Below are 63,465 nucleotides of genomic sequence, written 5' to 3'. Positions count from 1 at the left end.
TTACAGTAGCTAGGGCTGGGGAATGACATAGAGAAGATAAATCAAGGATGCTCTATCAAGGACTGAATGAATACCCTAAGCACCAGCTCTCAGAGGAACTCTCCTTACCTTGACACCACAGTCTGCTTCTCCTCACTGAATCCCACAGGGAAGCTGATCTGACAAATGTATCCTGCCCTAGTCCTTAGGTCCATAACCGACTCTCTCATTCAGTAGACAGCAACTCAGAACACCTCTACCAAATTTGTCTCCTGGCCAGCCTAGTTCATTATTTGCAAATATAAATGGACAACAAAGAATCATCCTATTTTTTTGAAGATCACCAGATTATAAAACCCTGAAAGTGAAAGAAGGAATGAATAAAAACTGAGCAATCAATGAAGTGAAAGCAGAAATGATCATCAGGAAAGATAAAATTATGAGTAATAGTAAAGGAATTTTAAAAGCTATTGCATCCATCAAATGATAACAAGCTGCTATGAAAAAAAATGGGATATCAATTAATTAATCAGTTAATAAGAAAGGCTTGTTACAAAATAAATTGGCCAAAAGAAACACTGATAGAGTTGAACAATAAGATAAAATCATCTGAAGATTAAGTCAGACATCGGGAAGAGAAAGTTAGGAAGCTCTATCAGAACATAGATCAAAAAGACAAAAATGGAAAATATAAAGCATTACAGAAGGAGAAAACAGAAACAATAGGGAGGAAATTATCAAAGAAATAACAGAAGATCAACTTTCCTAAATAAAGAAACAAGACTAATCTGTAGGGTAGTATAAATGGAAAAAGTCCAATATCTATTTACACACATTCAAATGATAAACATTCCAGGGATTTGAAAAAATCCTAATAATTCCAGAGATTAAAAAATACTTATCTACAAAGAGAAGACAATGAGATGTACATGAAACTTCTTATCAGTAATACTGGATTCTGAAAAATAATAGATGTTCTCAAAGTTCTGAGGAAAACATACATTGCATATGAAAATTACATTGAATACTAACTACATATTTTAAATATTTTGTGTTGATTTTCAGTTTTTAAGACCAATGCAATATATTTAATTATACCTAGGGAGCAGTATGTTGTTTTCATAGACAACATCATCTCTAACAAAATTTGGGAAGGAGAGGTGGAGTGAAGAAGAAAGAAAATATTGTGGGAGTATCAGACTCCCCAGCTTTCAAATTTTGTGAGTTGGCAAATTAAGAAACAGAGAAATATAAGGTATACTTTAAAAGATATAATTGTAACTGCCAAGAAAAATGCAAATGGAAGGTGTTAATTGTGAACAATTTCTCTGGGGAGTGGAAGTGTACTTTCCTACAGTGTATGATTTTTACCATGCATCATGTCATATACATACATACATACATACATATGTATGTATGTGTGTATGTATATGAATGATGTCTAAAGACCAAAATGGAGTCAAGGGAGGAATGAACATTAATAGGAAGCTGTGGCTTTTGAGACCCAACTGCAGCTTTGGTGGCTTCTGGAGGCAGATGTGATTTTGGATTGCATTGCTGTTTGGAGGCCATAATTGTGCCTCCAATGTTTAAATAGTATCAGACAGGGTCATCTCTAACACTGTAGAAATAGGATGTGTACATATCAGCCAAGGGACGGATGGTCCTAGATGCATCAGTGAATATGCCTGCTGTGGCCCTTCCTCCTCTGCTCAAACTGTCCTACCCAGAACCCCATGGTGAAGGATGATGAAAGCAGCATCAACACTGGGCTTTGCATTGGAGTGGCCAATGATTGAATTACAGTCCATCAATAGCCTACTCACTGGTCCAATGTGTGGCCTGGTAACTAGAATTGAAAAAATTCAGTGAATTCCTTTTCTCAGGAGTTTGAACTCAGAATGTGGAGAGATTGCTTGTAAGTGGACAGTGGCAGAGAGTTGCTGTGAAAAGGTCTATAAACTGCAACTAGGAAATCCCAGAGCCCCTCCAGTCCACAGCTATCCTACAATTCCAGTTGCTCAAGCCTCTATTGTACTTCTGTGCTTGATTTCCAAGGGGTTTCATCTCCTTGTTAGACCTTGTTAGACCTTCCAGTAACTACTCCTTTTACTTGAGTTAGCATGAAAGAGACTCTTCCATACAAGCAAAATCACTCTAATTGACAGAGAAGCCTGACAACGGTTTCACTTTGCATTCAGAAGGCAAGAGAAGTGTGGCGACTGGGACAATAGGGTGAGCTGGTTCCACTACATGCAACCCAACCCTATATCACAAGAACTGGGTGTATGAGGCTAAGATTGCTTTTTCAAGAAGAGACATTTTGGGCGTGCTCGGTGGCTCAGTCGGTTAAGCGTCCAACTTCGGCTCAGGTCATGATCTCACAGTTTGTGGGTTCCAGTCCCACGCTGGGCTCTGTGCTAATAGCTCAGAGCCTGGAGCCTGCTTCGGATTCTGTGCCTCCGTATCTCTCTGCCCTTCCCCTGCTGGCACTCTGTCTCTTTCTCAAAAAGAAATAAAAACCTTAAAACAATTTTTCTTTAAAAAGCATCAGACTCTTGACTTCTGCTTAGGTCCTGATCTCATGTTTTGTGGGATCGAACCCCTCATCGGGGTCTGTGCTGACAGTGTTGAGCCTGCTTGGGATTTTCTCTCTCTTCTCTCTCTGCCTCTTCCCTGCTCATGCTCTTTCTCTCTCAAATAAATAAGTACACTTTTTTTTTTATGAAAAGAAAGAAGAGTAGGATTTTTTTAAATTGCTTAATTTTTTTCTTTTTAAAAGATGTGTGATCTATTTGGATTGGAGATCTCAAGATAGTTCTCAAAGCCTCCAGTTTTCTAAAATGAGCCTAGGAACAATATTTTTTTAAATAACCTTAAAGTTATATTTAATGACAATTTTGTTTTTCAGACCCCCAGGTAATGGAACTTAGACCGAATCTAAACCTTCAAATCAAGAAGCAATATAGATGTTTGGAAGCTAGCAGAGCAACTCCCTTCCTTGTTAAACCCTTCTCCTGGAGCCCTTCCCAGGAGGCTTGAGAAAGAGGAGAGAGGCAGCCAGGCCCTTCCATCCTCCCGTGAAGACAAAAATTTCACAGAACATGAACACCAAGCAGGGCCACTCTGTGAGGCTGATGGAGTGAGACAGAAGTAGGATCACTGGGCAATTTTGTCTGAACTCAGACAAAATATGAACATTGCCCAAACCTTGGAACTGACCTAACTGACCCCTAACTAAATAAGCTTTATTAAGACACCCCATCGTAGAATTAACCCCACTTCCTGGGAGCATCCAATTAGAGTAGCGCCCCACTTTCTTAGCTGTCCTCAAATCACTGAACAGAAGTTCAAGCGCTTCTTAGTGAGTCCTTTCTAACGCCTTCTTCCTGAGATGCCCTCAGTTCTCCCCAGACTGTGCTCTCTTTCCTTCAAAGAGCAGTAAACCTCACTTGTTCAGCAACAGATGTGTTCCTGGTGGCATCCGGCCGGGATTTGACAGGCCTTGCGAGGGTCACATTCGTTGCTCCACTCTGAGTATTAATTGTCTCAGATCGTCAAAGAGCAACTCCCAGAACTAACTTTCTTGGTCCAGGCAAGAATCATCAGTGATTACCAAGCACGTCTTAGCTGCCAGGTTCTTTATATGGATTGACTCATTTGATCCCCACAATGGCCCTATGAATTGATGAGTTTAGTACCCCATATGCAGATGAGGAAACTGAGGTACAAAGTTTATAGCACTACTCAGTGACCGAGCCAGGAGTCTAAGACAGCCTGCTGGCCTGGCTGAAGGGCACCGGGGTCCACACCACCCTGCCCCCCACTGCCCTGGTGCACAGTGCTCTTGTGTGCCACTGAAGAGTGTGAGGTCACTGGTCACTGTGCTATCCACCTACAATGAAAAGCACTATAATAAGCGATCCCAGAGATTTCACTGCTGGGTTCCCTGGAAGATATGGAAGAATGCACATCCACAGGATGAAGAAAATCTTCCTAATAACAGTTATCGGAAATAACTGAGCTTCTAAGCAACTGGATTTTTTTTTTACCTAATGAACACATGGATCATAGAATTCAGAATTTGCAACCTAATTTTAAGAAAGGTATGGGATGATTCTAAGTTGAATAAACCTAACCAAGAAAAATATTCCTTTTGTGTTTTTCTCTCAATTTTACTAATGCAGTTGAGAGAACATTCCTGCTTGGTAGTAACATGACTACCATTTATTTCTCTCCCCAGAAAGAGGGGTGCTGAGGTACTAGAGCCTTAGAAGGCAGTGGTTAATACTTAGTGAGATTTCAATAACTTAGTTTCATTTTATTTTAATTTTGTAATTACCTTCCATCTATGGCCTACTATCCTTTTTTTTTTTTTTTTGCCATTTATGAGTGATATAAAGTTTCATTTAAAATTATTTCAGTATAAATTTGAGTTCATTTAAATAAAAATGTAAAATAAATAGTGATACAGGTGGTAGGAAACCAAACAGGAAAACAAAAATCATGGGGCACCTGGGTGGCTCAATCCCTTAAGCACCTGACTCTTGATTTCTGCTCAGGTCATGTTTCCTGGGATCCAGCCCTGTGTTGGGCTCTGCGCCAGCAGTGTGGGGCCTGCGTGGGATTCTCTGTCTCTGTCTCTGTCTTTCTCTCTGCCCCTCCCCTGCTCACACTGTCTGTTTTTCTCAAAATAAATAAATAAATAAATAAATAAACAAACTAACAAAGTTAGAAACTTTTTTTTTTTTTTTTTTTTTTTTTTTAAATCATGAAGGTGTTTTGGGAAACCCTGACTTCAGAGTCCTCTTCGCCTTGGATGCTGGAACACCAGAGTTTAATTCATTGGTCATTGATCTCCAGGGCGCAGTTCCCAGCTGCATGAATTTCTCCCTCCAGTCCAACTCCTGTCTTTATCTTCTACCTCCTCCCTCACTTTCCCCTCTGTCTTCCTGTCTTACTACCCTCCCTCTTTCAGATGAAATTAGTGGAGGCGGGGGTGAGAGTAGGGACGACTTAATAAAGAACATCCCTTTGCTTTGGTAACACCGTGCCCAAAGACTGCAAGTGACCTGGACCACCTGCCCCCTAAATGCGGTGCGGGGAGCTCTCAGAAAGCCCCGGCGGATTCCCTCCCGTCCCGTGAAGTTTTCATTCTCCAAGCGGCGCAGGAACAGCGTTTCTAAAACTGCTTGGACAGCGGATTCTTTGGCCCTCCTGGGTTCCATCTCAGAGTCACTGTGAGAGCGTGTTCCTGTAAGAAGAGTGAGTGAATTAAACCACTTCGGCGGAAGAGCCAGGGAGCAGATGCCGCAGATGTGGCCCCCTTCCCTTTCCAGACTCCGTAGCACCTGGACCTTCACTCCCCTCCAGCCCTCGGAGAGTTTGGGGGAAGCCCCTGCGGGTGGGATGGGCTTGAGGGCCGGGATGGAGCCTGACTCCCGGCATTGGGAGGGCAGTGGGCAGCGCTGGGGAATAACGCCCCGGACCCGGAGCCCCGGCGGCACAGCCCCAGACTTCCTGGAAAGCCCAACAGTCTAGACGTGCTGGGTTTAGATTCTCTCCTCTCCGAGAGTTCTCAGGAAGTTTGGGGGAGGGGCGAGCCGCTGTCTCCCCTTCGGGCGCGGGAGGCTGAGCCGGGACTGCGGCAGCGGCGGGTCTCCAGCTGTCACGTCCCCGCCCACGGGCGGGCTCCGGGGCTCCCGAGGGGGGCGGCCGGGCGCGGGCGGGGGGCAGCGCGGGCAGAGCGCGCGGGCCGGCATGGAGGGACTGGTCCTGCTCAACGCCCTGGCCACCCGGCTGCTGTTCCTGCTGCACTCGCTGGTTGGGGTCTGGCGAGTGACCGAGGTGAAGAAGGAGCCGCTGTACTGGCTGCTCGCGCTGCTCAACCTCTTGCTCTTTCTGGAGACTGGGCTCACCCTCAAGTTCAAGCGCGGCAGAGGCTACAAATGGTGAGCGCACCCCGGGAAAGGGCGGGCGCGCGGAGTCCCTGGGCGCTGTGCCCTACAGCTCGCGGGCAGCCCAAGAACCCATCTCCCCGCAGCCCGCCGATTCCTTACTCGGGTACGGACCCTCTTTGTCCTCGCCCGGAGCTTCCAAGGAGCGCGAGACCTTGCGCATCTCTGGGACCCGCCGGAGTACCTCGCGGTCCCAGGGCTACATGGGGAAGGCTCAGTCGCTGCCCGGTGTCACCCAGTCCCAGGTTTGGTAACTTGGAAGATATGAAAAAAGAAAGGAGGCGCTTGCCTGCTCTACAGAAGGTGCTCCAGAGAGGGGGAGTCGTGCGGCAAGGGGGTGTCCATGGGCCCTGCTCCCTGGGGTGTGTGAGTGTGCATTCGCATGCAGGTGTGGGGATGGCTCCAGAGAGGGGAAGGTGTGGGGCAAGAGGGTGTCCACGGGCCCTGCTCCCTGGGCTGTGTGCGTGTGCATGCAGGTGTGGGGATACGTTTCGCTGGGCACCAGCGACTTTTGTGAGAGCTTGTGTGCATAGAACAATCTCCCAGGGTGAGAAGTCCCTCGAAGCACTTCTGTGCCTCTTTGCTTCCTTTAGCCGGGGGCCCTGGCATGGCACCCGCTTCAGGTGTCCTGGTTCCTTCGGAGCTTGGTTAATGGTAAGTTCATCTTGTCAAAGAAGGGTTGCCACGCAACCTCAACCTGCAAGAACTGCCTGACGTTTTATTTGCTCCCTGAAGATTTGAATGGCAATAGAAGAATTGAGAAAAAGATTATTTTGCCATTTACAAAGAGTTTCCACCTCCATCCCTCCACTCCCAGGAGGTTTTCATCCCAAAGTTCTCCAAGTTAGGCCTCTTCCTATATTATTTTTTAAAAACTAACATTATGGTCACATAAAAATTCAGTAAAATGTATGCTATACATTCGTAAAAACAAAACAAAAACAAAGCAAAACAACAAAAACCACCAGTAAGTCGTGTTTTCATATGTCGATACTTTTAAAAATACCTAATCTACAAGAAAATATTGTTAGTCAATTCAAATGTTACATACACGATGGCATTATACTTAGCCACCAAATTAAGGGGGAAGAAAACCCCTCTCTATGGTTTTATAGATTAAGCTGCAAAAGGCTGTGTATTTCGTGACAGTTCAAGGATGAGATCCTATTGTCTCTTAAGATGATGTGAATCTTGCTTAAATTTTCCACTGTTGAAAAATTTCTGGAATTATCAATGAGAAAATTATTCAAGTAGAATCCTAATGTAACAAAATAAGGATTGGAATGTTACTACCCCTCCCTCTCACTATGAACAGCTTATTAAGCAGGAGAGATTTGAGGTACTTTCCAATGTACCTTTTAAGAACCTCAAAAAAAAAAATGGCATTAGCTTCCCCCAATAAGCCTTAGGGTTAAAGAAACAGAAGCGGAGAAAAGTGTTCACACAGCAGGTCATGTGAGATTTATTTAGTTCTTTACTGATCAGTTTTAAGATGCTAGGGTAGAAAATACCTTCTGTAACAGGAGCATGAGGTCTGAGGCTGAAAAGTGTTCCATGAAAGATAATCTTGTCACCAACTATCACAGCTTCTGGGAGAAATGTCAACCTTAGAGGAAGGACCAACTCAACCAGCCCTAAAATATCCTCCCTCAATATACTCCCTCCAAATATACTCCCTCCAAGAGTAAACCGGAGGCCTTAGCTCATGTGAAGTCAAAATTCCTCTTCAGTTGTATAGAAATACTGTAGCCAGTTGAAACTTTACCTCCATGTCTATACCATCGTTGGCAGCTGATTCAGACTGGTATGTAACTTACCACTAAGAGAGGAAAGAGATTGGGGCAAAAATGGGTGATCAATGTGTAGAGTTAAATAGGGAACTGGGGACGTAGTCATGTGTGGTCTCAAGATCAGAAGAAAAATGGAGTAATCTGGGCTTTCCCACTTACTTGCTTTGAGGTGTTGAGCAAGTTACTTAACCTCTCTCACCCTTAGTTTCCTCATCTATAAATACATATAGGTTGTTATAAATCAAATGAAATAATATATTTGATTGTCAATGAATAAAAAAGGAGTGTTTTTTTCTAGATCCTAGGGTTTTTCTTCTTTTTCTTCTTATTATTAAAAAACACTTTGTGTCAACTGGACACATTTTCTGTCTGTACAAGTCCAACAACTTTACTTGAGGGACTGGCCAATAAACCATTGATTCAGAATCAAAGAGTAAAAAAAAAAAAACATTCTCACCTTTATTTCAGAACAGTCCAATGATGTATACTGTGTATTATAGCACTAATTCAGAAAAATTGTGCTGGCTCCATATCTAGACTAATATTTTAAAATAAGCAAAGAAAACAGTAGATTTGGCTTATAGAATTTCAGGAACAAATGAGTCCTTATAAATAATGTAAATAGAAATGTGATTGATAATGCTTTGTTCTACTGATCTTACCAAATGCTTTGTTCTATGAGTCTGCAAATGTGGTCATTTTTTGTGGTGGACAAAGTTCACACACTATTCTGTCAAAAGGAAAAAAAGTCAGAAGATGGGATGCTTAAAAAATATAGAAAAATATAGAAAATTATCCCTGATATAACATGGTAACAATGAAAAAGGATTTGATTTGGGACATATTTCTTTTCTGGGCTGAAGTTTTCTGAGTAAGGCAAGGCATAGTTTTTGTTATATTTGATTGTTAAAAAACAGTTTCAATCAGAAAATCAAGACTGATGAAATAAAAAAAGAGATAAGTACATGTTATGACAGTGTCTATATCTGTATACAGGAAAATGCAGATCTATCCATCTATCCATCTATCTACATGCAGATCTATATGTTATATGCTTTTTGATTCATTGGCCTTACATTTTAGAATCTACCCTATAGATCCAAAAGTACTCATATGTAAAGGCATATGTACAAAATATTAATTTACATTTTGTACGTAGAAAATAAAGCTAAAAACAACCTGATTATCTATCATGACTGTTTGAAAAATTGTAATATACTCACACTATATATAGTTTACTGGTATTAAAAATAATGAGCTAGAGTTTAGCTATTGACCTAGATGGATGTCTATGGTATGTTGTCAGGAGAATAAAGTTACAGAATTATGTGTATTATAGGCTAAATTTAAAAAAAAAAAAACTTGTTAAAGAATTATCCTTTGTATCAATTGAATACATTATCCATTTATATGTCAAGAAGAAGAATAAGAAGATGAATCCTTCCCATACTTAAACTCAATCAACCAATAAAATAATGCCTGAATGGTAGATTAAGGTCTGTATACACAAGAGGTGAATGATTCTTTTCTGGAACATTGGATCCATGAACCTCCGTTAGACTACTCAGAGCTACTTTGAACATTGTTCTTTTTACTAAAATCTGCACGTGGCCCCAAGTAAATCAAACTTACAGAAATCATGGAATGATACATTGAGCTATAGAGGAAAATGTGAACAAAGTTTCCTAAAACATAGCAAACATATTACACTTGTCCAAAGAATGTTTCTTTAGCTATCCTTTGGAAAGGAAACATGGCACTAGCACTGCTGAGCTCAGCTGTCGGGGGACAGCAACATTACATCAACACTAATAACTTACAGTTGGACAAGTTTAATGTGTTGGAATCCTATAGAATAGAGAGGGCAAGCCAACGGACACATCCCCTGTTAAGCTCAATAAATGTGTGCTAGTAGAATTCGCTCCTTTTCACCTGGTATTTATTGATTTCATGTGCATGTTCACTTATATTTCTTTAAGACGGAGACTAGTATCACTTGCTGTATTGTTTCTTCATTTTATTCTCTATGGTCCAGTTAACAATTCAATAGATCCATGAATTACCATTTAGGTAAAGTCAAGCACAAGACGATATTTCTGTTGATTTTTTGCCACTACTGATCAGGTATTTTTCAAGGGTTAGAGAAATGACCAAGACTGTGACAAGTTTGAAGCCTGTTCACATGAAAGCAGGAGGTATCTAAGAATAAATAGAAATCTAAGTTGAATTTATTGGTAAAAGTACAGAATTTTAAGCACTGAGCTTTCTTCCTCAGAATCCTAAGCATATAAGGTAAATATAATTGAGTTAATAAAATACCTCACTTATTTGGTCACCTTTCTTCATTATCTCTCTTTCCTTTTTCCTTTATTGAGTTTAATCAGATGTCTGTTTGTTGAATCACCTAATAAGTACATGCAATACTATTCTAGACACTGTGTGAATAGGCAAAAGAAACAGAAAACAAACACACTTGAGATTTTAAAATAAAGGGTAGTATTTTGATTAAGTGCTCAAATGTGTGGGAATAAGAATAATTATGAATATTTAGCATTTGTTGACATGCAGGCTCTTTTAAGTGTCTTACACAGATTAGCCCACATGACCCTAACAGCAACTGCAACGATTTTCTGTTTCTCTGTCTTCCCCCATTTTTAGATGAGGAGACTGAGGCACAGAGCTGTGAAATCAACTGAAGGAGCAGAGGTATTAAGAGTCCAACAGTTTAGAGGAGAAAAGATGTGACGAAGTGTACTGGGGATGGGGTGGGTAGAGACAAGCGATGTCATGGCATTTGAGCTGGATCAGGAAAAATGGGTAAGAGACAGGAGTGCAAAGGCTGTGTAGGTAAAGGATATCCTGAGGGAGGTGAGTGTAGGGAGACTTGAGCAGATTTCTCCGGAGGAAGCACACAGCCTTATCATTCTCGATTCAACAAAAATATCTGAAACAGCCAATATGTGTTAGACATTGAGTGTCAGGAATATGGAAGTGAATAAAATGGGTGAAATCCTGCCTGGAGGAAACTCACATTTGGTCAGGGGACTCAGAAAATAAAGAAGTAAATAATAAACAAGTGAGCTAGTAAGTAACAAATGAGTGATCAGAACTCTGGAGGCTTGAGTGGCAGGAGTTCCAGATGGATGAAGCAGCAGGGGAAGATTCCAGTGGGTGGTCAGAGCCTCTCTGGGGAGGCAGCATCTGAGCTGAGTCTGTTAAGAGGAAAAGCCAGTGTGGGAAGAGCCAGGGAAACACAAAAGAGAGAGGGAAGAGTTAAGTGTGCCCTGGGACATTTCTGACACACCCCCAGAAGACAAATAAAACTGGCTTTCTTTTCTAGTCTTCCTTATCTCTACTCTTCCCCATGTCCTTTGCCAACACAGAAAAATTCCTTCTGGATTTTATACTGTTACCATATCTTATTTGAAGCATCATGTGTTAGCAAATATCTGGGTATCTCCGAACTCAAAATAGGAAAGACGAATTAAGAATCAGAAGGGATTCTATCCTAAACCGATTCCAAATTCAAACCAATTTTGTAAAAGACAAAAACAAAAAACAAAAAAACAAAAGCTGAATGAAATCTGTTTTGAATAAATTGTATTTGGAAGGTTCAACAGCAGAGATGGAAACCTAGACTTGACAGATGCCACATGAAGCCTGATCTTGAAGGAGTCTTGGGTAGTGTAGGAGAAATTCTTTGATGTAATTCTGTAGTGTTCGACAAATTGTTTACAAAAATGCCAGCGAGAAAGTTGGGAAATAAAAGCATTCTTCTCCTGCTCATCTTTTTGGCTATCAGAGAGGATGAAATAAAAGGGTTTAGAAGCAGACCCTGTGATTTCTATATGGCCAACTTGCACACTGGAAATTCTCCCTGCAGATAGACTATTTCTTTTATTGTTTGCACTTGCTGTCCCGATTTCCTGAAACCTCTCTTTAGCTTTTCAGTTATTCTAGTAACACTTCCGACAGTGCACTGGGTTTATCAGCCCTGTCCGCAGTGTGTGTACAGTTTTGTAATACTTGTCTTCACATGTGTTTGTGTGTATGTGTTTTATATCCTGAACCTTGAGCCCAATGCACGAGGATGACTTAAGTTTGCATGTTTTTGGAGGCACACATTGAATGTTAGCAGCAAATGACTTTGTTTTTAGTGATCTGAGTCATAGCTTAAGAAGAGTCTTACCCTCACTTGAATTAGTACTGTGCTTCACTCCCAAGAAAAAGTCGTATTTTCTTCTTTTATTTCACAATGGACTTGTGACGAAAGCAATAATTGTGTCTGCATAATTAATAATAATTCTAAAAGAATGGGACCCCCAGGAAACTGAACCATTAAGTGATGTCCATGCTTTTTCCATGAGTATGTTCAACTGAGACATTTAGAACTGAAAATTATGGTTATAATATTTTGTAACTTCTTGTACTTGACAGGAAGAGAAGCAAAGTGCAAATTGGTGTGGGCAGCTCTCGTGAGTCAGTATAAATATATCTTTACTTCTAAATTCCATGCACTTCCCTTTCTCATGGTAGTGCCATTATTTGCATTCAGCATCAGGACAAATCTGAATAGTTTAACTTAGTTTCCAACAGTGGAACATTCACTTTTCCATCAAGGTTTATCCGCCTCACGTGCACATCCCTCACTACTCCAGAAGGTCCTCTGAAGGACTGTTATCAGAAGAGTTAGATCTAGGGTATCTACATTATTCTGTTAAAACAATCAGTGTTTTGTTTTGAAATAAAATAGGGTTTTTATATGCAAGTATCAAAAAGTGTTCTTTGAAAGTCACATGGAAATAATATTAAGGACATACAGATTGTTGGTATAAAATGCTAGTGTGGGGACTGATTTTATAAATGATTTTAAATGTTTATTTTTGAGAGACAGAGAACGAGCGGAGAGGGGCAGAAAGAGAGAGGGAGACACAAAATCCCAAGCAGGCTCCAGGCTCTGAGCTGTCAGCACAGAGCCTCATACGAGGCTAGAACTCATGGACTGTGAGATCATGACCTGAGCTGAAGTCTGATGCGTAACGGACAAGAGCCACTCAGGCGCCGCCTGATTTTGTTTCTTTTCTCTGAGTATGAATCCACAGTAGTTGTTTAGGAAGGGGTATTATATTTTATCCTCGATTTGTCTGACCTCACAGAGCCAGCTGGCATACAGCTAACAATGTTGTGCACTTATCAGAATAACAATTAATATTCCTTAGGGGGGAAAAAGTCCTCTCTACCATCAGTGCAGCTGCCAGCCCTTGTTGGGTCCTTCAGTATTCCTTTGCTTTCTTATTTCCCTGAATTAGCCTCCTATCTCACACACCTGTTTTAATCCACCTCGAATAGCTTTCTGATAAATTGGCTGTGCCATTTTCTGACAGTGCGTTAACAGTAGTGATGAGTATGATGATGAAGGGGACGGTGATGGTGATAATGGGGGTGGAAACAGTTATCAATTACTGAATACTAACAATACTGCAAGCCTGCTTTACATCCATTATCTCCGGGAATCCTTGCAATAATCCTATGAGTTAGTTTTTATCTTTTTTTTTTTAAAGTTTCTTAAGGTTTATTTATTTTTGAGAGGTAGAGAGCGCAAGTGGGACAGAGGCAGAGGGAGGGGGGACAGAGGATCCAAACTGGGCTCTGCGCTGACAGCAGCGAGCCCGATCCTGGTCTTGAACTTATAAACTGTGACATCATGACCTGAGTTGAGGTCCCTCACCATCTGAGCCATCCAGGTGCCCCATGAGTTAGTTTTAATCTTCATTCCCATTTTATGATGAGGATACTGCTGCACAGAAAGACTCCATCACTTATCTAAGGTCGCAACTAGTTATAAAAAAATCACAAAAACAATTCCTAGCATCCACTGAGTCCTCACATTTACTGAGCCAAGAATTCACATTGTCCACATTACCTGATTTGGTCCTCACCATAACCCCAGAGGTATTATTCTTGCTTCTCCTGGCAAAGGAGGAAGCAAAACCTCAGAGAAGGAGTCTCCATCCCAGCACTGAACTCCATCAGCCTATTTCTTGTGCTCTGCGTTCAACATCTGACTGGGTTTTCTCCGTGGAAAATACAACTACATAAATTTTTAGGATCAAGGATTCCCGATAGCAAAGAAAGGGTCAAAATATTTTTCTATTTTTCAAACTTGGGTTGGCAAAATTCTGGGGGACCTGAAAATGAGCACTGGGATGATTTTGCCTAGTGCAGACTTTGGGAAAGTCCAGACTACACACGGACGTGGCTCAGAGACATACTTGCACAAGCAGACATACTTGTAAAACCAAAATAGGATGTAAAACAAAACAGAAGAGGAGGAAAAATCTCGAGTGCCTTTATTTTGGGTCCCAAAGTAAAGAAACAATCTCTTCTACAGACCAGAAATAAATACCACTGTCTTTTATAGAATGAAATAAGTTAAAGCATTACATAAATACCATCCATCATGCATTTTATCCTCTCAAGACCATTAAAATTCCTGTAGTCATTAACATTTAAGTTCACTTAATCATTAAACAATCATTTATTGTACTAAGTGCTATAATGATGTTTTTGAAGGAATATAAAATAGAGGCAGTTCTATGGGAACAGGAGAAAACAACACACTGAGAACAAAATAATTTTCCACGAATTAAGCCCAAGACTGCAGAATGTCTGCAGAATAAAGATATGATCAGTACAGTAGGCTTGTTAGACAAGGAAAATTTCTGAGGTAAGTGATTTATGTACGAGCTTCTGTAGTAGCTGGGGGTTTTACAAGAGTGTAGAGAAGAGAGAAGGGCTTTTCAGGTGGAGGCAATATCATGATGGTAGGGTTTTAGTTGGAACCAATTCATTTAAGAAGATGCCATGATTTTCTTTGCCTCGGAAATTTTCCATGAGAAAAATAATACATAGATCCTAAAATTGATGCAGATTTTGTTTAGTCGTCCTAAAGCACACTGCTGAGTTTTGAACGTGAACAACTTCAATTTTAATAAAGCTTGTTCTTGCTTTAGGTATCCTTTTGGAAAATTTTAAGTGAAGGATATAGTACTAATTTTGCTGCCAGCTTATATCATAATTTGGGAATATGACTTTATTAAAAAAAAAAAAAAACAACCGGCAGCAGCAATCAATGAAAATTACAATTAAGAGCCCTAATATTCACCTTTGGAAGTATTCTCTTAGCAAAGTCTAAAAGTGGGCATTTTTTAAAGGGCTTTTGAGGTATGAAGAATGGTTCCACTGCAGGGGGTATTTCCAGCCCTTATGAAATTCCTCCCAGGCTCTCTGTTCTTGTGCTTAGTCCACTCTCTCATAAGATCAGACAGACAAACCCATCATCTGATTTTGGCACCTATTAAAACACGCACACTCCTTGTTAAATTTTTCCTTTTAGGGGCAGGTCTCATGAGTAAATGCCCAGTTAGTTTTGGCCTCCTCCCCTCCCTAGTGGGCAGACACAGGCAAAGGGCTCTGGGAGGGAGGTGATTGTGAGGTTATGGTAAGCTAGTTAAGAAGGCCACCAAAAGGGTGGGGGCTAGAATTGAACTAGTGACTTCCCAAGTGTTCAGAGGTTCAGTGGTCTGCAAGAGCATTGGGCACATTTGGAGGTGTATGCTGAGGCTGTCATACTGGCCACTCTTTCCTGCTCTGTATTGACACAAAGCCCTTGATGAGCAGCCCAGAGGGAAATCGTGGATGTTAAGGCCCACTTGGAGAAAGCAGTCTGCATGAAAGAGAGCAGACAATCCTTAAACTGTGAGATACCCTTTGGGGGCTTGTGAAAGGGTATCTTGGCCCAGTTTCTTGATTTCCATGAAATTAGGCCTATTATTATAAAATGCCCTGGAAATTTTATTGAGGATACTCAAGGCAGTTGAACGTGAGATTGTGAAACTAGTATCCTTACAACTCCAATCCACCTTTCTAGAGTAGGGAATACTGAAGAATGAGATACAAGTAAAATCATGATCCACATTGAAGTAATCTTGGAACATTATTTTGCTTCACTTAAATATTATCTATTTTCTGATTCATGCGTATGATTAGAAGACTAGAATCCTCATTGTTTGCAGAGAGGAAAGCTAAACAGGGTCGTGGGCAATAGGATAGTTAATTTTTCTATTTGCTTATTTATATTGTGATATGCTTCTGAGATGAATGAATCTTACTTTCTCAATAAGGAAGCACTAACTCATTTTTAGAAAAAATAAAATGGAATCCTGATTTTAGACTAATGGTGAACTAAGGTAAATAAGATCCCTTTGTAAGGCCAAATTGTTAAATGTCATGAAAGAATCATTTTGTGAAAAATACTGTAATTTGTTGAAATGACAACTTTTTATGATAAATAATATTTTTGGATGAAACGAACTGAAAAAAATGAGGATAGACCTTTAACAGCTCAGGGAAGTGTCTAGCATGTAGGAAATAAACATCTCTACTTGGTAAACAAATGAGTACATAAACAAATAGAGGGAAAAAAAAAACCTTCAAGATAGGTGATACTCCTGCCATGCACTTTAATGAGAACTGATAGGGTGGATAAACCCCGAAGTTTCAAAACCAAAACTAAAATACCAAACTTCTGTGGAGAGAAAGAATATCTTTAGGAAGATATTAATTTAAAAAATAGCTAATACAAATAATTTGTCACTAAAGTATTAGTGTTGCACACATTCTGTATTCTGACAGAGTAGTAGGAATTGGTATTATAGTAAAGCTGAGTCTCTAAGGGCAGATAGTGGATTAGTAATGCGTTAGTACACATTTTATAAAAATTTCCCACTTGGACATATCTTCTGAATTTGATCATAAGTTTATCAGTTTTTGTTAGCTTGTGAATAAATAGTGTATCTTATATTTAAAAACAAGTATCCAGAAACCTGATTTAAGTTATTTCTGGGTTGGCTAGATCCTTCTATGGTATTAGACTTCGTACAAAATACTTGGCATTGACTTACTTCTGATGCCATTAAGACATAAAGACTGGAGTAAAATTGTTTGGTAGCTCCTAAGAAAAGGCACACAATTTGATTAATTACATAGAAAAAGGTAGGGTCAGGTCTAGTTTTTAATTTTTAGAGTTCAGATTCTCCTTGGTTCCAAAAGTGAATTGCACTGACAATGCATGATCAAGAATATAGCAAACCTTCTAACTAATAAGTAGTGGCTAGAGTGTCACCTTGAAATATTAAATCTTTCATAGTAACAAAACAATATTATATTCATGTAAGAACAGAATAATTAATTTCTTCAGTAAAACTTCTGATAAGATTCCATTTATGATGATATCTTAAGAGGAAATTTCTAGCTAAACCAGCAACAGATTGTCAAGAAAATAGAAAACAGAAAAATCAACCAAGGCCTTATCAAATCAATAAATATTTATGGGTAACCCACCTTGAGCCAGGTACTGTGGGAAGACCTGAGGGTATAATGATGCACTCACACTTTTTGTGCTTATATTACGTATAATTGCCAGGAGACAACTGATGGGAAACATGCACATATACATGCACACACATACAGTTATAAATTTTGAGGACCTATAAGGTAAAAGTGAAGAGTGCTATAGACAAGCATGACAAGGAAATCTAATTGAGACTGGAGGGACAAGCAAAGTTTTTCTGTAGAGTTCCATATACCTGACATGAGCTATGAAAAGGAGATACACGGGTGAAAAGTGGGAGTAAAGAGATATTTCAAGGGAGAGAAATACATGTGTGAAGGCCTGAGTTAGGAAGACACATAGGTTTTCTCCAGAAATGAATGAAAAGCAATGTTATAGGAGCACAGTGAGGAAAAATGGCAAGCAACAAAGCCCAAGAGTTAGGCCGGGCCCTGACCGTGCAACATTCTGTAGGTCATCATGGGAAAATGGTCCATGCAAACCACAACTGTATAACAGTAATTGCCTTAGCATCGAATGTGGAGTTTGTCCTCAGCAGCACAAACAATTTCCTTTGATTCAAGATGTCTTAAATAGCTTTAGTTTGGGGAATTATAGTTTGAAAATAGGATTGATTGTGAGTTGGCTGAAGAAACAGTCTTCCGAACTGGTGCCCTCTGGGTAGGTACCAGTTGTGTAGCTGTGAGTTTACTTGTAGAACGGAGCCTAGACAAGGGAGTAGCTCACATGTATTAAGCATGTACGCCATCAGGCCCGTGGTACACACTGCCTCATTTAATCCTCACACCCATCCTAGGAGGTGGGTGTTATGGTCTCCATTTTATAGATGAGGACACTGAGTCACAGGGAAGGTAGTGAATTCCAGTACCCTGGAAGAGACAAGATTCAAATTTGGGTCTCCTAGGTTTGTGAAATTTCTACTGCAGTGTAATAATTCCTCAAGGGACACACTCCGGGAGCATAATAGATCTCATGGAATGGGAATAAAAGTCAGGTAGATGCTAGTACCCTTCATTCCCTCCATTTGCTTAGTCCTCCCATTATTCATAAATTCAAAGATTAAACATTTAAGGATGTGCTTAGTAAGCATTTATTAAAGACTTAGTAAGACACCTGATACCACTGAGAAGAGGAAAAGATGAATGAGAAGTAAGAGGGAAGGGACATAAATATATAGAAGACCCAAAATCTCCCTTCAAGGAGCCTTTATTAGGAAAGCTAAGGCTTATATACACATAACCATGAAATAGGGGAGAATATGTTGGGTCACGGGAGAAATATAAGCTAAGATTAATTCCTGCTATGCTTCTGAAATACAGGTAGGATGTTGATGGGTAGAGATGTAAGAGGACAGCATTCCATAGCAGGCAGTCATAATTTGGGAGGACATTTGCTCTAAAACCATTTCAGAACCTCTCTTCTCAGATTAATCAAGCTAACGGAGCATGGAATACTTTGTTCTATATATGGCTAAAATGTAATCCTCATATCCAAAATACAATATATTTAGACACATTTTAACACTTCCCTAGATAATTGAGACTTCTATTTTCTCCATAAGCTTTGCTGTTGTTTTAATTTAATTTCAGCTGCACAATGACCACTGCCTGCTACAGGGAATTAGAAGGAGAGGAAGGAGAGAAAGGACCTCCTGATACTGCTCTGCTATTATTTACCTTGGGGTGCTGTGCATTTCATCAATAACTCTGCTTGGAAGCTTCCTGAAATTCCAGCAAATCCTCTCAGGTGTAGGGTTAAGAGGATGGGACATGTGAGGAGAAAGGCTATGGACTGAGTTGAATAGAATAAATTCTTGGGCTTTCGGTGCGATTGCCTCTTTCTACCTCCTTTTCACTTATGTCAAAAAAGTCTGTGAAGATGAACTGAAGTGAGGGGAACTTTAGAGAAAATATTTTATTTTGTTTTGGGGCTATGACACAGGAAGAGAAAAGGGAAGTGGAAAGACTAGAATATCGAGGCTTTGAATATCAGATTACAGAATTTAGATTTTCTGTGACAGGCAACATAGAAAATCTTGGATCTTGAAGTTTTTAGTTTTGGTGTTTTGATATAACCAGATTCCTAATTAGAGGAAGTATCTTGAAATGGGATAGTATTTTATTTTTCAATTATAGAAATAAGCCTCATGCATAGAAGATGTTAAGAGTTGTTATCTGTTTAACCTTGTTTAAAAGCTATCATATGTTCAGTCCAGAGTTTCCTTAGATATTATTGTAATGGCATTGTTAGGGGAGTCAATCTCAAAATTAATCCCAAGAGAGTCAAGAAAACTGCAGTCCAGTGGACATTTGACATAGCAGAACGAACATTTACATATTCCAAATGTCCTTGCGACTGGAAATCATTTCCTTTCTTAGTCACACAAAGGAAATACTCTCTCCTGATGTTTCCCTTGATATGTAAGGTCAAGGAATTAATTCCCCCCCCCACTTTTTTTAAGCGGATGTTCAACCATGGGGCTTTTGCTATCTCTCCATCGCCCAGCCATCTGCCAAGATTTCAATAATATCATGACCTATAACCTTTGTTTCAAAATTGGTTCTTTGCAGGAAATCAAAGATGGAGGAATTTCTATATTAAATACTGATTTTTAAAGAATTCTCTTTCTTTTGTCCTTTCTTTCTTCTCCCCAGAAGTTAAAAGGCAATATTAGTGAAAGGGTTAAGAGCCTTTCTTTAAAAAGTCCATTCTAGATGTTTTCTTCCACTTAGGTCTGGTCACTTTTCTTTCCTGGGTTATAATAGTATGGTTTTAATACCAATTCATCTTGAATAATTGTATTTATTGAGGAATTAACATTTCTAATTTTTAGGTCATTTTAAACTACCACATGCATATACTATAAGTATTTTAATAAAATTATATTAGCTTACAATTTTGACTTTGAGATGGTCTATAAAGCAATAGTCCAATCTAAAATGAAGTGCAATTTGAAGAAATAAATTTGGAAAGTATGCTATTTTTCTCTTATTTCAAAGTTCTAAGGACACATTTTCATTGTATAATGTCTTATAAAAATATTAATAGTAGTTACCTGTTATGGTGTGCCTACCTCTGCTAGGCATTCTTTACAGAAAGTATAATAAAGACCTCTGTGGGATAAATGTGACCACTATGGACTGAATTCTGTTTCCCATAAATTCATATGTTGAAACCCTAACCCCCAATGTGACTCTATTTTGAGATAGAGGTTTTAGGAAATGAGGTCATAAGGGTAAGATCTTAAGCCAATAAGATTGATAGACTTTTAAGAGGAGAAGAGAGATCTCTCTTTCTCTCCTTGTGAAGTGCCTGTGCCCCGAGGAAAGGCCGTGTGAAGACACAGCAAGAAGGTGTCTTCTAAAAACCAGGAAGAGAGACATCGCCAAACCCCAATCATCTTTGAACCCCAATCTTAGACCACCAACCTCCAGAACTGTGAGAAAATAAGTTTCTGTTGTTTAAACTACCCAATCTGTAGTATGTTGGTATGGCAGTCCAAGATGACTAATACAGTGACTGTCCCCATTTTGTGGATTAGGAAGCAAACTGAGAGTCACTGGCAAAACTGATATTTGAAACTGATTATTTTTTATTATAAAGGCCCACTATTTGAACTGCCCTCGGAATTTTGAGCCAGAAATAATGAATGTAGATAGCTTTAAAAAAATACCAAGCACTTCATGTGTTGTTGTTTGTTTGCATTTTTATTTTTACTAGGCTTAGCAGATACAGTCAGTAGATTTTGCTCATTCTTATTCATTATCATCTGATTTTTGTGTTCTAGCAGGATGTTACTATTTGAGCTTTCAGAATTCTAGGTTAATATTAAAAAATGCAGCCAATTTTCCTGAAATTGCAATGCTGAGAAATCCAAGAAGATTTACTGTTGCTGTATTTGCTATCAGTAAAACATATTAAACACAAAATATCCAGTTTTGTGCCTGCAACTAGTTGGCAGTGTCCCATTAAACCATATTAAAATTAACTTCTATTAATTGGATTAGAAATTCAGTGAGAATGACAGCTGCTAGTGCCTTTTGCAGTTACTTTGTTTCTCTATAATCCATATGGCAGAAATCACATAATGCTTTTTTCCCCATTGAAATGAACACTTGAGATAAAGAGGATTGACTGGATGTGATCAGGGTATGTGCATTTGTTTTGTTTTCTTTAATTTTTTTTTTTTTTTGTAAAAACTAAACTATCTTTTTCTCTTCTTCCACAGGTTTTCACCAGCCATATTTATATATCTGATTAGCATTGTTCCATCATTATGGCTTCTTGAAATGCACCATGAGACCCAGGTATGGCCTTTTGGAAAGTAGGAAAGTGGAAAATTCATCAATAAACTACTTTCATACTATAATCCAATTTGTTTCAGAAATGCATGTCTCAGAGGAATTGGAGTTATCAAGAATTGAATAAGTAAGAGGCCATTAGCAAAAGAAAGTGAATTCACAACCTGTCAAAACCAATAAAAATGTTACATTTGTTTAAGATTTAAAATTACATAATTAATTAACAATTTATGTTAGAGATCTTGTTCCTAAGCACCCCCTAACCTCTGAATATGCTAGAGTTTATATGGGGGGCAGGCTGTGTGTAAAAATTTGGTTTTAAACTTTACAGATTTAATGAGTTTCTATATTGTACCAAGAATGGGCAGGACTCAATAATCCAGCATCCTCTGAAATATTTTTAAAAATAGCAAAAACAAAATAGAAACCCATTGTCTATACCCTGCTATGTAAATACAGTCAAACTTGGAGGGTCTATTTGAAATAGTCTATCTTAAAATTTAGGCCTTACAGATTACAAAAGATTCCCTTTTGAGAGTCCTAAAGTCCTATGATCTGTTTTAGTGAAATAGGAATTCTATTCTGGAGCCAGACACTCAGGGTAAAGGAGAGGAGTATGGCACCCACCATTGGGAAAGGTGGACTATATGCATGAGGACCACACTGATTTAAAAAATAAACAGTGGTTTCCAATAAGAGTCCCTAATCTATATATAAAGAAAGAGCTGCTAAGCGAGTTGCTTCTCACATGGGCAACCCTAAGTCTCAGGCTCTGGAATGGTCTCACAATCTGTTGTTATTAAGGCTCCATACTGTGGATGGCAGATCCCATCAGATTCCAGACCAGACTTCACATCTTCAGAGCGTGGATAAAGGAACTAGGTTACAGATGAACTTTAGCTATGGTATAATTTTAGTACCTTTACTGATAAAATGCTTTAGTCAAGATAAGACTTTGTCCCTATACAGATTTCTTTCCTACAGTCAATCATTTTATAGTAAAGTTAAGCCTCTTGTAAATGTTTCAGATATTCAAACTGCATCTGGAAAATGTTCCAAATTTTAGGTACACACAGGGGAATTTAACTCTATGGACTATTTTTGAAGAATTCCACAAGCACATACCAATAAAACAGGCATAAAGAAAACATTTATCTGCCTTAAATCTCCTATTTAAAAAGTATTAAAGTCATAGGCTATCTCTGTGTCTGTGGCAAAAATATTTTTGTAACAATAGATAGACTGGTTCAAGTTATCATGGTTTTTAAAACTGTACCATGAGGAGTTAGGGGACTGTTTCAATTTCCTTACTACTTACAACTTTCAGGGTTATGGAAATAAGCTCTGGTGATTTGAATCATTTCTTTCCTTCACATCCAATTCTATAACATGACTATCATCCACAATAACAATTCATTTCCCCAAACGCTTTTATAATATAAATGCATTGCACAGTTAATTGATATACAGGTCAAATCCCATTACAACAAATAGCATGCAACCAAAAGCTCTCTTTTTAATAAAAAAAAGATTTTTGAGCCCCAGGCAGTACCTCTCTAATTTTCATACTACAAAAGAAATTGGACCTTTGGTAGTAATGGATTTGACTCATTTTGACACTAAAAATTAAAATGAATGCCCAAAGATTAAATTGGGCAGGGTGGGCAGAGATGGAAGTAGAAAAAAGTAAGAGAAAGAGAGACAAAACAGTAGTGGAATTGCATCTAAGGAAAAGAAATGGCAGAAAAAAGGGAGGCACAGCAATTCTCTTAGTCCATTCATTTAAAAATGTTTGGTTGTGATAATAACCACTTTTCTTTATATCATCCTTTTTTTTCCGAAAGTATTTTCAAATACATTTTCTCCTTTATGAACTCAGGAACTCCATAAGTTAGGCATGGTATATATATATATATATATATATATATATATATATATATATATATTTCTACTTTATACAAGAGGATGGCTAAGACTCAGAAAGATTAAGTAATTTTCTCAAGGCCTGCTCAGCTAATCAGTAAGAATTCTGGGGCTTAGCACCTAGGCCTTGATCCCTGCTCTGTTAACCCACACTGCCTTTCTCAGTTACAGGTTCTATGTTTTACAGGAGTTTTGAATCAAAATCATCTGACTTTTTTTTCATGACAAGAAAGAATAGTTTCTTTTCACATTTTCCATGTATTCTACATCCTAAAAGTTCTAACCTGTGTTTTGGCATTCGTAAAACATCTTGACCTATTTCATGAAGAGATTCCAAATCTTAAATGATCAATTCTGTGCCTTCATTTCTGAATCTGGCTAGGTCTACATAGCTGAAAACAACTATGACCATAACTCTTAAGTCTATTTACGAAGTAGCAAAATTAAAGCAATGAAAAGTTTCTAGTCTTGAAGGTGTTTTAGTCTGGTTTGACCCAAAGGAATATTTTTGAAGCTAGTAAGAGTTTTTAAGACATAGCCCATGAAAAAGTGGTTTGTTGGTACCCAGAACATCTACATGACTCACCTATACAACGCAAAATGTAAATAATATTACCATAAAAACAATACAAGTTGCGTTAGGTTGTAGGCATCAAACCAGTTGGTTTTTGCTGTCCAAATGCAGTTGCCACTTAAAGGAAAATTTCATCATTTAAAGGAAAATTTCATCATTTTGTAGTAAGTAGAATTACAAGAATGGAATGGGACTCAGATAGGTTGTAATATCTTAATATGGACTACAAAGCTATTTGCTACTGCAGTGCAGATGACTTTATTTAAATAATATGTCTATAGATTTTTGGTGATAAGGATGTAAAAAAACATATGAAGGTCACCATTTTTAATATACACTGTGCTTTCATGCCTGCAAATAAAGTGGTCAAAATTTGTTTCCTATTGCCTATTTGATTCTCACAAAGCTACTATGCAATGAGGATTTGTTGCTTGGTTCAAAGATTGAATTTTTTATCTTCATTATCTTTTCTTGGAGCCTTAGCTGTACAGAAAAAAATAGTGTGCAAACAGCTGGATTTTTGCTTTTAAAGATATGGCACATGGCCATTTTTCCTAATTATTCTTGTCATTTCACTCATAACACTAGTTGTTTTGGGAGAGACTAGAAAAAAAATAGCTTCTTGACATTTCTTTTTACTTTTTCAAGTGGTTTACTTAATGATCGATGCAGTATCCAAAATAATTAAGAAAAATATACTTCTCACAGCGTTAGCATTTGAAAAAAAATAGTTTCTCTAAACCCAAATACGTGAGTGTGGGTATGTGGTGCTGGTGGTGGTGATGGCAGTGCTGTGTGCATCTGTTTGTGTATGTTTCAAAAGTATGTTAGCCCTGCAGGTGTTTAAAACAAAATCTTCAATCTTTTTTTTTTTAAACAGTGTGTGAAATAATCAGTGGCTACCACTACATTTTCAAGTGCCACCCCTTTTCTCTCTTATAAATCTTTTCTCTACCTCAGATTCCCAGCATCTGGATAAAAACCATGCACAGTCCACCTGCAGAAATTTATACACAAAATGAAAGAGTGAGAGGGGGAAAACATTTAGTTTAGGTCTTTGTCAAATTTTTCGTAAACCTAAGTTGACTTTCAAACTTCCACTAAAATGTATATTTTGATGGGTGAAAATGATAATTCTTTTGATTGTTACAGTGCTTAAGAGGCAAGATTGAATATAATTGGATTACCAACCTAAGCAAATGGTATTTTAGATAAAGAGCCTTCTGGACAAGAAATAAACTCTTAGAATCAACACTTTGGCCAAGATCATACATGTTTTAATGCTGTCATTGGTTGTTGATTTGTTTTGCAATTGTTCCAGGATTCAAGAAAGGAAACCCAACTATGACTCCATAAATTGTACAGCTCTCAAATACCAACAGCAGTTTTCACAGAACTAGAACAAACAATCCTAAAATTTGTCTGGATCCACCTAAGACCTCAAATAGCCAAAGCAATCTTAAAAAAAGAAAAGCAAAGCTGGAGGCATCACAATTCCAGAGTTCAAGTTGCATTACAAAGTTGTAGTGGTCAAGACAGTATGGTACTGGCACAAAAACAGACACGCAGATCAGTAAAACAGAATAGAAAGCCCAGAAAAGAACCCACAACTATATGGTCAACTAAACTTTGGCAAAGCAAGAAAGAATATTCAATGGGAAAAAGACTGTCTCTTCAACAAATGGTGTTGGGAAAACTGGACAGCAACATGCAGAAAAATGAACTTGAACCACTTTCTTACACCACACACAAAAATAAATTCAAAATGGATTAAAGACCTAAATGTGACACCTGAAACCATAAAAATCCTGGAAGAGGACACAGGCACTAACATCTTTGACATTGGCTGTAGCAATTTTTTTCTGGGATTTGTCTCCTGAGGCAAGGGAAACAAAAGCAAAAATAAACTACTGGGACTACATCAAAATAAAAAGCTCAACACAGTGAAGGAAACAACAAAACTAAAAGGCAACCTATTGAATGGGAGATGTTTGGAAATGACATATCTGAGAAGGGGTTAGTATCCAATATATATATATATATATATACATATATATATATATATATGTATATATATATATACATACATATATATATATGTATATATATATATACGTATATATATATATATATATATATATACATATGTGTGTGTATATATATATATACGTATATATATATATATATAAAACTTCTAAAACTCAACACCCAAAAACCAAATAATCCAATTAAAAATGGGCAGAAGTCATGAACAGATATTTCTCCAAAGAAGACATACAGATGGCCAAAAGACACATGAAAAGATGCACATCACCACTTATCATCAGGGAAATGCAAATCAGAGCTATAATGAGATATCACCTCACACGTGTCAGAATGGCTAAAATTAACAACACAAGAAAGAACAGCGTTGGCGAGGATGTGGAGAAAAACGAACCCTTGTGCACTGTTGATGGGAATGCAAACTGGTGCAGCCAATGTGGAAAACAGTATGAAGGTTCCTCAGAAAGTTAAAGCTAGAACTACCTTAGGATCCAGCAATTGTACTATGAGGTATTTACCCGATTAATACAAAAACACTAATTCAAAGGGATGTATTCACCCCTACTTTTATGGCAGCATATTTATGATAGCCCAATTATGGAAGCAGCCCAAGTGTCCATCGATAAATGAATGGATAAAGAAGAGGTGGTATATATATTCAATGGAATATTATTCAGCCATATAAAAGACTGAAATCTTGCCATTTGTAATGACATGGATAAAGCTAGAGAGTATAGTGCTAAGTGAAATAAGCCAGTCAGAGAAAGACAAATACCATATAATTTCACTCATATGTGGAATATAAGAAAAAAACAAATGATCAAAGGGGGGAAAAAAAGAGAGACAAAACAAACAAACAAAAAAACCAGACAATTATAGAGAACAAACTGATGGTTACCAGAGAGGAGCTGGGGTGGGGGTGGGGGTGAGTTAAATAGGTGATCAGGATTAAGGAGTGCACTTGAGATGAGCACTGGGTGATGTATGAAATTGTTAAATCACTATATTGTACACCTGAAACTAATATAACACTGTATGTGTATTAATTGGAAATAATTAAAACTTAAAACATTCTACAGCTCTGCACAATGAACTTGGAGCTTCTACATCCTCATAGACTTGTGGGAAAATAAAACATGTATAGTTGAGTCTGCTCTCATATTAATTGAAAAGTGGTTTTCTATCTCAAGACTATAATCTGATTTTTGGAAATGTTTATGCATGCTGTGTAAACTCCGCATATCTACTCATAATTGCTTAGATAATTGAAGCCACTTGGAACTCTACCTATTGTGTTTTTTTTTTTTTTTTACATATTGCCTTTTTACAAAATTCTTAGCATTGCAGTAGCCAATCTGAAGGGATGTCACAAAATACCAGCAGCAAAGAAAACTTCAATCAAACTTTGATGTCAAGTGAACAAGCCAATGGAGCAGATGATCTCATTAAGACGGTGAGAGCTTTTTCCACTGTATTTTAAAGGATCTGGCAAATCACCTTTTCACTTGGTGAGAATAACATGCTCTACACCTTGCAGCTCATTCTTTTCTAAGGAAATTTGCCAATCATTTAATCGTTTGCTCAGGATTTTGCAAAACAATTGTATTTTTTTTTCCAACGTTTATTTATTTTTGGGACAGAGAGAGACAGAGCATGAACGGGGGAGGGGCAGAGAGAGAGGGAGACACAGAATTGGAAACAGGCTCCAGGCTCTGAGCTGTCAGCACAGAGCCCGACGCGGGGCTCGAACTCACGGACCGCGAGATCGTGACCTGGCTGAAGTCGGACGCTTAACCGACTGCGCCACCCAGGCGCCCCAACAATTGTATTTTTATATTTATTAAATACATTTAACATGCATAATAGTCATATATATCTAATATACCTGTATATTAATAGGTATATTTAACTTGCAGCATTAAGTAACCTATAACACTTAGGTCAGACAATGTATGCACAAAGGGAGATACATATTTTTGGTAAAGGAATGATATAGTTAAAAGATGGGATCTGTCCTGTATATATTTTAGGAGTTTACATTAATAAAATAGGGAAGATTTTCAGCCAAAATAGAATTACTTCTTTGTTCTTCACATTCCTGATATTTGTCAAACTAACCATGGCCTATTAGGAAATGATATATGGGAGAGACTCGAGGCCCAGGCCTGTACCAATGAGCCATGGTTTCAACAATAAGATAGATTATTGATTCTAAGAGATTTAATTCAGTCTAATTCATGGATTCTAAATCAAGCTCCCGTCACAGCTGACTGACATCACTTTGAAAAAATCACTTAATCTCTCCGTATCTCAGTTTTTCATCTGACAGTTGAAAGTATTAATATCTACCCCACTAGTATGCTTCCTATAAGAATTAAGTAGGATGTATGGGGCACTTGGGTGGCTCAGTCGGTTAAGTGTCTGACTTTGGCTCAGGTCATGATCTCGCGGTTCATGAGTTCAAGCCCTGCGTCAGGCTCTGTGCTGCCAGCTCAGAGCCTAGAGCGTGCTTCAGATTCTGTGTCTCCCTCTCTCTCTGCCCCTCTCCCACTCACACTCTGTCCCTCTCTGTCTCAAAAATAAATAAACATAAAAAAAAGAATTGAGTAAGATGCATATGAAGTCTCATAGAAGAAATATGAAATAGTGTGTAAAGGCAAGATCACTGATCTTCATGCGTGGCTTCAATCAGGTTAGCATCCTGCCTTGTCTTATCCTGCCTTTACCTGTACATCAGTAGATAATTGAGAGGAGTAAATAGATTTGCACAAACATAGTCAAGTTACTTGTATAAATCAGAATCAACTATCCAATCCACTGGAGACCAACATTCCTGGTCTTTAAAAGATTATAGCCTCTGAGGGCCAGTGATATATTTTAAAACTGATTTAGAAGTTAAACGGGCAAGAGATATCATTCAGAAAACAAGAAAGGGGTGTAAATTTTTCTCAGAGTCCAAGATTAAAGGCAGAATAAAATTTGGTTGCTAGTTTATAGATTTTTCAATTATGTTAAATGTTCAAAATAAAAATAGTAACTATAGTTAGTCTCTTTCTTTACATTTACGTAATTAATAAACATTATTATACATTCTCTCATTTGATGTAGCAGTGTTTTAGAGCAACAAAAAACAAGAGATTTGTACCATGTTAAAATATTCCCAGATTACTAAATTCAGACTTGAAATCTCTGAAAGAAAAATACAAGGATTTTTTTGTGATTTTAATATGGTATTTAAAAAGTTTTGCTATGTGTTGTGTCATACTTTGTTACAGAGAAAGTAAAATGAGAAGTGATCTTTAAAATGTCATCAGATTGGCTCTTTAAATACCAAATGCTACAATCCTACTAGCAAGTGTGAGGTTTAAATTACTTCTTATAAGGCTGCCCCATTTTAAGAACCATCTTAGCTTTTTTCTCCAGAGTCTTCAGTTGAAAGGAGCTTTATTTTCTTTAGTAAGTGAAGAATCATTTTTATGAAAATGACCTTCCACAAAAACTGTGGATTGAAAGCCATGGCGAAGATGGCATCACTTTCCAAGGTGGCAGCTCATGGTCCTTCTCTCTGTATGACATTTCTGTTACACAGGCCAAAGTTTTTGTAAATAACTTATCTACAGTATGTGAAAAAGTTTGGACTTTGGGACTCCATCAGACATTCTTGCTAATGCTCATAATTGGAAGATGGCTTCTACCCATTGGAGGTGGGATCACTAGGGACCAACTCTCTCAACTTCTCCTTATGTTTGTGGGAACAGCTGCTGACATACTGGAATTCACAAGTGAGACCCTGGAGGAACAAAATGTGAGGTAAGTAGGCCTGCAAGGTCAGGCCCTCATACGTGTCTATTCTTTTATTTACAGAAGAAATATAAGGATTTCCAGTCTATCATATGACCAGTGATACAATCATATAATTTCCTGATGTTCAGGTTTAGGTACGAGCCCAGTTTATATATACATGAACTTCCTGCTAAGGAAAATGGGCAAATAATATTTCCTTTGGGTGAGAACAGAAAGGCTCTACATGTCTGCATGACCATAACTAACCTATGGGGCTGTGGTGATCAGAAAACCTAGAGGTAGAGTCACCGTCCATAGCTCCTCTCTCATATTCTCAAATGTCCAGGAATGCCCCCAATCATAAAATTCTCTTCTAGAGCAGAGCATAGCTATCGTTCCAGGAAATCACCTAGAAAAGACATAAGGAAATCTCTCCTCTACCCAGGTGAGAATTTATATTCCCTCGTGTGAGTGGAGAATGGGGCAGATTAGGTTGGGGTTTTTTTGTTTTGTTTTGTTTTTTTCACTAAATTTTATTTTTAGTCAGTTTTGTTCAAAGTGCCCAAAGGCTTTCTGGTGGAGATGCCTATAAATTAAAACTTATTGAGTTGGTACTTTTATTTTTGCCACAAGCAAATAAACTCAGAATCCATGATCACATCTGTTTATGGAACTACTTTCTTACCTTTAGGGATTTAAGTCTGAGTGCCTGTATGTACTTTCAGCTTGGGTTGTTTTGCACTATGCTATAAAAATAAATTGCAATGAAGCTGGCTTTTAATGCTACAGTTTACTTTATGCTGTGTTTCTCAAATAACAAAACATAAAGCTGAGCAAAATGCACTAACTTACTGAGTAAACTTAATATCCCAATTATAGCACAAAGTATATCTGTAACCATAGGTTACCTGTATATAATCATTTCCTATTCCATTTGTACTGATTTTTCTTATACTTTATTAAGTATACGTAGAATTTTAAAAAGAATTCAATTTAAATTGATCCATTGTCCTCAAAATGTTGATTTCAGTTTTGTATCTTTAATACCTTACATTTAGCCAGTGCTTTACATTGTATAACAAATTTTCAGATACTTTAGGACACTTATGACACAATGGGATTACAAGAAAAACATGAAAAAATCATGGCCAAGCACATAAAAACAATAAGTAACTATATAGGCACAGTGATATGGCCATAAAAATACAAATATGACTAGCCAAACTGTATAGAAATAAACACATACATGCTAAATATCTAGTGAGATGGGAGGGATATAGGGTAGGAAATGGAGTATTCAGGAGGAATATGTTTTGTAGGGCTGATAATAAAAATGCGAGAAATGGGCACCTGGGTGGCTCAGTCAGTTAAGTGTCTGAATCTTATTTTGGCTCAAGTCATGATCTCATGGGTTTGTGAGACCAAGCCCTGCATCTGGCTCCACACTATCAGTCTGGAGCCTGCTTGGGGTTCTCTCTCTCCCCCTCTCTCTGTCCCTCTTCTGCTTGCATATGTGCTCTCTCTCTCTCTCTCAAAATAAAGAAATAAATATTTTTTAAAATAAAGTAAAAACGTAAGAAATGACTAACTCGGCTGTCTTAATGGTCTGTTTATTAGGTCCATCCAGAAATGACACCAAGGTGCATTTAACAGATCAGTGTTTGCCAATAAATGTTAAATATTCAATAGGTTAGTCATTAAAATCTTAATCCCTCCCAAAAAACTTTGAAAATCATGAGGTACTCATTCATTCATCAACTGTAGATTGATTATCTAGTGTGTACCAGGCAATGTGCTAGGTGGATACTGAAGAGCAAATGGTGAGTAAGTAGTGAGAGGAATTCTGGACACACAGTCGTATCCCAATCCAGGTCATTTCAATTCAGCAAATTCTCCTGCCACCTACAAATTAACGTGAACATTTCAAAAACCTTTTTTTTTTCTCATTTTAAACTTGTATTATGTCATGAGAAGGGACCAAATCAAGTATGCCCTGGTTATTGTTTTAAATTTTTAACTTTTTTTAATGTTTATTTATTTTTGACAGAGAGAGAGAGACAGAGCATGAGCAGGGGAGGGGCAGAGAGAGAGAGGGAGACACAGAATCCGAAGCAGTCTCCAGGCTCTAAGCTGTCAGCACAGAGCCCGACATGGGGCTTCAACTCACAGATCACAAGATCATGACCTGAGCCGAGGTCGGACACAACTGACTGAACCACCCAGGCACCCCTGTTTTAAAATTTCTTTTAGGTTTCATGTTTTCAGACTGAAGTTTTTTTATTTTTATTTATTTACTTTTTAAAATGTTTATTTATTTTGAAAGAGAGAGAGAGAGTACATGAGCAAGAGAAGGGCAGAGAGAGAGGGAGGGAGAGAATTCTAAGCAGGCTCTGCACTGGGCTCCATCCCATAAACTGTGAGATCATGACCTGAGCCGAAATCAAGAGCTGGATGCTTAACCGACTGAACCATCCAAGCTCCTCTCATTTTATTTTTGATATAACTACATGGTGTCAGTGACCTTCTGTAGTCTCCCCCCACGCGACTCCATCACTACTCAGACTCAGAAAGAATTTAGAATTTTTTCTCCCTCTTAAAACCCACCTTCTGAGTTTTGATTTTGTCACCAGTATCTTCTGTACTGCAAGGGTAGACACTGCAAATGTCTATCTTTTCAGAGGAGAGACTTAATCCCCTCCCACTGGGGTATAGCCTTCCCCTTTGACCTTAAAAAAGACGATCATGAAAAATAAATTTAATGTGCTTGTGAAAGATGTTCACGTGCAATGGTAAAGGAGGCTGCTTCATTATAACCCACTTAGCATTACCTATTTTTATAACATTTTATTTTCTATTTTTATTTAGTTCCATAATTTGAGCTGACAGATTTAGGAGAAAACCTTCAATAATGTGTACACCACGATGATATCTAGCTCTCTTTCCTGCATCCTGGCTAAATATCTCAAATTCAATTTTTTAAACTTAAATCAATTTCTTTCTGTATGCTCACTTTAAGTTCATTTGCCTAATAGTTATGAATTTACATGGACTTGTGAGATGCTGCAAATTTTTCTTAAGAGCTTAACTTTACACACCATAAAATTCAACTATTCTAATTCTGTGGTTCGATATTTAGTAAATTTATTAATGTGTAACCATAATCAGAATCTAGATTCCTTATAGCTGCTTGGAGTCAATTCTCACTCATTCCCACAGCGAACCCTAGGCAACCTCTGATATGCTTTCTTTCTGCACAGTGTCCTTTTCTAGAAATTTCATGTAAAAGGTATCATAAAATATGTAGTGTTTTGTGTGTAACTTTTTCACCTAGAATGTTTCTAGGGTTCATTCACACTGTTTCATGTATTGGTAGTTAGCCGCTTTTTAATTGCTAAATAGTATTCCATGCATATACCACATTTTATTTATTCATTTAATAGTTGATATATATGTGTACTGCTATTATCTTGCTATTAAGAATGAGATGGCTATGAACATACACTAAAATCCTTTGTATAGATCTTTTTTTATTTCTCTTGGGTATATACCTAGGAGTAGAATGACTGGGTTTATGTTAAGTACATGTTTAATATTTTAAGAAACTACCAAACTGTTTTCTAAAGTGGTTGTATATTTTTATATTCCATTTCTTCTCATTTTCACCATTTTTTCAGTATTTTGATTATAAACATTCTGTTATGTTCTTGTGGTATCATATTACAGGGTTTTATTTATTTACTTTTTAGTTTCATTTTTAAATATAATTTATTGTCAAGTTAGCTAACATGCAGTGTATACAGTGTGCTCTTGGCTTTGGGAGTAGATTTCCATGATTCATCACTTACATGAAGCACCCAGTGCTCATCCCAACAAGTGCCTTCCTCAATGCCCATCACCCATTTTCTTCACCCCTTCCATCCTCAGTTTGTTGTCTGTATTTAAAGGTCTCTTATGGTTTGCCTCCCTGTTTGTAACTATTTTTTTCCTTCCCCCACAGTGCTCTGCTAAGTTTCTCAACTTCCACATATGAGTGAAAACATATGATATCTGTCTTTCTCTAACTGACTTATTTCACTTAGGATAATACCCTCCAGTTCCATCCATGTCATTGCAAATGGCAAGATTTCATTCTTTTTCATTGCCAAGTAGTATTGCATTTTATAAATATCCCACTTATTATTTATCCATTCACCAGTTGATGGACATTTGGGCTCTTCCCATAATTTTGCTATTGTTGATAGTGCTGCTATAAATATTCAGGTACATGTTCTCCCATGAAACAACACTTCTATATTCTTTGGATAAATTCCTAGTAGTGCTATTGCTGGGTTGTAGGGCAGTTGTATCTTTAATTTTTTGAGGAACTTCCATACTGTTTTCCAGAGTGGCTGCACCAGTTTGGATTCCCACCAACAGTGCAAAAGAGTTTCCCTTTCTCCATCCTCACCAACATCTGTTCTTTCCTGAATTGGCAATTTTAGCCACTCTGACCAGTGTGAGGTGGTATCTCAATGTAATTTTGATTTGTATTTCCCTGATGATGAGCCAATGTTGAGCATCTGGATGTCTTCTTTGGAAAGTGTCTATTCATGCCTTTTGCCCATTTCTTCATTGGATTATTGTTTTTTTGGGTGTTGAATTTCATAAGTGCTTTATAGATTTTGGATACTAACCCTCTACCCAATATGTCATTTGCAAATATCTTCTTCCATTCCGTTGGTTGTCTTTTAGTTTTGTTGATTGTTTCTTTTGCTGTGCAGAAGCTTCTTATCTTGATGAGGTCCCAATAGTTAATTTTTAATTTTGTTTCTCTTGCCTTCAGAGACATGTCAAGTAAGAACTTGCTATGCCTGAGGTAAAAGAGGTTGTTGCCTGTTTTCTCTTCTAGGATTTTGATGCTTTCCTGTCTCACATTTAGGCCTTTCATCCATTTTGAATTTATTTTTGTGTATGGTGTAATAAAGTGGTCCAGTTTCATTCTTCTGCATGTTGCTGTCCAGTTCTCCTGGCACCATTTGCTAGAGACTGTTTTTTTTTTTTTTTTTCCATTGTATACTCTTTCCTGCTTTGTTGAAGATTAGTTGGTCATACATTTGTGGGTCCATTTCTTGTTCTCTATTCTACTCCACTGTTCTATGTGCCTGTTTTTGTGCCAATACCATACTGTCTTTATGATTACAGTCTGTACTGGAGTATAGGCTAAAGTCCAGGATTGTGATGCCTCCAGCTTTGATTTTCTTTTTCAACATTACTTTGGCTATTTAGGGTCTTTTGTGGTTCCATGCAACATGTTGTAGGCTTCTAAAATTTATTTATTTATTTATTTATTTATTTATTTATTTATTTATTTAGAGAGCAGGGGCAGGGCAGAGAGAAAGGGAGAGAGAGAACCCCAAGCAGGCTCCACACTGACAGCATGGAGGGCTCCATTTCACATACCATGAGATTGTGACCTGAGCTGAAATCAAGATTCAGAGGGTTAACAGACTGAGCCACCCAGATGCCCCCATATTATAGTTTTAATTTATGTTTCCCTAATGACTAAACATGTTGAGCATCTGTCTATGTGCTAATTAGCTAATCCTATATTTTCCTTCAGTGAAGTGTCTTCAAATTTTCATCCATTTTTTGTTCAATTGATTTTTTATTGTTGATTTGTAAGAGTTCTTTATATTATTTATATTTGGACACAAGTTCTTCTTTAGGTACATAAATGTAATTTCCCCCCCCCCCGCCTCCCCGCAAGTATACAGCTTTCTTTTCATTTTTTGTCATTCAAAGACTATTTTTAAAAATTTTGATAATGTATCATATCAATTTTTTTATTTTAAGTAGTGCTTTGGGTGCCATATCTAGGAAATATTTTCCTCATCAAAACTGGAACTATTTCCATGTATAATAATCTGACTTAACTTTTTTGTGGTGTAATATATGGATCTAAGTTTGTGTTCTGTCTTTTTTTGTTGTTGTTGTTTTTTGGCACTGTACCAGAACATTATTTTGTCCTAGCTGTGACCAATTATGTCAGCACCATTTGTGGAAAAGACTTTCCCTACTAAATTGCCTTGATATCTTTGTCAAAAATCAACTGACCACATCTGTAAGAGTTTTCTTATATTTTCTATTTTGTTCTATTGCTCTATATTATCTATCCTTATGCCGATAACATACTATTGTGATACTGGAATTTTATGATAAGTTTGAAACTTGATGCTATAAGTCTTCTAACATTGTCCTTTTATAAAAAGTTTTTGGGTATTCTAGGTCCTCTGTATTTCCATTTAAGTTTGAGGATCAGTTTGTCAAATTTTATAAAGTAATCCTGCTGGAGTCTTGATAAGGATTGTATTAAATCTAAGCATCAATTTGTGAAGAAAGGACATCTTAATATTAAGTCTTTTAATATGTAAACATGAATCATCTCATCATTTACTTAGATGTTCCTTAACTTTTCTTATCAATGTTTTGAAGTTTTCGATATATGGGTCTTATTATGCTTTTCCTTAAGCTTATTCTTTAAGTATTTTATTCTTTTTGACAAAATTATTTTCTTAATTTCTTAATTTTTTTAAATTTAATTTCTTAATATGTAATATTGCTACTACATAAAAATACAATTGACTTTTTTTTATTATGATCTTGTACCCAGCAACCATGCTGAACTTGTTTATTAGTTTTGTAAATTCCTTAGGATTTTCTACATGTAAGTTAATGCCATTTGTAATTAAGATAGTTTTCATTCTTTCTAATCTGCATGACATTAATTTCTTTTTCTTGCTTTATTGCAGTGGCTAGAATTTCTAGTACAATGTTGAATAGAAGTATAAGAGTAGGCATTTTAATCACAAAGGATAAGCATTCTGTCTTTCACTATTAAGGATGTTGTTAGGTATAGGTTTTGCACAGATACACTTTATAGATGCCCTTGATCAGTTGGAGGGAATTCCTATTTATATCTAGGGTATTGAGAGTTTCTTGCTTGCTTGCTTTTTTTTTTCTTTCTTTCTTATGGAAATTGAGTTTTGTTTATTGATTTTTCTATTTTTATTAAGAATATTATGTGATGGTGTTTTGCATTCTATAAATATGGTGTATTACATTAACTAGTTTTCAGAAGATAAAACAACCTTGATGTCCTGAGTCAAGATAAGTCTCACTTGATTATAGTATATAATGGTTTCTAAGTATTGCTGTTATTTGTTTGCTAACATTTTGTTAATAATTTTTACAACTATGCCCATGAGCATATTGATCTATAGGAATATTTTCTAATGATATATTTTTCTTGCTTTAGTATTAGGATAATACTGCACTCAGTGAATACCTCAGGAAGCATCTCTTCTTTCTCTATTTTCTGAAAGATTTTATAAAGGATTGGTATTAATTTTTCTTTAAATATTTTAAAGAGTTTATCTATGAAGCCATCTGGGCCTAGCTTTTTCTATTTGGAAGATTTTTGATTGCTAATTCAACATAATTATTTATAAGCCTATTCAGTTATTCTATTTATTCCTGAGTTAGTTTTGATTGCATTTTTCTTTCTAGGAATTTTCCCATTTAAATAAATTATCTAGTCTTTTATATGAAGTTGTCCATAAAATGATTTTCTTATACTCGTGTCCATTTATATAGGGTCACTTATTATGCCCCCTTTTACATTCTGAATCAGTCATTTGTGTCTTCTCTGTTTTTACTTAGTCATATTTATCAATTTTGTTCATGTTCTAAAATAACCAACTTTTGGCTTCATTGATTTTTCTCTATTATTTTGTTCTCCATTTCATTGATTTGTGCTGTGATGTTTAATTTTCCCTTCCTTCTGCTTGCTTTGGATATAATTTGCTTTTTTTTCTAGTGTCTTAAGATGGAAGCTTATATTATTGATTTGAGATCTTTTTGCTTTTCTAACATGACATTCAAAGCTACAGAATTCCCTCTAACCACTGCTTTATGTGTATCCCATAAACTTTGATATCTTTTTATTTAATATGGTTCAAAATATTTTCCAATATCTCCTGCAATTTATCATTTGACCTATGGATTATTTAGAATGTAAGCTATTTAATTTCCATATGGAGATAGCCCAAATTTCCTTCTGTTGTTTTCTATTAATTCTGTTGTAGTCTTTAAATTATTTTGATCCTTTAAATTGATTGAGGCTTATTTTATGGCCTAGCATATAGCTTATCCTGGAGAACGTGCTATATGTACTTGAAAAGAATGTATATTTACAGGTTGTTTGCTTGAGTTTTCTGTAAATGTCAGTTGTGTCAAGTTGGTTATTGGGTTATTTAATTCTTCTATATCCTTACTGATTTTCTGTCTAGTTGTTCTATAAATTATTGAGAATGGGACTTTGAAATCCTCAGCTCTAATTACTGAATTGTCTATTTCCTTTTTCAATACTTTTTCATATCATCTCTTATGATATGGGATGTCTTTTCCCATCCTTGTACTTTCAAACTCTTTGTATCTTTACATCTACACGGTTTCCCTTATAGACTAAATATAGTTGGATTTGCATCTTTTGCCCCAGTCAATCTTTGTCTTTTTTTTTAAGTTAATTTATTTTTGAGAGTGAGAGAGTGAGAGAGTGAGAGAGCACAAGCTGGGGAGGGACAGAGAGAGAGGAAGACACAGAATCAGAAGCAGACTCCAAAGCTGTCAGCACAGAGCCCCACATAGGGCTCAACCAATGAACCACGAGATCATGATCTGAGCCAAAATCAGACATCTAACCGACTGAGCCACCTAGGCGTCCCATTCTTTGTCTTTTAATTGGAGTGTATATTAGTTTCCCAGGGCTGCCATAACAAAATACCACTAACTGAAAGTCTTAAAACAACAGAATTTATTTTCTTACAGTTCTCAAGGCTGAAAGTCCAAATCAAAGTGTTGGCAAGGTTGGTTTCTACTGGAGGCTCTGAGGGAGAATCTGTTTGGTGACTCTTTCCTGGATTCTGGTGGTTGCTGGCAATTCTTGGTGTCCCTTGGCTTGTAGACATAATCACTCCAATCTCTGCCTCTGTCTTCACATGGCATTCTCCCCAGTGTTTCTGCCAGTGTTTCCACATATTCCCCTCCTTACATGGACACCAGTCGTTGGGTTAAGACTCACATTAATTTAATACGACCTCATCTTGACTTGATTACATCTGCAAAGACTATTTCCAAATAAGATTACATTCTGAAGTTTGTATACATGAAATTTGGGTAGACATCATTCAACTTATTACAGTGTGTTTATTCCATTCATATGCAATGTAATGATTGATTTGGTTGATTTTTGTCTGTCATTTTACTATTTGTTTTTTCTTTCCTAGGTCTTTTTTATTCCTGTGTTTATTCCTATGTTACTCATTTACTAGTTAAAAATTTTTAATAAACAATTTTAATTGATTTTTTGTATTATTACTGGTTACTTTAGAGATTGCAATATATGTTTTAAATCTTCACATTCTAAGTCAACAGCTCCATTTATTCCCCCTATTTTTTACTATTATTGTCATATATATTACATCTTTGTATGTTATAAACCAAATAATACAGTTTTATAATTATTATTTTATAGACTTTAATTTTTTTAAAGAAATTAGAAGAAAAGATAACCACACATTTATGTGTTCTCTTATATTTGCCTACAATTTGAAGATGCTCTTTATTCCTTCTTGTGGATGTGAGTTACTGTCTGGTATCATTTCCTTTCAACCTGAAAGACTTCCTTTATTGTTTCTTCTAAGGCAAATCTTCTACCCACAAATTCTCCCAATCTTTGTCCAGAAATGTGTTTATTTTGCCTTCATGTTTCAAAAATAGTTTTGTTGTATAGAGAATTCATGGTTGTCAATTTTTACTTCAGCATTTTATTTATTTATGTATTTATTTAAAATTTTTAATGTTTATTTTTGGGAGTGAGAGAGAGAATGAGTGGGGAGGGGAAGAGAGAGAGGAAGACAGAGGTTCTGAAGCAGGCTCTGCACTAACGGCAGAGGGCCCAATGCACGACTCGAACTCATAAACTGCGAGATCATGACCTGAGCTGAAGGTGGACACTTAACCCAAAGAGTCACCTAGGTGCCTGTCAGCATTTTAAATATACCATTCCACTGTTTCTTCATTATTTCTGATGAGATGTTAACCATTGCTTTGTTGTTACCCAGTACAACTTGCTGTTTTCAAGATTTTCTCTTTCTCTTTGACTTTCATTCATTTCACTGTGATGTATGTAGGTATGGTTCTCTTTGTCTTTATTACTACAACATTTTTTATTTTGGATCTGTAAATTAATTTTTTTTCCTCAAATTTAGGAACTTTCAGCCATCATCTTTTCAAACATGTTTTGTTTCATTCTCTCTTCCTCTTTCTGAGACTCCTATCACAAATAAGTATGTTTAAGTGTAGTCCATAGGTTTCTGAGACTGTTATTTTTTCCCATCTGTTTTACTCTCTTTTTTTCAAATTGGATAGTTTTCATTGATTTATCTTCCACATCACTGGTTCTTTCTTTCATCATCTTAAATCTATATGTACAGTCAAATTATATAGTTTACCTAGTGAATTTTTCATTTTGGGCCCCCTAGTTTGAACTATAGAATTTCTATTTAATTCTTTTTACAGCTTATACTCCTTTATTTATCTGTTGAATCACTGTCATCACACTTTCTTTAATTCATGGAACATAGTTTTATTTTATTCTTTGAACATATTTATAATAGTTACTTTGATGCCTTTGCTAATTCCAACACCTAGACCCCAATTTCTTTCTTTCTTTTTTTTTTTTTTTTTTGATGTTCACTTACTTATTTTCAGGGTGAAAGAGTAGGGGTGGGGACAGAGGGAGACAGAATCCCAAGCAGGCTCTGTGTTGTTAGCACAGAGCCTGACACGGGGCTCAATCCCATAAACAGTGAGATCATGACCTGAGACAAATCAAGAGCTGCATGCTTAACAGACTGAGCCACCCAGGCACCCTTCTAGACTTCAATTTCTACTGATTTTTTTTCCTGAGTATAGGTTACACATTACTGTTTCTTTGCATGTTTTACATTTTTGGTGGTAACTGGACATTTTAAATTATATTTTGTACCAAATCTTATCCCGACTCTTCCCTTTTAACTCAGGCTTCTTATTTTTTGTTGTCTGAATAAATTGCCTGAACTTAATCTAAGGACTCTCTCTTCCATTGGATTGTAGCCACTGATGTCTCTGCTCTTTTTTCTTTTTTAACTCCTTCTTCTATTTATCTGTCTTTAGCATGGCTTATTAGGGTTATACCTACTCTAATCAGCCAATGATTTGGACAGGATCTGTGATCAAACACTTCAAGCCATTATGACCTCCACCCTCTGCCAATGGATATGTATGTGTGTTGGATAGCACATTTAAATCCAGAAAGTTTTCATATATATTCAGCTTTTAATTCCCCTGGGTTTTCTTGGATCTTCCTGGCACATGTCTGGCATACACAGAGACCTTATCTAGCCCTTCTAAGGCTCTTATTTTCAAAATTTCTCCATTAAAATTCAAGTTAGTCTGCCAGTCACCCCAACTGAGATTGCAACCTCAGAGTAGCAAGGCTGTAGGTTTTCTCATTCATTTCCAACTAAGTTCATTACTCTTACTGACCACACCTCTAAGCATAAGATTTCACAAATCACTCCAAGCCAAGTCAGCACACTGTGACCATGAGGGACCTCTGGTTTTCATTGTCAAGACCTCTCTGGTAAAACTACTATTCTGACTGACCAAGACACCATTGACATTCCCCTCCTTTTGACTAAACTTTAAAAAGGTCTGTTGTTGAGTATATACTTCTGGCCTTCCTTTCCTTATAGCATTTACTTTAGAAAACTTGCAATTATGAATTCTTTCTCTGCTCCTTTGAGATTAAGTCTTCTCCTAGCCTCTTTCGTGTTTTACTGTCCAGGAATATCTTTGTAATGGATGTAGAAGATGTCCCTTTGAAATGTGATCATCAAAAAAGATAGCACCCCTATCTCTTGGTCTCTTTGGGGTGTTAGAAGCCTAACTTGGTTAGAAGTTAGAAATCGGTTTTGTTAGTAGCCAATTAGCAAACACAAATAGTCTAATCATGTTGACCAATCTCCCCTTCTAATGTCCTCTAGTACTTTTGCACTAACTCACGTCAGTGCTTAAAATCTCTCTTGCCTTTTGTTTCAGTAGGGGTGAACTCAATATTTCTCTCTTATTTCAACAGAGTTGAATAAAGTCTTCCTCGCCTGTTTAACTCTGTCTAGTGCAATTTTTCATTGATATAGCCAAGCTGGAGGGGTGTGAAAATCCATGGACAAGAATACCTCAAACTCCCACTATTCTTAACCGAAGCTCCACCAGTTTTTCATAAATAAATGCTACTCAATTTGTTGTTTGCCTTTGGTTGATTTCTAGAGATCTGAAGTGGTTGTTTTTGACAATTTGTCTAGTATGTATGTTTGTTGTAGAGAGGTTTTGCTGACCTTTTCATTCTGCTATAGCCATCCTCCAACATTTTTAACAATTCTGAATTTCAATATCATTGCCAGGAAGAGTTAACTGGTTATTCACACATTTAGAAGTAATCTTTAATGTACAGTCTTTTTTTGAACACAGATCATTTTTAAAGAGAAAAACTCTATTCTCATAACATTACAGTTATTTCACTATATTTGACCACACAAAGGAGAATTTTCCTATTTTTAGACTGTGTTTTCTTCCACTTAGCTCCTTTTGCTTGGTAAAATATTTTTTCTGGGCTAGGTTAATACTTAATTTTCTCACCTTATTTTTCTCTCTCTCCTTTATTTTTTTTTCCTTTTCTGAAGAGGTTTGTTGGATGCTTTTCTAAAAACTAGGTGAATTCTATCCATTGATCTCTTATCTACAGGAACATTTACACTTCCAAAAAGAAATCGTTAAGCAAATTAGCAATGTATGACTCTGTTTTTACTTTTCATCCAGTAGATTTGGTGCACTGATCTACCAAATTCCAGTCTTTTATCCCCCTAACTTTCCAGGTGGAGAAGTGATACTCACATCTATAATTATATTTGTCAAGATCTTTTGTCTCTTCATGAATAGAGTTCAGTGTCTGCTTACAAGCCTCTCAGTTGACATTTATGAAGACATTACACATGAGAAAATGAGGTGAGACAATTAGGGGAGACAGTTAGACAATGGAGATGATGTTGGATAAATTCACTCCAAAATTCCTTTACAAATTTTGAGTGATTGCCATTTAAGCTCAATGATTTATTTACTTTCCTTTTAACCTTTCTGAATAACTTTTACTATCTGACTTAATACAAATTTATCTGCTTCAAAATTTTTCTGGCCATTTTTTCCAAAGTTATTTTTGATAAATTTACTAATATGTTTCTCAACACTCACATTTCCCCATATTTTGTGTATACTCAGATACTTGTATATGCAAGATATATGTTTATTATTGTAAGGTTAGAATTTGGCTTACAAAGGGCGAGGATTCATTTATTATTTATCCCTAGTTTGTGAAATGATAGAATTAAAACACAGAGTTTAAGAAATATGTTCAACATAATAAAAATACTACTGCTACCATTGCTGTTACTGCTGTTGATACTACTGCTACTACTACTGCTAGTACTACTATTACTACTACTGCTGCTACTGCTAGTACTACTACTACTACTAGGGCTACTATTACTGCTAGTACTACTGCTACTATGGCTACTGCTACTACTGCTGCTACTGCTACTACTACTGCTAGTATTACTACTACTACTACTGCTACTACTACTAGATAATGTTTATTTATCTCTTGCTGTGATCCAAGTACTGTTTTAAGGGTTTTAATTGTGATAAGTTAGTCTTGACAATAGACTATGAGGGGGATACTATCATTATCACCATTTATAAGCTGAACTGTGGCAGGCGAGAGAAGTTGAGAAAGTCTCAAGGTTATAAGATAATAAAAAATAAAAATATAATACCTGCATAATTAGTCTATTTCAAGTGCTGTTCTAAGAGCTTTACATGTTTAACATATTTTAACAACATACTTAATGAAATTATGCTGTAAAATCCAGTAGTTATTATTATTGTTATCTTCATATTGAAGACAGGTAAACTAAAGCATATAGATGTGAAATTACTCGTTCATGTTCATGTAGTCAGTAAATATTCTGGGATTGGAGGCCCACATCCTATCTCTCTAGTGAGGGCTGGAGCTGGTGTTTGAACTCCAGCAACCCAACACCAGACCTCATGCTTCACCATTGCTTTCTGCTATCTGGCAGACAAATTGCACATGAGTTTTTGGTAGAATTATTGAAGTTTGGGATTAGAAGAAACTTCAAAAGTCGTCGTCTATTGAACAATCTATTTTACATCTGTTGCAAAATCCTCTCCAGAATTTTTTCTCAACAAGTTTTTGTCCAGACTTTCTTTGAAAATCTTCACTAATAGAGAATATACTAACCCCAGGCCATCTCATTCCATTTTGACTTGATATTATTAGAAAGTACTTTTCTCTATTGTGATAAAATTTGGATTCTTATAGGTGCCACTAAAATCCTTTGAATCTGAATTGGCCCTCTGAAGTCACAAGAAATGTTTAATTCCTTTTCCGCATGATAGCCTTTAAGTATATGAAATAAAGTTTTTAGGGACTCTTGTCTTGTTTTTAGTTTCTTGAACTATCCCACATAGAACATGGCTCTAAGATCTCTCACCATCCTAGTCTCTCTCCTTTGGACCAAAAACTTTATAAACTTTCCTCCTAAACCATGAAGCACAATACCTAATATTTCAGATATATTCTGAACATTATAGAATATAGCAGGCTAAAACTTTCTGTTTCCTTTATGTAAATAAGTTTAGCACAATGGTTAAAAGGGTGGATGCTGAAACCAGCTGTCTAGTTTTGATTTCTGCTTCCAACACTTATAACCACATTACTTTGGACAAGTTTCTACAATTCTGTGCCTCAGTTTCCTCACTGGTCTAATAAGGATAAGTGTAACTATTTTGTAGAATTGATATGAGTGTGACCCTTAGAAACCCTTAGAAAGCTTCCTGAAATAGTATGAGCTTCAGAAACTGTGGGCAAAATTATTTAAAACTTCAGGAACTTATTGGAGGTCTCTTATATATAGACATTGACATTGCAAAGATGGAAAAGTTATAGACTCCATTCCCTAGGTATCTCCACTTAAAATTCTAGACTTTATACTTCTTATGAACAGACCTATGATTGCATTTGATCTTGGAAATTCATCAATAATGTCACACTGTGGACTTATAATTAGATAATAGTAAGGGAAAATCCTTGAGCTTTCTTTATGGTGGCTGCTGTGAAATGGTATCTCTTCTATCCTATTCTAGGTCATCCAGTTACAACTTGACAAGATCTTTTAGGATCCTGATTGTGTCTTCTGGGGAAATGGTTTCCCATTCAACCTCCATGTCTTATGTGTATATGAGAAGCCTTCCATCAATGTGCAACCAAGTCATTGGTGAAATGTGAAGTAGAACAGAATCAAAGACAGAGCCTGCAGCAACCCTCAGAGAGCTCCCTTTGGGGAGTCATTTACAGAGTTAGAAATCCACCTAATTGTGCTCACACCCAGAACATTTCTTAATCTTGTTAATAAGAACACTGTGGGAGGCTTTTTTTACAAGCCTTATTTAAACCCAAATGTCTGATATTAATTTATTTATCATTACTTCTTTGGTAATCTTAACTCTATTGAAGAGAGAAAGAGAGAGAATGATCTTAGTATTTACTGAGTGCAATTGTTCTCAAGGAAGCTGTGCTAATTCCTAGTAATTACTGTCTTCCATAAGGGCTTTCAGAAATCTTCTAAATAATCACTTATATAACCTAACTAGGGATTAATAGTAAATGTGCCTTTTGTATTTTAAGATACACTTCTGCTTCATTTTGAAAATTAAGACTTTATTATTTTTTTTGTCTCCACCCTTGTCTCTGCCATTAACTGCCAAGATAATGATGGCTTATAGTTTTTGAGATCTAATTTTTCAAGGCCTCAATACTTGAAGCATTTAAAGATATCTTTTACAATCACCTCATTTCTTTTGGTTTCAACTACTCTTCCCTGATGCCTTTCTGTTCCTCTCCAACATTAAAATCCCTCCTGATAGAGAAGTTGGCAATCAAATCTGCTATAATACCACTAATCTCAAATTGATAACTTCCTTTGTATTTTCACTAAAAAAAATCGACTTTGACATTTCTATAGTATCCTTTGTATTTTTATAACATCTATTCTTTCTGACTTCAGTATTCAAGACCATTCTTTTAGGTCGATGACATTTGTATATTTGCCAAGTATGGATCCTTCTTCTGTACATTCAACAATTCCTTCCACAAATATTTGTTGAGAGTCTATTATTTTCCAGTCACTGTTCTAGGCCCTGGGGATACAATAGTGAAAGAAACTCTCATATTCCTTGACTTACATATTCTAGTGTAAATTTTTGATTATTGGATTTATCTTTCTGCTTTTTTCTGACCTGAAGGTAGTTTTCTTTTATATGCTGAGCTTTTCATTGTTGAGCATCATCCAGTCCTTTTGAGATATATTTTTAAGTTAGAGTCTCATGATCTTACCAAAAAGTTCTCACTTTTTCTTGAGAATTCTTGAAATCAGCCCTCTGAATTTGTGAGTCAATGTCTAACATTATTCTTAGCATTTATCTAATGTTTCCATGATTTTGTAAAACTAAAGACAACAATATGGGACAAAGAGGCTTTGCCATAATTTACACAGATGTTGGCACATGTGGGAGTTGGATTTTAAGTGTCAGTTTTGCTTTGTGTATTTTGTTTTTTTTTTTTTTTTTACTTCCTCATTATTCCATTATAATCATGCATGGAGTTTCATGGGTTTCTTATATCACCAAGATGTTTTGACAAGTCTCAAGAGGTTTATTAGTGCATACTCAAATATGAAAAAAAAGATAAATTATTTCTTAAAAAAATGATCATATTTTTATTACTAATTTAAAATTATGTCTGCATTTTAGGAATAGCCCTGCCCTAGTCTATGCCATCCTTGTTATATGGACCTGGAGCATGCTGCAGTTTCCACTTGACCTGGCAGGTGAATGTCTTGATGTTTGCTCAAAGAAACAAAAAACGATTAACTCTTGATTAAAAACTGTAATAAAGCTAAGGAGGCATCTGAGAGGATTATCATTTTAATCATTTTGATATCCCAATGTTAATTCCAGTTCAGTTTAGAAGAAAAGTCAACTGAAACTCAGGAAATACACTAGTGGATCCACCCTGTTACATGGTGAGCGGGAGATAACTGAACGTTACCAGAGCACAGGTTTACATTCTCTTCAAAAGTGGTTTTATCATGTATGAGTTGGAAAATCTCCCTCAAGTTAGTTAAGACATCTGTGCCTCAGTTTCTCACCGATGAAATGGGGCTGATAATCATAGTAGCTAGGATTGAAGGTTCTTGTGATGACTAAATAAGGTATGGTTTGTAAAATGCTTAGCGCATTTGCTGGAATATAAATATTCCTTCTTGATATTTTAGGAGCTCATTTTTGTCCCTTTGTCAGAACATCACAAGGGAGTAAGAGCAGTTCTGAGGTCTCGTGGAAAATTAAAATTCTTCTTAGAAGTAGTCCTTGGAATTCCATTGGCCTTATTTTAATAACTACATAAACTCCTGAGACTTTGCGAGAAGAAACTGTTTTCTAAGCATATCATACTAACCTAGAGTTGCATTGTCCAATATGGTACTTGCTAGCTACATGTGGCTATTGAAATTTAAATGAAAATTAATTAAAATTAAACAAAATCCAAAGTCCGGTTCCTCAGTCACACTAGCCTCATTTCAAGTGCTCCACTGCCACATGTGGCTGCTGTGGTAGGCAGTGGATTAGGCAGAACATTTTTACCATCACAGAAGTTTCAATTGGACAGCATTGATCTGGAGTCATCCCTTAACTTCTAGGAAGGATCCCTGGAATTCTGACTTGAGAATTCTCCAGGATGCCACTTTACTCTGAAGAAATTCTAGGATTTAGTAATTACATTTTCCTTAAACCTAACTTCTTTTTTATGGCACCCTACCCACTGGCATCAGGATTAGAATTAATCTTGAATAGGGATTTTTAATCTTCTCTGCATCTTTTTTTGGCTTATGTTAATAGGCCCAGAACTTTCAGAGGTAATTTTAGAATTTAGCAACCACTTTATGGAACAAAATTGTCACCAGAGTAGATGGAAAGAATGACTGTGGCTTTTTTAAAAATACCCCAAATCTCATTACTAATTGATAATTACAAACAAATTTTTGCCAGTAACACACATCTCTCTCACACACACACACACATTTTGTCATAATGTGCCCAGTCTATACTTATTGATCAGGTGGTATCTCCCAACAGAATAAAAGGTACCATCATTTAGATGTTGAATAACAGTCTTAGGAGGTCCCTTCAGAACCATTTCCTGACCCTAACTTCTTAGGAGAGGCCACTATTGATCTTATGTTGGTTTTTCTTTTGTCATTCACTCTGCTGATCCTCACCCTCCCCTATCTTGTGGTTTATAGACTTGCTAAGAAAATTTTTATTTGGGAAAGAAATTCTGTAAACTTTCGGGGGTGATAATGTTATGCAGCTGTTTGAAAAACAAAGACCAAATGTTACTTCTGACTAAATCACTATTGTATTTTCCAACAAACAGTACATTATGTTCACCCATATCAAAGCAGCTTCATAATATTTGCAGGCTCCAGTAGACGAAGGCATTCTTTGTTTGAAAATTCCAAATGGAAGGCTTCATTATTATAAAGGATTATATTATGCCCTTGACCTTGAATTAAATTAGCATTTTAGAAATTAAAACAAAAAGGTTCATCTGTTGATTGGGCCTCCTTTTGTTCAACTGGAAAATCAGTAATTATATCCAGTGTTTCTTGTAAACTGTGAAACAAAACCATAAGGCATTAGACAAAATGAAATAACAATGGCATTTATTTTGGGCTTTTGTCCCCCCACCATTAGAAAAATATGTTCAACATGAATTGAGTTTCAATTTGAATTATAAACACTCGAATTTCCACAACATAATTTATACATATGGCTGACTAAGTCAACCAGGAAACAGGTAGATCCCAAAGGGAGGATACAGAAGGATCTGGGCCTTGTATCTATACTCTGTTCTGTCTCCCAAACTCAGCAGTCAGATAAGTCATTCATTATCCAAAGGGAAAGAGAGAAGTGAGAAATCAGAGAGGAGCTAGTGGAAACAAAAAGAACTGGTGAATAGGGCCCCCTCTCCTCACAGACATCATTGTTACCTCAGTTTTCAAAGGAAGAAGTGGGCCCAGGAAGGTTAAGTAACTTGGCCAGAATCTTGCTAAAAAAAACGAGGCAGCCAGTCTATCTGGCTTGAGGCCTAGAGTGCCCGGCTGTGCTGTCTCCTTATGCAGTAGACCCCAAGGACAGACCCAGCAGTTTGTCTTGTTCTATATTCTTGCTAGCCTAATTGATTGTGCTTTCCCCAGGATTCAGACTAAAAGGTGATCTAAAATTTGTTACATGGATAGAAACATGATGACTGGCTTTCTTTGGTGTTTTATTGAAATTATAACAGATTCTTGATTTTAAATATAAAATTACTAAGGATATTAAATAGTTAAGGGGTGACTAAGGGTGGTGTTAAATGTAAAGGGTGGTATCACCTTTCCCCCCCAGAATTAAATTATAGAATCACTCCCAATTGTTAACTAGCACAGCACCCATTGTTAATGGCTCTTCCCCATTTCATTCTGCCTTATACATTTCAGGGATGTGCTAATTGTTCTGTCTTGTGTTCTCAGTACAGCATGTCGTCTGCCCCTTGTCTGTGGCAATGAGGGGGTTCCCCAGTCTGTTTTTTTGCCAGTACAGTGCCGATCTGTGGAACATTGGAATCAGCATCTTCATACAAGATGGTCCCTTCCTTGTCGTGCGTCTCATATTGATGACCTATTTCAAAGTGATCAACCAGATGCTGGTGTTCTTTGCCGCAAAGAATTTCCTTGTGGTGGTGTTGCAACTCTATCGCTTGGTGGTGCTGGGGCTGGATGTCCGAGCTTCCTTACGAAATCGGCCAGGAAGACTGAAAGCAGAGCACAGCTGCCCGTGTGAGCCAGCTGTGAGTGGGATCTCACCTGGAGATTGGGCGAGTGGCTCTAATGGGGGCTTGGGTACCCCCTTGCAGGCCTTGCCTGTCACCCATGAGCACTCTCACCCCACACCGTAGTTCCTTACTGACAGCAGCATGCAGCTAGAACGTTCGACTTTCTGGTTCCTCTTACAGACAGAATCTACCCCCCCCCCTTCTTTTTTAACTTTGGTGTGTAATAATTTTCAAAGGAACAACATAAAAAGCGATCTTAAGCCAAAGCCGAGGAATTTTCTTTTTTCGACTGAATGGAAAGAACTTTGATTAGTGGCTATCGCTACAACTTCTGTGTGATGGTATCAGATGTTATAGTTGTTCAACGACTAAGTGATTTGTTTGTCTTGAACTGTTTGAAAAGCTATGGACAGGGTTACAGTGACATGCCCTCAAAAAGATTTAGTGCAGACAAACTGTCACGGCTGTTACCTGAAAATAGAGAAGCTTTGAACTTTGGCTCCATTGTCAGACTATCTCATCTGATCTTTTCTGCAATGTCCCTGACATCAAAAAATGTACATTCAGTGAATGCAGAACAAATGAAGGGAAAAGTGCTTTTAAAATTACCTCACTGTGAGCTGGAAGCAGTGAAAATCTCTGCCCAGCTTCCATGGCATTGAGAGCCCTCTTCATCGCTGCACAGACCTTCCCAGGAAAATCATTTTTCTGGGCTGATGTGGTATTCTGTCATGGCGCATATGCTCTTACAGAAATTTTATTGCTTTTGGCTTGGGCACTGCGAAATTCACAGCAAGCCATTTTGGTTGTGAGGCAGGAAATACTGGTAATGCTAGCAAAGTCACAATTTCCACCCTGAAACATGATTTGCGGTATTCGTCAGTATTTTTCTTAACTCTACTTTACCGTTTTCTCCATTGCCAAGTCGAATTATGTGGGTTGAAGCAAGGAAGCACTGAAGCAGTGAATAAAGGTGTTTCAGTCCCTTTAAGTGTTACCATAGTTTCTGGAGTCCGCCAGTGGTAGGCAGAACTCCTCTGAGCTGCCACTATGGAGCCGAGCCTGCCTTTGGTCTCAGGGAAGGTACTGGGGCTGGAGGCTGGCATCAGCCCTACACACAGCCAACAGCCCTTGATTAGTGACAGGGCTCAGAAGATGCCACCGCATTGTGGATGTCAGAAAATTCGCTTTTCTTGCCTGCATTAACGACTTCACTTCCCCAGTGTTGAAATAGCCATACGTTACCCTTTATACACATCTGTACTTTCTAGATGGGGGTCATTCAGAACCTTTTGAAATGATTTTTGCTTTTAAGATGCAGTGTGGAAAGTTACCTGACTATATAGCAGTAATTACATGTGGGGCAAGCAGTTCCAAAACTCTTCTTTTAGGGTTCAAGGCACAATTCCTGCTTGTTAGTATGCTGAGGAATTCAAAAGGACATGAAAGATAAGACACAGTATGACCTTAAGTTGGGTGTGGCTGTGTGACAACCAATCAGAACAATTTTATCTATAAATCTGTGTGAATGATATCTGCTCAAAGCATTGGGTAAAAAGTTTCCTAGGCAAATTCTGTTTTTATACAGAGAAATTGGTATTTTCCACTTCATGGCTTTGGTGCCTCATAACGCCTTTCTGTTTCTTCCTTTTCTTCTTTGTGTTTCTAAGTTTAACAAGGTGATGATTATAAAACTTACATGTGAAACTAACGGAGTACATTTGTAATTTTCATAATAATTTTGTGAACCTTAAGATTAGGAAATTATATTTATATAAAGTAAAGAACTTGACAACTTTTAAGGGCGTGTTATTTAAAATGCTTAGCAATTGGAAGCAAAATAATAACTGCTACTATTTATAAGAGTGCCTCGTGGAATCTGTTTTTATGTTGACTGTTTTATGTTGAATGTTTTCCTCCACAACATGTATGTGCTGCTTATTACTGCAGAGTTGCTCATGGCATACTTTTCATGTTTTAATTTTTTTTCTCCCAGCAAAACAAACATTGAACATCTAAAAATAGATAAACTATAAAGTAGTACGAGCTGTTGCAAGGATATTTTTAAATGCTTTCAAAAATGAGACTTGGCTGGGCTTCGTGAATGAATTCCTAGTGTTTAAGTAAAGTATTTTGTAATTAGCACTCCTCCAAAGGCCTGGGAAATGGGAAGTCCAGAGTCTTGCTTTCCTTAGAGTGCCAGGATGGCAGAGAGCACAGAGGACGACTCGGCAATGAATAGTGGCAAAAATAGACACACGCTGTACAAGGTTTTCCAGGAAAATCTGCTAAGGGCAGCATTTGTTAACCTAACTGCCAGTACGCTCACTCTTTTCGACTGTTTTTATAGCAGAAAAAAACCTATATTCATTTCGTTTATTTAAAAACAAAACCTAAATCCAGGTTGTATCCCTAGGACCCCTGATGGCAAGAGTTAGAATTGTATTCATTTAATTGTATACTTTTATTGTAGATTGCTAAACGTTGGAGTGTTTGAAAACATCCCAGCCTTTGCTATGTAAAGTGGCTAGATCAGTAGTTACCGCCCATATATTGATTGACAGCCTGGGACTTGCTTCCATTTTATTTCTAATCAGATAACGATTTAGACCATCTGTACAATGTGTTGTAAGCCATCCCTCTCTACAGCCTTGCACAAGACACGTGACACGCTAATCCCCGGCCACCTAAGAGAGTGGCTTGTTTGTGGTGCTGTGGTTATTGTTGTGGTAGTTGTTCCTGAATGGCTTGATTGAAGCCCGATCAAACGTCCTCCATAAAAACATATTCTCCTTGTGAGAAAACAATGTACGTGTTTCAACGACGCTGCGTGCAAACAAACCTTATAACCATCTCGTGGGTTTACTTTTCACCTTAGTAAGATAGGTCTCAAAGGACGTGACTTCATAGTGCAAGATGTCTAGCTGTCTTTGTCTTTCATCATTCTGTTAATTTTTATTTACAGATAACATAAACTGGAACTAACATAAAAAAAATAAAAATTCGTATCGGCCAATAACATCCTCTCTAATCTTCCAAAATGAAAAATCTTGCACAGATCTATCAGTTGGCTCTGCAGTGCTTCCATTCACATGCGGCAGCATTTCAGGCCTTGCAAGATCAGAAAGAGCCAAGAAGTACCAGGATTCACTATTGTAATACTAATTGTGAATTTTTTATTTATTGGAAAGTTTCCAAAGCCCCGGAAAGGCATGCTTTGTCTGTTCACATGGTTTAGGGTTTCCTCCCAAGTTTCAGAGTTCAGCATTGACTACTTTCTATTCTCTTTGGCATTTAATTTCAATGATTCGGAATCCATTCTCCTGTTAAAAGAGAGATAGAGAGGCAAAAGGCCAAGCCTCTGTCCACCTTCACTCTACTTCAGCTCTAGGAAAGTGGAATGTTGAAATATACTGCACGGCCTTAAAGATGAGCATAAAAAAAAATCTTGAATTATAAGAAGAGACTGTTCCTTTTGTTGTTGTTGTTTTTTCTAACTTCTTTTTACTTACTGGACATTCTTATCTAATATCTGATACAAGGCAGCTGGAGAACATTTACAGCCTTGAGGCTTCAAATAACTTTCCCTATGATGGGAGGAACTTTAAACAATGTTCGAATAATCAACTGTTGCAGCCTTATATTTTACACATGTCCCTCCTCTAAATCCTTCTTTCTAGAATATTTTGTGAGAATATTTTCTCTGAATTATTTATATTTATACTATTTTGCTATGAATGACCTTTGTATTTTATTATACACATTAAATAGTTTGTGTAGAACCTTATCTTGATGTCTGTTATCTGTCTGCATTTCTTGTCTTTGTTGTCTACTGTCATTAGTTTCATTTAGTTTTTAAACTTGGATTTAAAAAAAAACACATCTATTTAGAATGTGACTAAAGTGGCATTTCAAACTAGCGAGGAAAGACTGACCAATTTTGTAAATGATGTTGGGAAATTTTGTGAACCATCTGGAAAAAATAAAGTAAGATTTTTATCTCACTCAATATATAGAAATAAATTCCAGATGGATTAAAGAACTAAATGCAAAAGTGAAAACTATAAAATATTAGAAGAAAATATGGAATGTGTCTTTAGCATTGGGGAATGGGAAGGTCTTTCAAAGCAAGACATGAAACCCAGAAGCTATGAGAGAAAAGATTGACAGATCAATAAAGGTTTAAAATTTCTGAATGGCCAAAGGTGTCAGAAATACATCACTATCATTTTCTGGGGAATGGTGTCAGTGCAGTTATACAAGAGAAATGAGAGATATAGAAATTAGAAAGAAGTCAAGTTTACTATTTAATTCTAGAAGATTGAGTCTTGAACATCCAAGAAAAACATGCAAAAACCTACGGTAGTATTAAAAATAATAATCTAACATCATGCAAAAATCAATGCTTTTCTCTATATAAACATACATCACATAAAATATGTATTTGAATGAGAGATTTCCATTACAATATAAACTAGAACCATAAAGTACATAGGAATAAACTTGGTAAACTTGGTACAAGATTTATGTAAAGAAAACTTCAAAAATGATTTTGAAGACCTCAGTGGATAATTTAGCATCATAAGTTACATTTCTATTGGAGAACAGTTAGATGCCTTGATATTTTAAAGAATTTCTCCTAAATTGATCTATAAATTTAACACAACCACCATAATGACAGCAATAAGATTTTACTTTTTAATGATTACCCAAGCTAATTCTAAAGACTTTTTGATAAAGTAAGGATGAAAGAAAGTCTGGAAAATACTGAAAGTAAGAAAAAAAATGAGAAAGAGCTTTCAGTATATGTAAATATATTATACAGCTACAATAACCAAGAGAATTCAGTTCTGTCAGGCAGAAAAAAAGGAACAGAATAAGGTCAAGAAATAGGTTGAAATACATAAGGGTTTTGATATATGATAAATCATGAGTAGAGGGGTGACAAAGTATTGTATGTGGTTTAAGGTTTTTAAAATATCAAATTGAATACCTATCTCAACCCTTATGTCCAAAATATTTCCAGATGGATCAAAGAGTTAAACATTACAAATTTTAAAAATATATTATAATTGCAATTGTGAGAATGTTTTCTAAGTTAGATGTAAAACTAGAAACCATAGGCAAATAATAAATTTCCACTTGTAAAATTAAAAATTTTAGCATCATAGGGGCACCTGGGTGGTTCAGTCACTTAAGCCTCTGACTTCAGCTCAGATCATGATCTCACAGTTCATGGGCTCGAGCCCTGCGTTGGGCTCTGTGCTGACAGCTTGGAGCCTGGAGCCTGCTTCAGATTCTGTTTCCCTCTCTCTCTGACCCTCCCCCACTCATTCTCTCTCTCTCTCTCTCTCTCTCTCAAAAAAAAAATAATAATTAAAAAAATTTAGCATCATGAAAAAACCGTAAGTGAATTCAAAAATTGAATAATGAACTAGGTAAATACTCTTGCAACAAATGTAACAAATTGTTATTTTTCTCATAATGAGCAAACAGCTCTTACAAATAAGAGAAACAAATCCTTTGGAAAAATAAGCAAAAGATATATGATTCAATGCAAAAGGAATAGTTAAGGAAATGCAAATCAAACCACAATGAAATACCATTTTTCAAATGCAGACGAAACCACAAGATACCATTTTTCAATTATCAGGTTGGCCAAGATTCAAAAATGTTTTAGGATGTTGTATTAGAAGGACTCAAGGGAAATAGGCGTTCTTACTCATTGCAAGTGAGGATATAAATTGGTATAACTTCTTTGGAAGATGATTTGGCAATATTAGTCAGAGTTTAAAATACATTTGTTATCTGACCCAGCAACTCAGCTTTCCAAGGAAGTATCCTACAGATAATGTGCACAAAAATGTAGGTATAAAGCCATTCAAAGCAGTATTTTCTATAGCAGCAGCATAGTGTCCATCCATAGGATCATTATTAAATTATGAAATAGCTATACTACATAATACTGTATAGCTTTTTAAAGGAATAAAGCAGATGCATAAGTGCTGCTAAGGAACAATCACTTCGATATTTTGCTAGGTCAAACTAAGGGAGCAAACCATGAGGTTAGCATGTCACTCTTTTTATAAATGTTATTCATCTTTACAAGTGACTGGTAAACCTAAAAAATGATCCCCAAGTTTCTGATCATAGATGTTCCCACCTTTTCTATTTTTTTTTTTTTTGGCTGCTTTACTTTTTACAATTTGAAAGTCTTAAGTATTCATTATTTTAGTGATTTTATTTTTTTAACAACACTTGCACATCCGTGAGCTTTTTTTAAATATTTATTTATTTTTGAAGGAGAGAGAGACAGAGTGTGAACATAGGAGGGGCAGAGAGAGGGAGACATGGAATCCGAAGCAGGCTCCAGGCTCCAAGCTGTCAGCACAGAGCCCGATATGGGGCTCAAACCCACGAGCTGTGAGATCATGACCTGAGCCGAAGTCAGACGCTTAACTGACTGAGCCAATCAGGCACCCCTATTTTAGTGATTTTAAAAACAATTATTAATAAAAAACAAACCTCACCGGCTTACAGAGCCTTCTGCCACGTGTAGACACTCTAATATCATTCTGCAAATGAAGCAAAAGCACATCAATCATTTTCACTCAAGAAAATATAGACTTTGCCATTATATCTAAGAATGATCTTTAGATGCTTTAGATGAATCAAAGGTTTAAACCATGTGAAATTCTGCTTGCCTTATGAAGCTTGAAACCTTGGGAAATTAAATAATGAATAGATCTATAAGACCACAGAAAAATCAAACCAACCAAAACAATTCAGTGGCTCTTGATGCATACCATGGAGAAACTCTGAAATGGCCAGTCTGACACTTTCACACCTCCTGACGTTTATGAAGCCACCAAAACAAACCACAGAGTTATTTCACATTGAATTACAGAGTCAAACTGATTTCCCCAGGAGAGATAGAGAACTGAAGAGCCCTGAAAGAAAACTCGGAAAGAATCTTTGCATCTGTTTCCAAGTCCATATTCATAGTCCATCTAACTTGTGTATGTAAGCTGTTTAGGGTTTTGTCAAATATTTACTCAGCTTAAAATTGATTGTGCTGAGTGATCAAATGGATCATATACAAGTCTGATCATATTATTGAGGAAAACGAAAATTCCTAAACCAACCATATGTCAGATATCATATAGTCTTTGTATCCAAACTAAGAATTTCGGGCAAGGAAACTTGAATCTACGAGACAAAATATGTTTTCTCTGTGGATGCTGATTTTCAGCGTCTGCCAAGTGCATAGCTGGAGAATTCAGATGGTTGTGGTTCTGGGATCTTGGGGATTGTTTCTACCTTCTGGCAAAGAATGTTCTTCCCTATTATTCAAACGTTCCCAAATGACCTGAGTGACAGCTAACAGCTGGGTCAAAAGCTGTAATTATTTCATCAGGTCTCTTGGTTTCAACTAACTTCTATAACTTGTGGGGATTTGGGGTATCTAATTTCAATCTCTTTCCTGGATTCCATGCCTGGATTTGCACCTCCCCTGGCCACTCTGCAAGCCTCTCACACTCAGTATATATAGAACGCTTATCTGACCATACCCCAGTCTCAATAGACTCTCCTCCATGTGTTCCATATAATGGCTAGCAGTCTTTGCTGGCCACACAGGCACCCACATGAAAACTGGAGATATCCTTGACCCATGGCTCTTCTTTCTGATCCTTCCTACTCAAGTAATACTCACATTCTTTCAGTTATGCTGTTCATAATTTTCTTTAAATCTTTAACCTATCCTTTCTGTTTCAACTGCTAATGCCCTCATTTAATGTCTCATCATTTCTTGCATCAGGGACTCTTGTCATTTTTCAACTGGCCCTCCACCCTCCTGTTTTAATCCCCCCTAAATATTCCAAACTTCATTCAGAGCTGTTCTAAAATACACAGTGGATCATGTCTCTCTTGTATTCAAAATGATGATGCCTCATTGCCAACAAGATCAAGCATAAAGTCCCAGGAAAGTCATTGAAGATGTTTTACAAGCTGGCCCTAATTTGACTTTTCAGCTTTGTTTCCCATCTCTTTGTATGTGTGGGTGCACATACACACACACACACACACACACACACACACACACACACATACACACACACATCCCTTCCACCATAACATAGTACTCATGCCTCATGCTCCCCTAAACATGTCATTATCCTTTACACAGCAATGTAAAGTTTGCATACTTTGCTATTTCTTTTTTTAGCAATGCCTTTAAAGGTAGTCCTTTAGCAATGCTACCACTCTATTATTGATTCTTTGTCTATGACCCCTTATCTCTTCTGGGTGGCCCATTTTCCCATCCAGAGTTAATGGCTAAAGGAAGGAAGAATGGTCCCATTGGCCAAGATCTTCTGTAGCCTTTAGGAACTCCAGCAGAGTGAGTGCAGGTATTGTCTGAAAGTAGAAAATGCTCCAGTCTCAGGTCTCTGATTTCTAGGGTTTCCCTCAAAGAAACAATGCTAGGTAGAGCTAGGGGATATATCACTTATCATGGTCCCAGACTAGAGGCTACAGGAGAAGCAACAGGTCAGTGATTCTCGGAAGTTTTCCTCTCTTCTTCTCAGGTCTTCTCAGCTGACAGTTGTAGTTTTTCCTGTATTTATTTATTTATTTATTTATTTATTTATTTATACTTCTGTTTATATTGCCTAAGTGATGCCTTCCCCTGCTCCTTACAAAGATTCCCCCTTCTAGCAATACTTCCCATCAGTGGTCACCAATCTTGGCAAAAAAAATAAAACAAAAACAAACAAAAACAAAACAAAAACAACAAACAAACAAAAACCCCCAGAAGCTTCCAAAGGCTTAGCTCAAAGATCACATCTATCTGCTTACGGAACTGAGTGACTCTCCTCCTTTACTGTGTGTTCACAGCACTTTGTTCTTGTCTCTGTCCTCATGTTTATCATAATGTATGTAATGATTTGTTTGTGTGTCTGTCTCTTCCACACCTGTGAGCTGTTTGAGGGTATGGACCATGTCTTATATTCTATTATAATAACCACACAGCTCCAGACATACTGAAATTTTGTCTGCTCTCAGAAAACACCAAGTTTTTTTTTCTGTTTTGGGGACTTTGTTCTTGCTGGTGCTTCCTGAAACCCTCACCCTGGATCCTTTTTATTTGGATTCCAACTTAAATGCCAGGTCCTCAGAGAGCCCATCACTTTTTAACTTCCTCAATAATCTCCACGATATCGATCTTTATTTCTTTTTCCTAGCATTTTTCACTAGTTGAAATCATCTTTACTGTCTATCCTACCTGTCGTGAAAATGTAAAGGTCAAGGGTATCTGTCTTGTTCATCTTTTTGTCCCCAGTGGCTAGCACATAGTAGCTGCTTAAAAACTACTGTTCAGTGCATTATTTTTTCTGTTTATTTATGCCGTTAATTCTTTTACAAAACTAAAATCATACTATGGATATATTTATACTACTTTGTTCATTTACTGTCATTTCTTGAGCTTTTCCTAAAGTTAACTATTCTTTGAGAACATAATGCTTACCTACTCCTATGCCTGAACATAGGGAAAACCTAATCACCAAACACAACAGACATTCCCAGCCATCTGCCTCCTTAACACTCTGCCTTGGGTGCTGTGGAATGCCTCTTCCTTGTGGTCCCCTCTACTCCTGTGGTGCTGTGAGACCCTCACTTTCAGTTCTCATATTCCCTCATTGTTGGTTCCTTCTCCATCCATGGGTCTGTTGACTCTTGCACTCTCTAAATGTACAAATTCTATCTTGTCCATCTGGGCTCATCTCTCCCTTTGCAATTTCACTCCTACCAATGATCTCTTCTGTCTGTACTGCCAGCTTTCCCCCAAGCTTCTCTTCCACGTCTCCATGCAGATGCCCTTCTGGCACTTCCAGGTGAACACGTCCACACTTGGATTCAGAGCATGCCCTCTCCTAAATCAGTTCCTTTTCTTGAACCTTCTATTTCTGTTAACACAACCACCATCATTCCAGCCATTTTGGCTCAAGCTAGGTTGTCATCTTTGATTGACTTTCCTCATTCATACATTTGCTGAATCCTCTTTCTTGTTTCGTGTAATGATGTAATTATATTGCTTTTCTGTGATTATATAAGTCTTATATGTTCCATGTAATGATTTCAAACATACAGAAAACTAAAAGGAAGAGGGTAAAAATCACAGAGAACCCCAATCCCCTAACTACAATGTTCATAATTAATAATTTGGAAGCCATTCATTTGTGAATATTTTATTTTGGGTAGAAATATGATAGATACATGATATCTGGATAGATAAACATAAATAAGACATCATATTAATTAAATCTTTAAAGATTCAAAACATCAGAAGAGTTCCAAAATTGTGACTTAATTTATTTTTTTTAATTTTTAATGCTAATTTATTTTTGAGAGAGAGAGAGAGTGAGCAAGGATGGGGCTGAGAGAGAGGGAGACACAGAATCCCAAGCAGGCTCCAGGCTCTGAGATGTCAGCACAGAGCCTGACGCTGGGCTCCACCCACAAACAGAGATCATGACCTGAGCCAAAGTTGATACTTAACTAGCTGAGCCACCCAGGCACCCCATATTGTGGCTTAATTTAAATTTGTATGATGAACAACTTCAGGTCTCAATCTTGTCAGTATTACCTCTATGAAGGCATGTATAACCTCATGTGCAAAATTGAAAAATGTCTGTATTTTAGGCCTTTTGTGAATTTGAAGTCTGGACCAAATGGTGCCCTTGTGGCAGACTCTGGAATTGGGACCTTATTTTATTTATCTTTTTGTGCCCCATGGAGACTCTCATGGTACATGTGGACTAATTTTTTGCTCTGTGAATGATCAATGGCATCAACAAATATCTTTTAATATCTCCTATACACAAGCCACTGCTAACCATGTGAGATATACACAAATGAATAAGACATTCCCCTTGCTTTTGAGGAAATATATAGCCATAGTCTTTCCAAAAAAAAATGCCCTATGGCCTCCTTAAACTTTGCTACCTCCCACCTATCTCCATGCCTGTGAAGAGTTCTTTTTGGTTCTCTATAGGTTTTGTGTAGAACCTGAAGTCCCCGGGCCTTGCTCCCAACACACACTTTGAAATATGAGAGGGGATGCAAAAAAGAAAGGAGATCTGAGAAAACTGATTTAAAAGGAATGAACGTTGTTTGTTTTTTGAAAACATGTTTTGTAGGTTGATGGCTCTTGATCACTGTAGGATGGCCACTGTGGGATCCCTCAAACATTGCAAGAGCTCATCTTGGTCATATAATGACTTTGGCTATAATCTGCTGCCTTCTTTCAAAGGATGCAGCTATTCTGCAGAGGCTTGTGTCTGAACTCAGCCATATTTCTAGGCTCAAAGTGGTGGGACACCATTCATGTGAAAGCACCATGGGAGACTTAAAAGCATCATGTGGACCTTCAGGATAATCTAAAGTATTCCGAGCAGATGTCCAAGGCAGAAGATGCTCATTTGGTACATGGGAGGGAGCAGCGAGATTTATTTTTAAACATTCATTGGCCTGAAAGGAAGAACACTTGGGGCCATCACATTCAGCAATCTCAATTACAGCAACACATCTTAGAAGGAAAACATGCCTGCTCTGTACTTGAAGATCAGATCACAATGTCTCCCTAACTCTGCAAATACTGTTCAAGAATTTTAAAATTTCAAGTAAGCGATATATGGCGTGAAAGCTTTAGAGAAAATGCTAGCTTGGAGAGCACGTCAGTCATTTTTAAGAGCAGATGTCCACCACTTCTCTCTTTGGAGGAAGCAGCCCAGTAAGCCGCATGCTGCTGAATCAGATGTGACAAAAAAGTTCAGTCAGCCCAGTTTATTTTGGCTTGAGAGTCAGCAGCCATGAGTGGGCAATGGCTGGTATTTCTGGGTCTGCTGCTGCTTCTACTTCAGAGACTGTTGAGTCAGACCTGACTGAACTCACAGCCGTCTCTGGTTCTGCGGCACACATGTGCCTCTTCACAGCCTGAGTGCTGGTGATCTATAGCATCCTGGTAATTTGTGTTTTAAAATGGCACACCTACCTGCACAGATGTAAAATCGGCACCAAGCAAAATAAGCTTACCCTAGAATGTTGGTCTTCTGTGTTCCTCCATAGAAGACCAAACACCCAGGCACTGATCTGTTTGTTATGCGGTACATGTCGTCTCTGGGGGTGACAGCCACATTCATCAAAACTCCAGTCCTGCGAAAGGGATAATGTTCAGGAAATATTTGAGCGGCTATCAGAGAATGCATCCTTGCCTTATGGCTTTTCTAAAATGGACTAAAAATCCTGTTTTCAATCAGAATCTTCCAAAGAACACAGACCTCATTTCTCCAACTTCTTGGAGAAGCCCAAGCAAATATCAACTATTAAAATTTCTATTTTTTAGTTTCAAGTGTCTCACTTAGTGTCATACTGTTGACTTCCTTTCAGATGTTGTCCACACGAGGATTTTACTCAAGGTAGATTAGATCTATAGATTCTGCTCTCTATTTGTACTTTGAGTCACATAGCTTTGGAGTGTTTGAGCTTGAAGGGATATTATATCACCTTACCTCTTTGAAAGTGAAGAAATAAAAGCAGGGTCATCTTAGACATACTCTATTGAACGGGAAGTTTGAGACCAAAATGACCTGCATAAAAAAGCAAAATGCAAACAAAACATGCAACAAAACCAAAAAATTAAACCTGTTTACTTCTCTGCCAATAACACATAATATCTCTAATACCCTTAAAATAATCTCACTTGCCCAACATTTTAGAGTTTACACAATGCTTTCACATCAGTTGTTTTAATCCCTCACAACTGCTCTAGAAACATTTTTTTTTTTTTTTTGTATCTTGAGCAATGAGGAAATGAACAGTCAGAGTGGCCAAAACACTTGCAAAGGTCAGGTCTTTGGGTCTGAACAAGTTTTTGGGTCTGAACAGAGGTTCCGATTCCTGGGCAGGAATGCTTTGTGAAATGATTCTATTCCACAAGTAAGCAGCACTGAGCACAAACCAACTTAAAAATCTAAATAGATTTGCTTTTCCCATTGGTTTGAAATTTTCCAAACTTAGCTTTGACCAGCAAAATTGTCCTGATGTCCCTGGAAGTAGGTCCAAAGCCACATCCATAAAATGACAACATCTGTTAGCATAATCAGAAAGGGATTAAATTACCACTCTACTTCCTTGGGCCCTGAACTGGTTTGCTCCCAGCAGCTTCCAACCTCAGTAGTATTAAAGTAATTTGACTGCCTCTTCCCCACGAGAGATTGGTATTGTGCACACTTGTTCAAAGAAAACTGTTGCTGTTGTTTCTGTGGTACTGGGATTAATTATGTCAGAGTGATTTCTTTTGTCTCCTTTTCCATATTTAATGGAGCTGGGAAATCTAAAACTCATTTATCCTCTTTCCCACACTGAAACCTTTCCACGTTTCCTAAAACAATTAAGATAATAAAAGAAAAACACAGTGACAGGGAAGATGTGGGGTTCTTTTACAGAAAGAAGACCTTTTGAGTTTCCATGACCCACTTCTCCCTCCCACCC

General features: G+C 37.1%; 1 protein-coding gene across 2 annotated transcripts; it reads left to right on the top strand.

The window, feature by feature from the left end:
* The first annotated feature begins 5,031 nt into the window (after window positions 1–5,031).
* On the top strand, window positions 5,032–53,698 carry TMEM26 (transmembrane protein 26). Of its 2 annotated transcripts, none has more exons than XM_045437533.1 (6): window positions 5,032–5,930; window positions 21,367–21,445; window positions 27,319–27,432; window positions 29,569–29,789; window positions 46,788–46,864; window positions 49,615–50,041. In XM_045437533.1, the coding sequence occupies exons 1-6, from the start codon at window positions 5,740–5,742 to the stop codon at window positions 49,917–49,919; spliced, it is 987 nt and encodes a 328-aa protein (XP_045293489.1). In that variant the 5' UTR covers window positions 5,032–5,739; the 3' UTR covers window positions 49,920–50,041. The 2 variants fall into 2 exon arrangements, with proteins under 2 accessions (XP_045293489.1, XP_045293488.1); XM_045437532.1 differs by having other exon boundaries at window positions 5,039–5,930; window positions 49,610–53,698.
* The last annotated feature ends 9,767 nt before the right edge of the window (window positions 53,699–63,465 follow it).

Source organism: Leopardus geoffroyi, chromosome D2 (assembly GCF_018350155.1).
Source record: "Leopardus geoffroyi isolate Oge1 chromosome D2, O.geoffroyi_Oge1_pat1.0, whole genome shotgun sequence".
Lineage (NCBI taxonomy): Eukaryota > Metazoa > Chordata > Mammalia > Carnivora > Felidae > Leopardus > Leopardus geoffroyi.
This window is presented reverse-complemented; position numbering and strand designations above follow the sequence as displayed.

Excerpts from the sequence above, each read along its gene's own strand:
- TMEM26 (XM_045437532.1), top strand. The coding sequence starts at position 5,740 with ATGGAGGGACTGGTCCTGCTCAACGCCCTGGCCACCCGGCTGCTGTTC. Across the intron at positions 5,931-21,366 it reads CGCGGCAGAGGCTACAAATG|GTTTTCACCAGCCATATTTA; the intron begins GTGAGCGCACCC and ends CTTCTTCCACAG. Across the intron at positions 46,865-49,609 it reads GTTTCCACTTGACCTGGCAG|TACAGCATGTCGTCTGCCCC; the intron begins GTGAATGTCTTG and ends TTGTGTTCTCAG.